The sequence below is a fragment of the Chiloscyllium punctatum genome, chromosome 52 (assembly GCF_047496795.1).
Source record: "Chiloscyllium punctatum isolate Juve2018m chromosome 52, sChiPun1.3, whole genome shotgun sequence".
Classification (NCBI taxonomy): domain Eukaryota; kingdom Metazoa; phylum Chordata; class Chondrichthyes; order Orectolobiformes; family Hemiscylliidae; genus Chiloscyllium; species Chiloscyllium punctatum.
The window spans coordinates 28278000-28350088 of NC_092790.1; positions in this window are offsets into that span (position 1 = coordinate 28278000).

The following is a 72089-nucleotide window of genomic DNA, read 5'->3' on the forward strand; positions in this document are numbered from 1 at the left end:
AGTGCAGTTCAGCACGAAATGGGTGCGTTATGCTGTGTTGCACTAAATGGGAGAATTGGGGCAGGACAATATCTTTTGGGAGACTTAGTGTACGGAACCCCGAAATTGGGCGAGGGCATCAGTCAGCATGGGGATTGGAGTGAGGCAACACTGAGTGGGCTTCAGTAATTGAGGGGAATGGTGCTAACCAACACTGAATTGGAGAATTGGTGCGGGCCATCTGAAAATGAGAGACCTGGAGCACAGTGGAGCTAAATTAGAGAATTGGTGCATGGCAACAGTAAATGGGAGAATTAGATTAGCGCACCCTTAAATGGTAGAATCGGGCTCGGGCATCAGTTGCTGTGGTGAAACGGTGGGCAATCACGGTGTGAAACGTTGTTCTAGCTCTCTGGTTTCCTTCATTCCTGTCCTGATCAGGGAGGCTGGGGATTGGTCCTCTCCATCAGATGGAGGGACCAGCGCATTGTTGACCCAATTTAATCAAGAATGGAATTGGTCATCTTCACTTCTCATGGTTCATTATTGTTCTGTTTTGTTGTATGTTACTTGAGCACTTTCTGGGACTTGACAATGCATTAAAGCTCCAGTATGTTTAGAAGCACGGTTTGGAATTGTCTTGCTGCAGTACATGACATAGACGAATCACACTCCCTCAAAGTCAGCATGTCAGTGTGTCTGGCAATGGTTCCACCTTTTCTGTTTTGCTTCTGTTCCACGCTAAGAGCTGTCAGTTTTTGGATTCGCTGGAGTGCTGAGGGGGTAACACAATTTGTGTGGTATTTTTCTTCAGGCCAAACTCCACCCTCCAGGAAAAATAGCCAAACGCTCTGATTGAGTAACAAACAGCACGCGTTTTTAGCAAATGGTCTGTTCAAGCTGGTGTCAGCTTCTGGAGCATCTCAGAGTTGCCAAGCACGGAAACAGACCCTGCTATCTAACTTCCCACTGCTAAACAGATAACCGAAATTAATCTAACCAATATTTGCCAAAATTTGTCCCTTATCTCTCCGAACCCTTTCCGATGCCTTTGAAATGTTGTGAGCGCATCAGTCTCTGCCCCTAAATATGGCAATTCATTCTGGACACACGGAAATGTCTGTGTTCAAAACAAGTGTCCCGCACATCCCCTTTAAATATTACTGTTCTCACAATAAACCAATGTTATCTCGCTTTGAACTCATGTGCCTTGTGAAAAATTACTCCCTGACTCTTTTCTCTGTCCGTCTGCCTCATGTCTTTATAATTTTCTGTAAGGCCATTCCTCAGCCCTGAAGCTCCAGGGAAAACTGTCGAAGCCAATTCAGCTTCGTGCTATTGTCCAAACAGTGCAAACCTTGGAAACCCTTTCAAATACTTTCGAAATTGCACCACGTTCGTTTCTGAATGTGCGATCTGTTCGTGCCTGAAGTGAAGCGACGCTGAAACACAAGTAATGAGAATTTTGATAGTCACGTCCTGTAAGACAGCGTGGCCGTGTGATCTACGGCTTTGGATTGGCGTTTCAATCTCTATCGAGTCGCAGGTTCGAATCCCACCGCTACCAGGTTCACTGCCGTTTTGCTGCAGGCACATGAACGTTGAAGGCCCTGCACCTTTTAGTTGTTGTGTTTGCAGCTGCCCAGGCCTCTGATCCAGACTGACTCTGAAAACAGTGTGAGCCCTTGCAGTCCAAGCCTCCTCAAACCCTCTGCTTTCGGATATATGCATGGCCAGTTTCTGTGTGTCAAATAGTCAGCTCATTTGTCTGAAAGTTTGGTGGTTCGAGCCCTCCCTTCGCACTGAGCCTCAATTGTTTCAGTTCAAGCATTAAGACCAACCATGTCCCGAGACTGCAACCACGAGAACTCACCCGAGTCTGCAGCTGGATGTGGCCCCAATCTCTCCAAGGCCCCGCTGCCAACAGAATGCGGCTACTGCAGCTTCAATCAGCGGCTTCCTGCTCAGCCCTGGGACCCAGTACATGGAAAATCCTTCCCCAGGAACGGCTCTTCCCGTGTGAAAGGGACAACCATTCCACTTTTAATTGGAAACGGCTTAGAGGATTGTTCCTGGTCTTGGAACGTTTCATAAACAAAACTCCTGTCTCGCAAATAAGAAGTGGGAAAAGTTGTTGGCAGGAAGAATAGAGAAAGTGTTGACTGTGAGGACTCTGTCTCGATATCCGAAAGCAGAGTGGTTGAGGAGAGTCCGACAGCAAGGACTCACACTGTTTTCAGACTCAGTCGGAATGAGTTGACCTGAGCAGCGGCAAACACAACAACGAAAACGCAGACGGCCTGCAGAGGATCTGCTATGTTCAGCTGCTTGCAGCGGAGCAACCGCTGGTAGCGGTGGGATTCGAACCCACGACTCCATAGAGAGTGGAACTGAAATCCAGCGCCTTAGACCACTCGGCCACGATACCACAAAGGCGCAGAGCGCCAAAATCTCATTACTAGCGTTTCAGCATCGCTTCACTTCAGTCACGAACAGATCGCGCATTCAGTTACGAGCGTGGAACAATTTCGAAAATATTTGAAAGGGTTTCCAAGGTTTGCACTGTTTGGACAATAGCACGAAGCTGAATTGGCTTCGACAGTTTTCCCTGGAGCTTCAGGGCTGAGGAATGGCCTTACAGAATTTTATAAAGACATGAGGCAGACGGACAGAGAAAAGAGTCAGGGAGTAATTTTTCTCAAGGCGCATGAGTTCAAAGTGAGATAACATTGGTTTAATGTGAGAACAGTAACATTTAAAGGGGATGTGAGGGACACTTGTTTTGAACACAGACATTTCCGTGTGTACAGAATGAATTGTCATATTTAGTGTCAGAGACTGGTGCGCTCACAACATTTCAAAGGCATCTGAAAGGGTTCGGAGAGATCAGGGAAAAATTTTGGCAAATATGGTTAGATTAATTTCGGTTATTTGTTTAGCAGTGGCAAGTTAGATAACAGGGTCTGTTTCCGTGCTTGGCAACTCTGAGACGCTCCAGAAGCTGACTCCAGTTTGAATAGACCATTTGCTAAACAAAACGCGTGCTGATTGTTACTCAGCGCGTTTGGCTATTTTTCCTGGAGGGTGGAGTTTGGCCTGAAGAAAAATACCACACAAATTGTGTTACCCCCTCAGCACTCCAGCGAATCCAAAAACTGACAGCTCTTAGCGTTGAACAGAAGCAAAACAGAAAAGGCGGAACCATTGCCAGACACACTGACATGCTGATTTTGAGGGAGTGCGATTCGTCTATGTCATGTACTGTTCACACAAATGGCAGCGAGACAATTCCAAACCGTGCTTCCAAACATACTGGAGCTTTAATGCATTGTCAAGTCCCAGAAAGTGCTCAAGTAACATACAACAAAACAGAACAACAATGAACCATGAGAAGTGAAGATGACCAATTCCATTCTTGATTAATTTGCGTCAACAATGCGCTGGTACCTCCATCTGATGGAGAGGACCAATCCCGAGCCTCCCTGACCAGGACAGGAATGAAGGAAACCAGAGAGCTAGAACAACGTTTCACACCGTGATTGCCCACCGTTTCACCACAGCAACAAAAACCGGCAAGCAGATTCACTGTAGGATCTGGTTTCACATCAGCAATGAAATATCAATCCCCACTCACTTTCAGGGAAAACGGTGCCCACCGTAAATTGTCTGGAATATGAATCCCCAGCGCAGTCTGTTTGGTCCCCGGGTTATACTGCTGTACAGACTGTCATATGGACAAAGTCCTGTCAAAGGGAGTGTTTGTGGCTGTCAATCCGACAATGGCAGCTGTTGCCCTCGCTCTCACTGCCGTTCCTGGCCGTGTACGGGTTAGCATCCTCACCTTGCTCCCGGGGTTCAGGGTACAATAATCTGCTGGAGAAAACCGGAGCGTTTTGGAGCAGAAAAATGTGGAGCCCGTGTGCCTCCTGGAGTTGGTGTTGGAATGTTTGTCGGAGCTGGGAAGATGGTTTGCAGCATTTTCCTCACATTTCTGGGTGACATCCTCAGGGCTGCAGAGTCTGTTGTGAAGCGCTGCTGTCCTGGGGCAGTTGGAATTGATATGGTTTCATTCCTGCTGCTTCCTGTTTTTGGGGTAAAGACTGGGTCCAGATGAATCTGTTTATTGATGGAATCCGCGGATGATTGCCCTGCTTCGAGAAATTCTCTGTCTGCCTTCTGTTTGCCCTGTCTATTACTATTGTGCTGTTCTCACCAATCCTTGCCGTCTGGACGGATTGCTACTCGGGACAGCTGGTCCGTGACAATTCGGGACTGTCACACAATTTATTTGCCAAGAATGGATATCCCCACGATTTCATTCGCAGATATCTGGCACACGAAATTTGCAACGAGGATATGCCACCAGGCAATTTGAAGAATAAATTGCTGGGAACTGACAGTCAGACTCCTCTGAACACACTGGGTTACAACAGCACATAAACGGACAGCCTCACTCAGACAAAACTCCCCAGAACACAACACCCAATACCTATCATGTACAAACCTGGTTGTGTAGATTCCACGCAGCGACTGCATGAAACACTATATCGGAGAAACAGGCCGACAACTAGCGAGCTGCATTCATAAAGTTCAACTAACCCATAAACTCCACGGACGGCTGTTCCTTGGAGCTATCCACAGGGCACTGAGTGTCTCGGATTCCGGGGCTTGGAACTTGGATCACATGACCGTCTGTGACACTGGTTACTTCCGGGTGTGACGTCACTCCTGATGGAACACATGGAACTCCCGATTGCTCATTGAGAAATACATCCAACATCGCAGCGCAGAGAAATATTTCTGTTGTGTTTCTGGTGCTGATCCTGACATGCCCTCTAGTGCTGAGCTTATTCTGTGTTGCCTGATGGATCGGTGTGTGTTTCCGTGATCGGATTGTGGGCAGTCATCTGCGGTTTAGCTGCAATACTGTGCGCTGGAAACCCAGGTCCGACAGTCTCTATTTTGTTTTTCTCAAATTATGCACAATTGCAGCACAGTAAAGTATCAATTAATATTGGGAGATGACATACAGAGGCGTGTGAAATGCAGAGGTTTTAGTGACACTTGTACAATGGTTAGAGATTACCTTCATTCAGGAGATAAGGATGCAGAATGTGTTTTGGAAGAGATTAGGAAGAGTGAGGAAAGAACTCACCAGCAGATGCAGTTTACAAGCCCACTCGCAGTAACCACAATGTGAAATAAAATGTACAAGAAATAAATAGTGTGTGAGTGATAAAAGATGGCAATAAACATGGGTGGGTTTAATTTCCCCGCTATCACTCCCGGTTCCATTGTAAAGGAAGTTTGGAGAATAATAATCAATAAATCACATATGTCCCATAGAACATCGCGAGTCATATCTTGGTCTTCGATTACTTTACAGGTGACTTAGTCTCTGTCTTTTCTTGGAAACCATCTCTTTCATTGTGAGCATCAGGAAAGGCCATATATTTTTCCAGAAAACAAATGTCACTGACCTTTATTTGTTTCATATCCAAGAACACTCAAATCAACAGCTCCTTTGATCAACTCTACCGCCCACTTTAGCAAAGAAATCTGGCAAATTGACAGTTTGATTTTCCTTACAATAAATAATTGTGACTCCGTTTGCCTGCAGCCATCTCTTCCTAACTTTGGGCTTTCCTTCGTTTACAGTGGGGTTTAGCGTCTTCCAACTGACAGCAAAGATATTAGAGCAGTTGGAAGCATTTTCGCCGATCAAGTCGGCGGGTTTTCAATGAGATCACGGGCTGATTTGTTTAATCCTCAACTCCCCCTTCTCAGCCTTATCTCCCTGGCCCTTGATGGTGAATTGACCAAATGTCCGTCTATCTCAGCTGTGAAAATACCTAGCCTTGAGGGCCCTCTGTTGGAAAGAATTCCACTGATTTGCTCCCCTCTCATAGAGAGAATATCCTCCCCATCAGAGTCTTCAATGTTTGACCCCTTCCGCTGTGATGAGGCCCTCTAGTCCCACATTATCCTGGGTGTAAATCAGAGCAGAATGAACCCCTGAAGGTAGGTCTACACTCTCTACTGCCAGTTGTGAGTATTTGAAAATATTTCATACTTTGATACCTGATTAACCAATTAGAGCTGATTTTTCACATTAGATTTGCCAATGGAGAGTCTTCTTCAAGAGCACTACAATGGCTGTAATTCAGCTGGCGGTGTAAGTGCTAGTCAAACACAAGGACACTCGGTGCACTGCTGTGTTTATGAAGCTCTCTGCACATGAAAATGGATCCTTCCCATCCCCTTTACCTCTCATCAATGTGGGTGTATTTCAACTTGATCTCCCAGCATCCTCCTCCGTTCTGAACCAAGAGAGGGTGACAGCGAATACTGGGGTCATGCTGCGGACAGGACAAGCCAAATACTGGTGTTTCAGGTTACAACTCTCCATTCTAGAAGAGATATTAAGCCACTTGTACGCAAGGGTATTCAGGGCCGAGTAATTAAGGCAATGGGTTATTAATCCATTAATGTGACCCCACGCAGGGTCAAATCCTGCCGACTCCATCTTGAACAACTTCCTGTCGGGCACATTCTCGCTCAGACTTCAGAAATCCCATGTCAGCAAAGCCAGGCCAGTTATTGGATTAGACATGGGCTGGTCGAGTTCCTAATCAGAAATATACCACACTCCAACCGTTACTTCTGTTTCTCTTTTCACAGATACTGCTAGACCCATCGAGCTCCTGCAGTATTCTGTGAATGTACTGCCCAGAAGTGCTTCTTTTCATTCGATTCCTTTAATCCCAGTCCCTCTGTTCACCGCCTCTGGTCAGTGGCAACACTTGCTCCTGCTCGTCAAAGTGCCCAGGCCCACGGTTCCCACTCACATCATTATAAACAGCCGCAGGAAATTGCCGGTTAACCATCTTTACTCCAAAGAGAAACTCACCAGCCTTGGGAATCTCTCCACAAAACGGGACTTCTCATCCCTGGACACGGTGTAAGACAGAGGATTGTGAAGAGATTTTGGGAAAATATCGTCAGTTGGCAGGTGCACAAATGTTAAAGGCGCATCCCTTATAACACAGTTTCCAGCTTTGTGAATCTTCGGAAACTCTTTGGGAAATGGAATCAGAGGAGAATGAAGAAGGGTGAACTGTCGGGCTGAGCAGAAACAGTCAAGACACCTTCCCCTTCTTGAAGAGGACGCCACATAAATTGATCGGAGACATTGAAAGAATTCTCGTTCCTGTACATGAGGAATACAAATCTCATCTGGACTCTAGATCAATGAAATAACTCGGGACCACACAAGACACTGGGAGGCTCGAAGGGAGATGGTCCCGGTTGGAGGAGAGCTGGTTCCCAGTGTCATGGGTGTGTCTGTAGTGGTTGGGATCAGACTGTTCCCATGTCGCCATAATGAATGTCCCAGTCTATATTCTGGCAAAGTAAACCTGATAGAGGACAGTTGGCGTTCTGGGAAGGGTAGATGAAGTGGGAAGTCAGTCACAGCCTGCTTTAGAGGATCGTGCAAGGTGTTAGGTTAGAAGTTTCACCGCATTCGACTGTTAAATAAAAGGTTCCTGGTTCAAGAGCCCCCAGGGCAACAGCGATGGTTGTTCTTGCTGCATCTGTTTTGGATGCTGCACAGTTTCGTGTGTCGAGTGGGGTCAGGAAAATGTTCTCCAAACGGAACCCTTTCGTGTGAGGATCCACAAAGAAGTTTCATCATTGCTTTAATGGTTCATGTAAAGAACTATGGATTCTTGGAATCTGAAACAAAAACAGAAGCTGCTGTCGAATCTAACGGGTTTGGCAGGACCTGTGGGAGATTACCGAGTTCTGATGAAGTTCTGAAATGTTGTCTCTGATTTTCTCTGCATCGATGCTGTAAGATCTGCTGAGTTTCTCTTGCAATTCCTGTTCTTGGTTTTAAATGAATGTCCGTTCCATCTATCAGGATGTTACAATCAGACCCACCATGCACCAAAATGTAACGCTTTTACAAACTGTGAAGTGATTGGATTCAAACAAACCCGATAATGATTCACTCTTTCTCAGCTCCACAATGAGAGACACCTGGAAAATGAAGAGGACAGTGTTGTTCTGTAATCGTCGATGCGTGTTTAAGGCAATGGACTTGAAATTCATTGGGCTTTACCCCCACAGCCTGGAATCCTACCGGTTACGATTCAGTGATGTCAACAAATAAAAAGGGAGATTACCCCCTGTCTTCATCTTTCACATAAAAAACACAGGAGAAGGGAAAAAAAGACATTTCAGACAGGTTGGGAATGGCGGCAATCTCCAACCTTCTGCCTTTCAGAGTGAAACACGCAGAAGTCCCCAGAGAAAGTTGAGACGCTATGAATTGAACAATTCCATCCCAACTTTGTTGGAACTACGAGCCAACGGGGTGAAAACAGTCAGGGGCCAGTCTTCGACTGGTGCAGACTTGATGGGCCGAAGGGCATTTTCTGTGCTGCAGACCTCTTTGACCAGCTGCGGTGAGCTGGTCGGAGAAACTGGCGGATGTGAAGCATATGGAACGGGACTAATCCTGAGCCCTCTGTTTCTTTCCATCTGTGGGTAAATATGAGGTTGTGTTCCTCGGCGGTGTTACAACATCATGTGACCATGTCCAACTTCAGTCCCATTGTTGTGTCATTTAAGGTCACAGGGAGAATCCCATTTAGATTCACCCTGGTAACATCAGAAAAGCAGGTTCATGGGAACTGGGACTAGAATAGATGGAAGTCCAATGACCCGCACTGCAGATGGGCCGAAAGGTCTTTTTCACGCAGTAAAAATCGGAAGAAAGGGAGAAACTAATGCAGCTAAAATGATCACAGATGAAAAGACAAAAGCGGTTTCATGATGAAAACACACAGTGCCTTTTCTTTTTGCTTTCCCTGTTCGCCTCCTGGTGAGGATTCAGTTTTCTCACTGTTGCAGCAAGTGGAGTTTTCCTCGTCCCATTAATCGTGGGGTCAGCCTTCCCGAAGTAGGGAATGAAATATGGAGCTGACAATTGATCAAGTGTTGTCCCATACTTAATGCAGAGTAACTTTAAACAAAGCACTGCGAATGCTGGAATTCGGAATCAGAAACGGAAATTGATAGAGAAACTCAGCAGACTTGGCAGCATCTGTGGAGAGAAACAGGTTTAATGTTTCAGATCGACAGAACCAGGATAGGAATGCATTTTATTGTTTTAATGCTCAAGTAATTGTCAGTTTTACTTAGCAAATCAGCATATTTATCAGAATATTATATTAGCCGAGAAATGTCAACTTTCTGAATTTCAACCGACCTTTCTGGGTGTAATGCTGATTCTGTTGCTTTGAGCTGGTGAAACGCTGGCCTTCAATTGTTCTTTTTTTATTCCCCTTTCTGTCAGTGAGCACCCATTTTAAATGGAGAGTTTCTATTTTCAGTCTCTCCCTCAATATGCGTCTCTACTCGTCTATCATTTCCTCTGTGTATCCACCTCACTCTCTTTCACATGCTCTCACTCGCTGTCTATCAATATCCCTTATTTACCATTTCTGCTCTTTGAAAAGCCTGACATTCGGAGATAGTTTGAGAGTAGACCTACTAACGGGCTTTCCCCGCCCCTGGGTAGAGTGTGTAGAACTGTCCTCACATTCACCGGGTAAAGTCTATGTCACTGAGGCCTGTGGTAAGGTGACATTTCTTCACTCAAAATATGATGAGCTTTTACAATTCTTAATAGAATTCATAATCCACCAAACAAAAACAATTTCACCCCAATTATACGATTTAAGTGAAGCCGTTGCTTCAATTGAACGAATGAATGGTGACAGCAGAAAAGGAGGGGTATCATCTTGCAGTGTGTGTGTGCCATTCCCACAACATTGCTGGGATATCTGCAGTGTCTCCTGCCTCACCTCGGCATTCCTAACAAAGTGGGAATGAAGGAGGGAGAATAAAAGTGGAATTAGAAAGATCGAGCATTGACTGATGGGACCACAGGAGGCGGTAGGACGTGGGAACATGAAATACCAATGGGCTGAGCTCAAACACCAGAAGGATGCTGAGCCGTCTCTTTCGGTATGGTGGGTCAACAAAATGGCATTTACGGGATGGTTAAACAACGAACCTTCAATATACAGGACATGCAAGGCCAGGATTTGACACCGTCCTGGTCTGGTTATTACCAGGCGCTTTAACTCATTAATCCACGGAGACAGCGCAGACACTGCTCTCCAAATCCCGATCTGCAGTTCATTAACTATTCAATCAGAGGAACTCGGACATTTGTTTCGGGTTGAAAGTTGCTCGGTGAGAATTTAAATCAGTCTCCCCTTATACAGAAAAGAATAGTTCACAGCTGGACATTCCCCAGTGAAAATGCACAGAAAGAGGCAATCTCTTCTTGCGTTGGGTTCAAACTGATCCCTCCACCTTCATTAAACTGACAGGATAAAGAGGATGTGTTCATCCTCCTGGAGCCCATGAACTGCGTTAATATGTACAGAGGGAATATCACCCCAAGAGAACAGGGTCATTGTGGTGAATGGATCAGGAGTGTTGTGTGAGTCAGTACAAACAGTGGGCAGTATAGGCTGATCTTTTAGGTCTAACATTGAGCCTGGCTCCACCAGCTCCTCTCTCACTTACTGATTCAATCCTTCCAGTCGGCTTTACCTTTCATTTTATTTCAATCACCCCGCTACACTGAATCACTTCTCTCGATAACTTGTAGGTGTCCACCTTGAAACTGGAGGAGTCGCATGGTGGCTCAGTGTTAAATACTGCTGCCTCACAGCACTAGGGTCTCAAGTTCAATTCCAGCCTCCAACAACTGTCTGTATGGTGTTTGCACATTCTCCCTGTGTCTGCGTGGGCTTCCTTCCGCAGTCCAAAGATGTGCAGGTTAGGATGATTTGGTCATCCTGATTTGCCAAAAATGTTAGGTGCATTCGCCAGAAAGGAGATGGGTCTAGTTGGTTGGTTACTTTCTGGAGGGACAGCGTTGGGCCGCAGGGCCTGTTTCCAAGCGATAGGGAATCTAATCACCCTGTTCGAAACTCATTTGTGGCGTCGGACGCCACTCAATGGGATAGGAATCACTGTCCATCCCTATTTATTCCAGAGATTGAGATGTTGAGTTATTTTACAGAAACCTGGAAGAACTCAAGTTGCAGCCATGATACTGTTCGGGAGGGAGTTCCAGGATCTAGACCCAAAAGCACTGTCGGAGCACCGAGATATTTCCAACTCAGAAAGGCGAGGTCCCAGATGGGTGATTTCTGGTTACAGTTCTCTCGTTTGTCTGTTGCTATTGTCCTTCCAGATAGAAGCAAACAATCACTGGGTTGGACTGGGTCTGTGTTCTGTGAGGAAGCAGGAGTTAGTTTTTAATGAGATAATTCACAAGAAGAGAAATAAATCTTCATTTCCTGACTGGGAATTGTATCCCGGTCTGGGCATTACAAACTCAGACTCCGAACCAGTGACCCGACTGAAGCTGACAGTAACACTTGTGACCTGATCTGTCCAGACTCTGTGTATGATCTTCACGTCATCATCACCTTCAGCAGCAATGTTTCTCTCTCTAAGTTTCCAAACAATTCATATTGCCGCCCTGGTTTCAATGTGAAGAAAGCGGAGCTGTGCTTACCTGATTTACTGCAGGAAGGTACAGAACAGTTTGATACTAACAGCGGCTCGTTTTGAGGCGTTGATCTGCGGTGATGGGGCGGCCCCAATAAAGCCTTCGTTCAAATCGTCTGATTCCAAATTCCATGTTGGAAATGACCAGAGGTTTCTCGCTGAATTTGTTCAGGATCTTGACTGGAAGTGACACTAAATCCAAGTATGAAAGTACATTTCAGAGGAGTACATCATAAGATAGCGCAGTGACTGTGAATAAAATGCTGGAGACGTCCAGCAGAAGAACAGGCGACACAGAAGCAGGTACCTGAGGACAAGTGTATTTGCTTTGCCATTGAAAGGCCCTGTTACACAAAGTGGATTATCTTTGCTGGTTGATCACCTTATGAATGTTGTTTCCCAGATGTCCATGTTTACATCACATATGGAAAGGTGTCCAGCGTGTGTGTGTGCATCCTGCTAGTGAAGCAATAGATAAAACATCTGACTTTCAATCAGACGATTGTAGGTTTACATCCTACATGTCTCGAGTATAACGTGTTAGTTCAGCCAATTGCATGTTGTCAGTTGCTATTTCCTTCGTTCTTTCGAGCTGCAGGGATAGGATCAGTCTGTATTCAAATGGAATGTTGCTTTTGGGTCCATTACAGCTCAATGTCAGACAGGTGTATGGCTGGTCCTGTTTTGTCAGGTTCTGAGGATCTGAATGGTTTGGATCAGTGTGTTGTCGAATTTAAAACTTGTATTTCGGTCTATTGTCCATTTTAAATTCCAGCTCTGCTCCACATCTCTCATTGCCTGTCAAACTGGCGAGTGTTCCACCTAAAGCTGCCTTTGTCAGAGAAGCTGTTGTGTGGAGCAGAGAGCGGAAGTGAAGCACAAGGAGCTGGTATGATCCTGAGACATCTGTTCCTCCCGGGATATGTTTCTGTGTGTCTCCCTCTGTGGGTGAAAATGAGGTTCAGGTCCTCAAGGTGGTTACAACACAGTGTGACCATGTCAATCCTCAGTCCCATTGTCGTGTCGTTTAAATTCACAGTGAGAATCGCATTGATATTTGCTCTGGAAACATCAGGACACATAACATTTTGAGCCCAAACTAGAAACTGGGACTGGAATACATGGATGTCCGATGAGCTGCAATGTACGCTGGGCCGAGCGGACTCTTTCCACTCTGTGAAAGCTCGAAGGCAAGGAGGACCTAATCTGCAGCAAGACTGATCAGAAATGAAAAGGCAAAAGTGTTTTCATTCTGAATAAATGCAATACCACCTTCTGCCTTCCCTTGTAGTCTAGTCGCCAGCATTTGGCGATCTCACCGCCGTGACACGGGTTCTATTCCCGGTCAAGGAATGCGTGTTTTGTTCTGCACACACATCGTGGTAAGAATATTTCTGACAACTTTTCCAAAGCTGGCAGAACATCGGTTTTGTGCCAACCGTTTTAAAGTTGAACAGAAAACCAAGAGATGCAGATGTTGGAAATCTGAACCAAAAACAAGAATTGACGTGCAAACTGAATAGTCCTGACAATATCTGTGGGGAGAAACAGAGACAATGATTCACAACGACAGAACCAGATTAGTTCTTCATTTCTAGACCACAATGTCGGGATAATGGTCAGTTTTATCGCTTGAATGAGGATAGTTATCAAAGTCCTTATTTTTTGCCAGTTAACAGCCATGTCGACGCGAGATCTGATTCTTTCAGGGTCTCCCTCAAGATGAGTCTCTAATTTTCTGTCTTTATCTCTGTGTATCTCCCTCACCCTTTATCATATTGTTTGACCCTTTATTTGCCAATATCCCTCATTTCCCATTCCTACTCTATGAAAAGCCTGACGTTCAGGGATAGTTTGGGAATGGAGCTGCTGAGAGGTTTTCTGGAACCTGGCAGGAGACTGTAAAACTTGGCTCACATTCTACGGATAATATCTCTGCCACTTGGATGTGATACAAGGGACATTTCTTCCTCAAAATATTGTAACCCTTTCGAAATTAAAGTTGCATTCCTTATACAGTTGAAAAAAACAACTACAACATGGAAGCATTACTGATGCTGTAAAATGAATGAATGGCGACAGCAGAGAATGAGGGTGATCCACTCCTGGTTTCTGTGCCCTTACCACAACATTCCACAGCCTTTCTGCAGTGTCTCCTGCCTCACCTCGTTATTCCCACCAAACGTGGAATGAAGGAGGGTGAATAAAAGTGGAGGAGAGGAAGGAGTGCTTTTGGAACAGCGACAAGAAACTCCAGGTTGGTGTATTGGTTAGGAAGAACAACATGCACTGCTGGAACTAAACCCGGAAAAAGGAGTGGGTTTACCAAACCATAACAGGCTCGAACTCAAACAGGATGCTGAGTCCCTTCATCACTAACACGACACTTAATAAAAGGTGAACCTACGGGCCTTCAATACAACAAGTGGGCGCAGCTGTGATTGGACCCTATGGTCAGCTGCTTCCCAAGGAGGGGTTTGATATAACTAAGGGACGGCCATATGTGCAGTTCCTTAACCACATGACCACAGTCACTCGGAAATACATTTCTGTATCAATATTACTCAGTGTGATTTACAATCAAACCCCACTTTTGCGATTTCACGATTGAACATTCTTCAATGCAAAAGCACATAAAAGGGCAATCTTCTCTTACATTGGCTTCAAACAGATATTTTTCATCTGTTTAACCTGACAGGACAAATGGGAGGTTGTTCATTTTCTTGGGACGTATTGACGGCTTTAATACACACACAGGTAATCTCACATGAAGAGGAACAGTGTCATTACCATGAATTGCCCAGGAATGGTGTGTGATCCAATGTAAACAGTTTGCAGTAAAGGCTGACCCATTAGCAGCGACACTGAGCCTTGCACCACCAGATCCAGACTCACTTCCTGCCTCATGCCTCCCAGTCCTCATTGTCATTCACGTCAATTTCACTTCCCTGCTCCACTTCTCAACTTACTACCGATCTCCTGCAGGTGTCCGATTGGAACCTACCACTGTTAGAAACGTATTCCTGGGATAATGATATCACTCAATGGAATAGGACTCGCTGTCCATCCCTAAATCCCCCAGAGATGGAGGAGATGAGTTGCTTTTGTGAACCATTGAACTCCTTCACACGGAGGTACAGCCATTATGTTGCAAGCGCGGGATTTCCTGGATTTACACCCAGAGACACTGAAGGAACACCACCATATTCCCAACTCAGGAAGGTGAGATGATTGGAGGGAGATTTGAAGGGGTCACTATCGTATCTGTCTGCTGTCATTGACCTTCTACATGGTTCAAGCAATCACTGGGCTGATTCTGGAGGGATCCCGGTCTGTCTTCTGTGTGGAACAGGGAATGGGTTTTCATTCAGACAATTCACATGAAGAGAATTAAACCTTCGTTCCCTGAATGGGAACTGTATCCATGTCTGGACGATACGAACTTTGACTCCTCAGCACGGGACCCCGGTAATGCTGACAGTATCCAAAGCGACCTGAATTGTACACACCCTTGTGCCTGTCCCTCCCTTCATAACCACCTTCGGCAACAAAGTTTCTCTCTTCAATTTTGCAAACGCTTCATATTATCGCCTTGGGTTTCAAAGTAAAGAAAGTGGAGCTGTGGTAATCTGATGTTGGTCAGTAGGTGTAATGCAGGATTGTACAGAACAGGTTGACGCGGGCAGAGACCCGTTTTGAGGCGTGAGGTTGCAGTGAAGGGGTTCCACCAATAAAAGGCGCTGTTCATCTCGTCTGATTCTCCATCTCGGGATTCAAATCAACAGAGGTTTCTCGCTGGACTGGTTCAGGATCTTGACTGGAAGAGGCCATGACGCAAGGTATGAAAAGATATTTCACTGGAGTGAATCAAAAAATCGCGGAGTGACTGAATAAAATGATGGCAACTTCCAGCAGAGGCGCCGGCGACCCTGAAGCAGGTACCTGAGGGTAAATATGTTTCCTTGGGCATTGAAAGACATTGCTTCACGGAGTGGGACATCCGATGGGAAACAGTGACGATAATTTTTTTACTGAATTTAATGTGCAGCGAAAATGATCCAAAATAAAATACATAAGTGGTTTCATTGAGAATAAATGCGACATCTTCTGTCCCCTTCCCTTTTAATCTCACTGTTATAAGTTGGTGCACTCTCTGAAGGGGAAAGGGTGATTCCTGGTCAGGGAATGGGCGATGTGTTCTGCAAAGATATCTTGCTAACAGTATTTCTGACCGATTTTCTGAAGCCGTCAGGTCATTGGTTTTGTCTCAAACGTTGTTAAGAATAAAATGAAACAAAGAACTGTAGATGTATGAAATCTGAACCAAAACCAAGATTTGATAGAAAAACTCAGTAGGACAGTGGAGAGAAACAGAGTTAATGCTTCATATCGGAAGAGCGAGGTTACTTCGACATTTCTGTATTATATTTTTGGTAAAATGATCAGTTTTCCCTGTCAGAATATTTACCAAAATCTTTCATTAACTTACAACCGTCAATGTTGAAAATTCAAAATGACTTTGTTGGCTGTTAGAATCCTTCCGTTACCCGGAGCTGGTGAAAGGCTGTGTTTCATAGTTACCTTTTTATTCCTATTTGTTTCTGTCAGTCAGCAGCCATGTCGATTGGAGAATTGGTCCTTTCAGTATCTCCCTCAATATGCGTCTCCATATTTCTTTCTTTCTCTGTGAATGTACCAGACCCTCTTTCACATTCTCGGACTCTCGGTCTGCCCCATATTCCTCATTTCCCATTTCTGCTCTTTGAAAAGTCTGACATTCGGAGACAAATTGAGAGTGGACCAGCTAAGAGGCTTTCTGCCCCCTCGGTAGCATGTGTGGGATTGGGCTCACATTCTCCGAATAATGTGTCTGGCTCTTATGCCTGAGGTGAGGAGTCATTCCTTCCTCCAAATATTATGATCCTTTCCAGTTCGAAATAGACTTCATAATCCACAAGAAAAGAAACCGCAATCACAGTGCAAACCACATCGACAGGAGAGCAATGAAGTATTTCCTGTTGGTGTGGAATGAATGAATGTTGACAGCAGAGAATTAGGGTGAACAGCTCTTGGTGTCTGCGCCATTACTGCAACATTCACCGGCGAGTCTGCCATGTCTCCTGGCTCACCTTTATTCCCAACAAACAGGAAATGAAAGGGATGTAATAAAGGAGGAGTAGAAACAGAAGTTCTTGTCAAACACAGGAAGGAAACTCCAGATTGAATTAATAGTTCAGAAGAAACAATATCCACTGGAGGGACTAAACCAGGGAGCAGATCAGGATCACCAAAACAGGCTGACACTCAAACAGGACGCATGGTTGACTGATGAGCAAAACTGACTTGGGAGATGTTGAAACAACCACGTATTTGGTAAAATACACAGGCACCACTACGATGTGAAATCTTGGTGGGCTGTTTATGATGGAGGCAAGTTAACAAACTGAGGCACGGCACCACACCACAAGTGGTTTTCTCATCCCAGTTCCTTCACCAATTGATAACACGAACTGGGAATTGTGTTTTCTGTATTAATGTTGCCCAGTGAGAATTGCACTCAACCCCCACTTTTGCAAAGACAGTTTATGGCTGAACGTTCTGCACTGAAATTGTACAGAAAAAGTCAATCTCCTCTTCCATTGACTTCAAACTGATATGTTCAACTGTTTAAACTGACAGGACAAAGAGAATATATTCATCCTCTCGGGGCCCATTAACTCTGTTAAGATACACAGGGAACCTCACAAAAAGAGGAACAGGGTCATTGTGCTAAACTGACCTGAACAGGGTGTGAGTTAGTGTCAACAATATGTAGTAAAGATTTGGAGGCGCCGGCATTGGACTGGGGTGGACAAAATTAAATAATCTCACAACATCAGGTTATAGTCCAACAGGTTTATTTGATAGTACCAGCTCTTGGAGCACTGTTCCTTCATTAGTTGGTCGTGGAGCATAACATCATACGACACAGAATTTATTGCAAAAAGATTACAGGGTGATGCCACTGAAATTACATATTTAAAACTAAAGTGTATTGTCTGTTCAGTCTGTATACTGTCAGAAATACCATGTTAGATTTTGTTCTTTCATATGTAAACCGTATGTAAAAATAGCTACATTCTCAGGTAAATCTTTAACAATAGGTGCCCCCTCAGCCCAGATTCAGCCTTGAAGGTGTGAGGTTGAAATCTGCCTGTGTCCCAATGTTCTGTCGTGGCAGAAGCTGGGGATACCCCCTGCCTCATGGCTTTCAAGATGTATTTGACATGGGCAGTGAGGTTCACACATCGGGTCCCATTGCCAAATATGATGGGACATCTTGGTGTGTTGGCTCTGTGTACGTTCGGAAGGCAGTAGAAGTCGCCTGAATGCGAAGTACATTTCAGAGCTTAGATCAGAGTGGTGCTGGAAAAGCACTTCAGGTCAGGCAGCATCCGAGGGGCAGAAAAATCGACGTTTCGGGTAAAGGTCTTCATCAGGATTACGGAGGTGCCGAGCACAGAAACACACCCTCAATTCCATCACGTCCCTGTTGACCAGACAACCGACATTAATCTAGCTGTCAACATTAGTCCCTTACCCCTCCAACCCATCCCTGTCTATATACCATCCAGATACGTTTTAAATAGTGTCATAGAGATGGGCAGCATGGAACAGAGAAATTTATTGTTTCCACCAAATAAACGAGCTGGAGCAGCGTCAGTGCTTCCTCCTGTATTATAGAAAATAAAGGAGCTGGAGCAGCGTCACTGCTTGCTCCTGTATAAAAGAAAATAAAGGAGCTTGAGCAGCATCACTGCTTCCTCCTGTATTATAGAAAATAAAGGAGCTTGAGCAGCGTCACTGCTTCCACCGGTATTATAGAAAATAAAGCACCTGGAGCAGCGTCACTGTTTCCTCCTGTATTATAGAAAATAAAGGAGCAGGAGCAGCGTCACTGCTTCCTCCTGTATTATAGAAAATAAAGGAGCTGGAGCAGCGTCACTGCTTCCTCCTGTATTTTAGAAAATAAAGGAGCTGGAGCAGTGTCACTGCTTCCTCCTGTATTATAGAAAACAAAGGAGCTGGAGCAGTGTCACTGCTTCCTCCTGTATTATACAACATAAAGGAGCTGGAGCAGCGTCACTGCTTCCTCCTGTATTATAGAAAACAAAGGAGCTGGAGCAGCGTCACTGCTTCCTCCTGTATTATCGAAAACAAAGGAGCTGGAGCAGTATCACTGCTTCCTCCTGTATTATAGAAAATAAAGGAGCTGGAGCAGCGTCACTGCTTCCTCCTGTATTATAGAAAATAAAGGAGCTGGAGCAGCGTCACTGCTTCCTCCTGTATGATAGAAGTAAAGGAGCTGGAGTATCGTCACTGCTTCCTCCTGTATTATAGAAAATAAAGGAGCTGGAGTATCGTCACTGCTTCCTCCTGTATTATAGAAAATAAAGGAGCTGGAGCAGCGTCACTGCTTCCTTCTGTATTATGGAAAATAAAGGAGCTGGAGCAGCGTCACTGCTTCCTCCTGTATTATAGAAAATAAAGGAACTGGAGCAGCGTAACTGCTTCCTCCTGTATTATAGAAAATAAAGGAGCTGGAGCAGCGTCACTGCCTCCTCTTGTATTGTAGAAAATAAAGGAGCTGGAGCAGCGTCACTGCTTCCTACTGTATTATTGAAAATAAAGGAGCTGGAACAGCGTCTCTGCTTCCTCCTGTATTATAGAAAATAAAGGAGCTGGAGCAGCGTCACTGCTTCCTTCTGTATTATAGAAAATAAAGGAGCTGGAGCAGTGTCACTGCTTCCTACTGTATTATAGAAAATAAAGGAGCTGGAGCAGCGTCACTGCTTCCTCCTGTATTATAGAAAATAAAGGAGCTGGAGCAGCGTCACTGCTTCCTTCTGTATTATAGAAAATAAAGGAGCTGGAGCAGTGTCACTGCTTCCTACTGTATTATAGAAAATAAAGGAGCTGGAGCAGCGTCACTGCTTCCTCCTGTATTATAGAAAATAAAGGGGTTGGGGCAGCGTCACTGCTTCCTCATGTATTATAGAAAATAAAGGAGCTGGAGCAGAGTCACTGCTTCCTACTGTATTATAGAAAATAAAGGAGCTGGAGCAGCGTCACTGCTTCCTCCTGTATTATAGAAAATAAAGGAGCTGGTGCAGCGTCTCTGCATCCTCCTGTGTTATAGAAAATAAAGGAGCTGGAGCAGCGTCACTGCTTCCTCCTGCATAATAGAAAATAAAGGAGCTGTAGCAGCGTCACTGCTTCTTCCTGTATTATAGAAAATAAAGGAGCTGGAGCAGCGTCACTGCTTCCTTCTGTATTATAGAAAATAAAGGAGCTGGAGCAGCGTCACTCCTTCCTCCTGTATTATAGAAAATAAAGGAGCTGGAGCAGCGTCACTGCTTCCTCCTGTGTTATACAAAGTAAAGGAGCTGGAGCAGCGTCACTGCTTCCTCCTGTATTATAGAAAATAAAGGAGCTGGAGTATCGTCACTGCTTCCTCCTGTATTATAGAAAATAAAGGAGCTGGAGTATCGTCACTGCTTCCTCCTGTATTATAGAAAATAAAGGAGCTGGAGCAGCGTCACTGCTTCCTTCTGTATTATAGAAAATAAAGGAGCTGGAGCAGTGTCACTGCTTCCTACTGTATTATAGAAAATAAAGGAGCTGGAGCAGGGTCACTGCTTCCTCCTGTATTATAGAAAATAAAGGAGTTGGAGCAGCGTCACTGCTTCCTCATGTACTATAGAAAATAAAGGAGCTGGAGCAGAGTCACTGCTTCCTACTGTATAATAGAAAATAAAGGAGCTGGAGCAGCGTCACTGCTTCCTCCTGTATTATAGAAAATAAAGGAGCTGGAGCAGAGTCACTGCTTCCTCCTGTATTATAGAAAATAAAGGAGCTGGAGCAGCGTCACTGCTTCCTCCTGTATTATAGAAAATAAAGGAGCTGGAGCAGAGTCACTGCTTCCTCCTGCATTATAGAAAATAAAGGAGCTGTAGCAGCGTCACTGCTTCCTCCTGTATTATAGAAAATAAAGGAGTTGGAGCAGCGTCACTGCTTCCTCATGTATTATAGAAAATAAAGGAGCTGGAGCAGCGTCACTGCTTCCTCCTGTATTATAGAAAATAAAGGAGCTGGAGCAGCGTCTCTGCATCCTCCTGTGTTATCGAAAATAAAGGAGCTGGAGCAGCGTCACTGCTTCCTCCTGTATTATAGAAAATAAAGGAGCTGGAGCAGAGTCACTGCTTCCTCCTGCATTATAGAAAATAAAGGAGCTGTAGCAGCGTCACTGCTTCCTCCTGTATTATAGAAATTAAAGGAGCTGGAGCAGCGTCACTGCTTCCTACTGTATTATAGAAAGTAAAGGAGCTGGAGCAGCGTCACTGCTTCCTTCTTTATTATAGAAAATAAAGGAGCTGGAGCAGCGTCACTCCTTCCTCCTGTATTATTGAAAATAAAGGAGCTGGAGCAGCGTCGCTGCTTCCTCCTGTATTATAGAAAATAAAGGAGCTGGAGCAGCGTCTCTGTATCCTCCTGTATTATAGAAAATAAAGGAGCGGGAGCAGCGTCGCTGCTTCCTCCTGTATTATAGAAAATAAAGGAGTTGGAGCAGCGTCACTGCTTCCTCCTGTATTATAGAAAATAAAGGAGCTGGAGCAGCGTCACTGCTTCCTCCTGAATTATAGAAAATAAAGGAGCTGGAGCAGCGTCACTGCTTCCTCCTGCATTATAGAAAATAAAGGAGCTGGAGCAGCGTCACTGCTTCCTTCTGTATTATAGAAAATAAAGGAGCTGGAGCAGCGTCACTGCTTCCTACTGTATTATAGAAAATAAAGGAGCTGGAGCAGCGTCACTGCTTCCTCCTGTATTATAGAAAATAAAGGGGTTGGGGCAGCGTCACTGCTTCCTCATGTATTATAGAAAATAAAGGAGCTGGAGCAGAGTCACTGCTTCCTACTGTATTATAGAAAATAAAGGAGCTGGAGCAGCGTCACTGCTTCCTCCTGTATTATAGAAAATAAAGGAGCTGGTGCAGCGTCTCTGCATCCTCCTGTATTATAGAAAATAAAGGAGCTGGAGCAGCGTCACTGCTTCCTCCTGCATAATAGAAAATAAAGGAGCTGTAGCAGCGTCACTGCTTCTTCCTGTATTATAGAAAATAAAGGAGCTGGAGCAGCGTCACTGCTTCCTTCTGTATTATAGAAAATAAAGGAGCTGGAGCAGCGTCACTCCTTCCTCCTGTATTATAGAAAATAAAGGAGCTGGAGCAGCGTCACTGCTTCCTCCTGTGTTATACAAAGTAAAGGAGCTGGAGCAGCGTCACTGCTTCCTCCTGTATTATAGAAAATAAAGGAGCTGGAGTATCGTCACTGCTTCCTCCTGTATTATAGAAAATAAAGGAGCTGGAGTATCGTCACTGCTTCCTCCTGTATTATAGAAAATAAAGGAGCTGGAGCAGCGTCACTGCTTCCTTCTGTATTATAGAAAATAAAGGAGCTGGAGCAGTGTCACTGCTTCCTACTGTATTATAGAAAATAAAGGAGCTGGAGCAGGGTCACTGCTTCCTCCTGTATTATAGAAAATAAAGGAGTTGGAGCAGCGTCACTGCTTCCTCATGTACTATAGAAAATAAAGGAGCTGGAGCAGAGTCACTGCTTCCTACTGTATAATAGAAAATAAAGGAGCTGGAGCAGCGTCACTGCTTCCTCCTGTATTATAGAAAATAAAGGAGCTGGAGCAGAGTCACTGCTTCCTCCTGTATTATAGAAAATAAAGGAGCTGGAGCAGCGTCACTGCTTCCTCCTGTATTATAGAAAATAAAGGAGCTGGAGCAGAGTCACTGCTTCCTCCTGCATTATAGAAAATAAAGGAGCTGTAGCAGCGTCACTGCTTCCTCCTGTATTATAGAAAATAAAGGAGTTGGAGCAGCGTCACTGCTTCCTCATGTATTATAGAAAATAAAGGAGCTGGAGCAGCGTCACTGCTTCCTCCTGTATTATAGAAAATAAAGGAGCTGGAGCAGCGTCTCTGCATCCTCCTGTGTTATCGAAAATAAAGGAGCTGGAGCAGCGTCACTGCTTCCTCCTGTATTATAGAAAATAAAGGAGCTGGAGCAGAGTCACTGCTTCCTCCTGCATTATAGAAAATAAAGGAGCTGTAGCAGCGTCACTGCTTCCTCCTGTATTATAGAAATTAAAGGAGCTGGAGCAGCGTCACTGCTTCCTACTGTATTATAGAAAGTAAAGGAGCTGGAGCAGCGTCACTGCTTCCTTCTTTATTATAGAAAATAAAGGAGCTGGAGCAGCGTTACTCCTTCCTCCTGTATTATTGAAAATAAAGGAGCTGGAGCAGCGTCGCTGCTTCCTCCTGTATTATAGAAAATAAAGGAGCTGGAGCAGCGTCTCTGTATCCTCCTGTATTATAGAAAATAAAGGAGCGGGAGCAGCGTCGCTGCTTCCTCCTGTATTATAGAAAATAAAGGAGTTGGAGCAGCGTCACTGCTTCCTCCTGTATTATAGAAAATAAAGGAGCTGGAGCAGCGTCACTGCTTCCTCCTAAATTATAGAAAATAAAGGAGCTGGAGCAGCGTCACTGCTTCCTCCTGCATTATAGAAAATAAAGGAGCTGGAGCAGCGTCACTGCTTCTTCCTGTATTATAGAAAATAAAGGAGCTGGAGCAGCGTCACTGCTTCCTCCTGTGTTATAGAAAATAAAGGAGCTGGAGCAGCGTCACTGCTTCCTCCTGTATTATAGAAAATAAAGGAGCTGGAGCAGCGTCTCTGCTTCCTCCTGTATTATAGAAAATAAAGGAGCTGGAGCAGAGTCACTGCTTCCTCCTGTCTTATCGAAAATAAAGGAGCTGGAGCAGTGTCACTGCTTCCTCCTGTATTATAGAAAATAAAGGAGCCGGAGCAGAGTCACTGCTTCCTCCTGTATTATAGAAAATAAAGGAGCTGAGGCAGCGTCACTGCTTCCTCATGTATTATAGAAAATAAAGGAGCTGGAGCAGCGTCACTGCTTCCTCCTGTATTATAGAAAATAAAGGAGCCGGAGCAGCTTCACTGCTTCCTCCTGTATTATAGAAAATAAAGGAGCTGGAACAGCGTCACTGCTTCCTGCTGTATTATCGAAAATAAAGGAGCTGGAGCAGCGTCACTGCTTCCTCCTGTATTATAGAAAATAAAGGAGCTGGAGCAGCGTCACTGCTTCCTCCTGTATTATAGAAAATAAAGGAGCCGGAGCAGCGTCACTGCTTCCCCCTGTATTATAGAAAATAAAGGACCTGGAGCAGCGTCACTGCTTCCTCCTGTATTATAGAAAATAAAGGAGCTGGAGCAGCGTCACTGTTTCCTCCTCTATTGTAGAAAATAAAGGAGCTGGAGCAGCGTCTCTGCTTCCTCCTGTATTATAGAAAATAAAAGAGCTGGAACAGCGTCTCTGCTTCCTCCTGTATTATAGAAAATAAAGGAGCTGGAGCAGCGTCACTGCTTCCTCCTGTATTATAGAAAATAAAGAAGCTGGAGCAGCGTCTCTGCTTCCTCCTGTATTATAGAAAATAAAGGAGCTGGAGCAGCGTCTCTATTTCCTCCTGTATTATAGATAATATGTTAGCATTCTGACCAATTTTCTGATGGAATGGCACTCTGCACTGATTCTCCCATTTAGTGTTTCCATCAAATCTCCCTTTTACTCTTAAACCTGTATTAATTCCTTCATTCACTGGTGCCCGACCCCGATTCTACCATTTAAGGGTGCGCTACTCTCATTCTCCCATTTCCTGGTGCCATACACCCATCCTCTAATTTAGCTCCACTTAGCACCAGTCTTCCATTCAGTATTTCCCTGCAACAAATCTCCCATTTAGTAGTCTGCTGCCAGAATTCTCTCATCTTGGAGATCCCTGCATCAAATCTTCAATTTACCGAACCTTCACATATCTTCCCTTTATTGGTGAATTGCACCAACACCCCCAATTCGTAGTACACTGTATTGAATCTGGACCACTAATCGTTTGCAACATTTGTCCTATTTCCTGATTCACTGCCCGTGTTCTCCCAGTTGCTCCAATTCTCGAAGTTATCAGCACCCTCCACCAGGTCTTTAATTTACTGATACCCCACACCAATTCTCCAATTCAGTGTTGCTTAGCACCATTTCCCCCAATTACTGATGTCCTTAACAAGTTCTCCACTCAGTGTTGCCTTAAACCAGTCCTCATACTGACTGATGCTCTCGCCCAATTTAGGGGTGCCCTATTCTAAATCTTCCAAAAGGTATTGACCTGCCCCAATTCTCCCATGTAGTTGCAACACAGCTTAACTCACCCATTTAGCACTGAACTGCACTAATTCACCCATTATCTGATGTCCTGTTGAAAGTTCTCACATTTCGATAAGCCCTTGCGAAATTTATACATTTTGTATTTTATTGCAATGATTCTCCAATTTAGTGTAGAGCTTACAGAATTCTTAAATTTGGGCGTGAACAGGTTGGTCTGAGGGATCTGTTTCCGTGCTGTACATCTCTAAGGCTGTAATTAGTGCTCCATTTCCCTGCACCAATTCTCCCATTTACCAATCCTGCACTAATTCGGGAATTTCACCAACTCACCCATTGAGGTTATCCTGACCCTGTCCACCCACTTAGAATTTAACGGCACCTGCATGAATTCTCCAATTATTGTTGTTCTGCATCAATTCCTTCCATTTAGTTGTTCCCTGATACATATTTTCAACGGACAGATGCCCTGCTGATTATATTTGTTCATTTAGTGGTGCACTGACCTGACTCTCCAATTTACTGATGCTTCCAACATTTCTTTTTATTGATTCCCTGGCCCCTCTTCCCCAATTGAGACATGCTCTGCTCCAATTTTCTAATATACAGACACTCCCACCAATTTTCCAATGTAAGGGCACTGAGCACCGAATCTCCAATTTATTGAAACCCACCAAATCTCGGATTGACTCATACCCCTGTACTCCCTCTTCTCCTTACTGATGCCCGAGCCTGATTCCACCATTTAAGGGTGCGCTACTCTAATTCTCCCATTTCCTGTTGCCATACACCCATTCTCTAATTGAGCTGCACTGTGCACTAGGTCTTCCATTCAGTATTTCCCTGCAACAATTCTCCCATTTAGTAGACCGCTGACAGAATTCTCTAATCTTGGCAATCCCTGCATCATATCTCCAAATTCCCCAAACTGCAAATATCCCCCCTTTCGTGGTGAACTGCACCAACTCCCCCATTTTGTGGTGCACTGTATTGAATCTGGACCACTAATCCTTTGCAACATTTGTCCTATTTACTGATTCACTGCCTGTGTTCTCACATTTGCTCCAATTCTCGAAGTTATCAGCCCCATGCACCAGGTCTTTTATTTACTGATACCCCACACCAATTCTCCAATTCAGTGTTGCTTAGCACCATTTCGCCCAATTACTGATGTCCTGAACAGGTTCTTCATTCAGTTTTGCCTTACACCAATCCTCATACTGACTGATGCTTTCGCCCAATTTAGGGGTGCGCTACTCTAAATCTCCCTGCCCCAATTCTCCCATTAAGTGCAACATAACCCACCCATTTAGTGCTGAACTGCAATGATTCACCCATTATCTGATGCCCTGTTGCAAATTCTCACATTTCAATAAGCTCTTTCACAATTTTTCCATTTCGTAGTTTCTTCCAATGATTCTCCAATTTCGTGGAGAGCTGCCAGTATTCTTAAATTTAGGCGTGAACAGGTCGGACTGAGGGATCTGTTTCCGTGCTGTATATCTCTAAGGCTGTAATTAGTGTTCCGCTTCCCTGCATCAATTCTCCCATTTACCAATTCTGGACTAATTTGGGAATTTCACCAACTCACCCATTGAGGTTATCCTGCCCCAGTCCTCCCACTTAGAATTTAATGGCACCTGCATGAATTCTCCAATTATTGTTGCCCTGTATCAATTCCTTCCATTTAGTTGTTCCCTGATACACATCTTGCACGTACGGATGTCTTGTTTTTTTTTCATTTAGTGATGCACTGAACCGAATCTCCAATTTACCGATGCTGCAACATTTCTTCCTTTCATTGAATCCCTGGCCCCTATTCCCCAATTTAGACAGGCTCTGCTCCAATTCTCCAATATATTGACACTCCCACCAATTTTCTAATGTCACAGCACTGTGCACCAGATCTCATTTCTTGTTTCCCACCAAATCTCCCATTTATTCATATCCCTGTACTAATCCTTCCATTTACTGATGCCCGAGCCCGATTCTACCATTTAAGGATGCGCTACTCTAATTCTCCCATTTACTGTCGCCATGCACCATTTCTCGAATTTTGCTCCACTCTGCACCAGGTCTCCCAGTTACTGATGTCCCGCATCAATTCTCCCCCCATTCAGTGTTTCCTCGAACCATTTCCCCCAATTACTGATGTCCTGAACAAGTTCTCCAATTCAGTATTGCCTTTCACCAATCTTCATACTTACTGATGCCCTCGCCTAATTTAGGGGGTGCACTACTCTCATTCCCGCATCAAGTATTGTGCTGTCCGAACGCTCCCATTTAGTGCTACACTCCACCAATTCTCCCATTTGCTGCTAAACTGAACCTCTCCCATTCGGTTCTAACTGCACTAATTTGACAATATCAGATGCCCCGTTCCAAATTCTCTTATTTTGATAAGCCCTTGCCCAATTCTTCCATTTAGTAGTTCCTTGGAATGATTCTCCAATTTCGTGGAGCACTGCCAGAATTCTAAAATTCAGTCATAGTTAAGTTGGACTGAAGTGTCTGTTTCCATGGTGTCCATCTCTATAATTGTATGACTGTTTATGACTCCGCTGCTCTGCACCATTTCTCCAATTTACCAATCCTGCAAAAATCGTGAAACTGCACCAATTCTCCCTTTGAGTATTATCCTGCCCAATATAAAAGCCCCTGCATAAACTCCCCAATTACTGTTGCCCTGCCTCAATTCCCTCCATTTAATTGTTCCCTGAAACACTTCTTCCACGTACGGGTGCCCTGCTGAATTGTTTTCATTTAGTGATGCACTGAACTGACTCTCCAATTTACCGAACCTTGCAACATTTCTTTTTATTGATTCCCTGGCCCCGATTCCCCAATCAGGAATAGGTTCTTGTACTTTTGAAACTGGTGTCATAATTTCAAACTTGTATGTTGTGTCAGTAGAATTACCCTTTGGTTGGAGAACTGGCTCGAAGGTAGAAGACAGAGGGTGGTGGGGGAGGGTTGCTTTTCAGACTGAAGGCCTGTGACCAGCGGTGTGTCACAAGGATCGGTGCTGGGACCACTGTTGTTTTGTCATTTATATAAATGATTTGGATGTGGCCATAGGACGAATGGTCAGTAAGTTTGCAGATGACAGTAAAATTGGAGGTGTCAAGGACAGTGAAGATGGTTACCTCAGAGGACAATGGGATCTTGATCAGATGGGCCAATGGGCCAAGGAGTGGCAGATGGAGATTAATTTAGATAAATGTGAGGTGCTGCATTTTGGAAAGGCAAAAGAGAGCAGGACATTTACACTGAATGGACAAGGTACTGGGGTGTTGGTAAACAAATAGACCTGGAGTGCAGCTTCATAGATCGTTGAAGGTGGACTAACATTCTGACAAATAGGATGAGATTGACATCGGATATCAGTTCAGCATGGATGTGTTGGACTGAATGATTTGTTTCTGAGCTTATATTGCTCTGAGTGGGTTGAGCTCCGGATTGTAGATTTATGAAGCAGAAAATAAAGTATGGTACAGCTATAGACCAAGAAATCCTGCTGAATCCATCAGCTTTATCCTGTTTTCCTGATACTTCTCCTTCAATCAATGCATTTTTCCGATCCTCATTCAGAATTCCTGGAGCTCTGTAACTGGTCTGGAACAATGTGTGGAAAGTCCTATTACAGTCCACACGAGGTACCTTTCCCACTGCCCTGCTCCCACGGCCTGCAATGCTGCAGACTGAGCAGACAACCCGAAGTACAATGATGAGCTCCTACTGGCCCACGGCCCTCCTTCTCACTGAATGAAGACAATCACCAGAAACAGAATCCAGCTCTTGTTTGAGCCTTGAATACCTGACTCTGTCTCACTGAGTGAAGATTGGACTCAGAAACAGAAATGAAATCAACTTCCTTTCTGCATTGTGTCACTCTTTAAGATCTCTGTGTGTCTGAGTTCAGGTCATTTGATTGGAGACTGTGGATAGTGGGTCCCCAGTGAAATGGAAAGAATGGTGGAGGAGCACACTGAGGGACATCTCTCAAAGTGAGAGTCAGAAAGATGCTATTCCACATTGGAAGAGTTTAAGGGGAATTGATGGTTCAGAAAAATGTTATCCAGATGTTTGTAAAACTTAGGAACTCGGTTTTGTGGCTGGAGTTTATTTTATCCTTGTATAGATTTGACACATTAATCCCCCCTCCCTACCACTACAGAAGCTGTTGGAACTGTTCAGTGTTTCCAGCGGCTTCTGTAATTATTTCAGGTTCCTGACGGGAGCAGTCTCTCACTTTTCGAACAAAACAAACCCATCTTTGTGCTGCAACCAATATTTCAATAAGAAATGGGAAGCAGCAGAGGGGAAAGCTTCCGAGATGCCGAGCAATGCTGCCTGGTACCACACTGCAATTCACAGGAACCATCGCCAGGAAAAGCTCTTTTCTCTGTGAACAAACGGAATATCAAGGAGTCAGATTGGGGAATATATCCTCTCACAGAAACAGGAACAGGGAGATGCCATTCCCTCTGAAATAAACACAGGCCATGCTGAGAAATCTGATAAGGTCAGGCAGCATCTATAGGGAGAAGGGAAAGGTTAACCCGTGTGTTATGAGGGTGGGGGATTCAGAAGACCGGAAGGAAGTTAGAAAAGTAATGATTTCTGAGGAATTGGAATGGGGGTAACGCTGAAGAAAGAATGCGATGGTTTGTAATAGGGTGGAGGCTGCAGAGATTTAATGATAAACGGTTTCATGGAACTAAATCCAAAGGGATTGGGAATAAGTTCATTAAACATCTAAGAGCTCAGGAAATGTGAGCAGGAGGAGACTATACAGCCTGTTTGAACTGTTCAGTCTGTTCTGGCAGTCAATCCAATCAGAGCTGGTTTGAGATTTCAAATCCGGTTTCCTATCCACTCCCCAAATCCCGTGACTCCCTGAGACCTCGGCAATCTGTCTATTCAAATATGAAATGTACTCAGTGAGGGAGTATCCACAATCCTCAGGGAGAGAGAATATTAAAGACTGAGAGGCCTTAGAGTGAAGGGCTGTCTCCTCATCTCAGTCCCAAATAACCTGCCACTTACCCTGAGAGGGTGGCAATCAAACCCGAATGACCTGCGGATGCTGTTACATTAACGCTGATTTCTCTGCACAGATGCTGCCTGACCTGCTGAGCTTTTCCTGCAACTCCTGAGACTGTGTTATTGTGTTTCAGATTCCCAGACCCTCAGGATTAATTTCTCAGCATCTCCCCTCCCAAGCCTCATCACAATCTGATACATTCAAATAAAATCGCCTTTCAATTTTCTCGAATACCGACCCAATTTATTCAGATACTCAGCCCTGGAGCACACAGGTCCCAAAGACTGAGCTTTATTTTGTGGTTCTGTTAGCTGAGCTGGGAATTTGTGTTGCAGACATTTCGTCCCCTGTCTAGGTGACATCCTCAGTGTATGGGAGCCTCCTGTGAAGCGCTTCTGTGATCTTTCCTCCGGCATTTATAGTGATTTGAATCTGCCGCTTCCGGTTGTCAGTTCCAGCTGTTTGCTGCCGTGGTCAGTATATTGGGTCCAGGTCGATGTGCTTATTGATTGAATCTGTGGCCCTTTTGAATAGTGTCTTGATGCAACTTATTTTGTGTGTGTTGGGGTGGTTGCTTACGTAGTTTAGGACTTGGTCTGTGTGTGTACCTTTCCTGTAAACCTTTGTGGTGAATTCTCCGTTTGGTGTTCTCTGTACCATTACGTCTAGGAATGGGAGTTGGTTGTCCTTCTCTTCCTCTCTAGTGAATCGGATTCCTGTGAGTGTGGCGTTGATGATCTGGTGTGTGTTCTCTATTTCTGTGTTTTTAATGATTACAAAGCTCTCATCCACATATCTGACCCAGAGTTTGGGTTGAATTTGCGGTTAGACTGTTTGTTCTAATCTTTGCATTACAGCTTCTGCTGTGAGTCCAGAGATGGGTGAGCCCATGGGTGTGCTGTTGATTTGTTCATATATTTGGTTGTTGAATGTGAAGTGTGTTGTGAGACACAGGTCCGGTAGTTTGAGTATGCCGTCTTTGTTGATAGGTTCAACGTCCTGTTGTCTGTTCTGTATTTCCAGCAGGTTGGCTATTGTTTCACTGGCTAGGGTTTTGTCGATAGAGGTGAACAGTGCCGTTACATCGAATGAGACCATAGTTTCTTCCTTGTCGATGTGTATATTTCAAAAGGGCCACAACACACTGCAGCACACCAGAACTGCAAAAAGAGGAAGAGGAACACCTATACAAGGTATTTGCCAAAAACGGATACTCCCGCAATTTTATCAGCAGATGCCTAAGGGAAAGACAATGGAATGAGGACATGCCACAATCCAAAGGACTCGCCACACTACCATATATCAAGAACATTTCCGAACTGACAGCCAGACTACTGCGACCACTAGGACTCATAACAGCACACAAACCAACAGCCACTCTCAGATAGCAACTCACCAGGATGAAGGACCCGATACCCAACATGAGCAAAACCAATGTAGTGTCCAAAATCCCATGCAAGGACTGCACAAAACACTACATAGGACAAACAGGAAGACAGCTAACAATCTGCATCCAAGAACACCAACTAGCCACGAAACGACACGACCAGCTATCCTTTGTTGCCACACACACAGATGACAAGCAACATGAATTCGACTGGGACAACACTACTATTATAGGACAAGCCAAACAGAGAACAGCCAGGGAATTCGGAGAGGCATGGTACTCATCCACAGATTCAATCAATAAGCACATCGACCTGGACCCAATATACCGGCCATCACAGTGGACAGCTGGAACTGACAACCGGAAGCGGCAGAGACAAACCACGAGAAATGCCGGAGGAAAGATCACAGAAGCGCTTCACAGGAGGCTCCCAAGCACTGAGGATCTCACCTAGACAGGGGACGAAACGTCTGCAACACAAATTCCCAGCTCGGCGAACAGAACCACAACAACGAGCATTTATTTATTTATAAACATTATTTATTTATAAACATAAATAATATTACATATAATAAATAACAAATATTTATGATAATAAATATAATAATTATCTGTAATTCAGTGTGGAAACCCAACAAGTGACTAAAAAAATTTAAAACTGTACTCTGCTATTTTATCCTTCTTATTACATCATTCTCTTCCCTTCTGTAGTTGATCTCCTTGCCTCTATTTTCATTTTAACCTCATTTAACCAAATTACCAATCTATGCTTGTCTAACTTTAAAGCCTGTTCCTAACTATACATTTTGGAATCTTAATTGTCATAATCTGAAAGCTACTTTTAAGATTTGAATTTTCAGCTAATCAAAAATTGCAAGAGGAGAATAACTAAATCGGTGATTTGTCTCATTCACTTGTCCTGGTCACTGTATCACATGGTTGTGACATTATGGAGCTTGCCAGCTCCATGGCAACGTGGCAGTGATGCTACAAAAGAAAGTAGTTGTTATACCATCCTATTCCTCGATATGTTTACCTGTCTCTATTTTCCCAAAGGTTGGAATGCTGGGTGACAGCAATACCTGTTTAAGTCAGGCAGTAGTTCTTTTTCATCCGTTAGGGACACCTAATGATATGGATAGAATTCAGTTTGAATTTCTGAAGAGAGCACTGATTGGAGTGGTACCAAGCAGACTTTATGTATTACTGAGTGGGGATCCAGCTGAAGAAGATGATGGAAAATAAGTTTTCAGTTATTTTTGTGGATATTGGAGGATCAACAGAGCTGAGTTCTCATTGTCTTGTTTTGAGAGCAGATCTCCTCTGTTGAATATATAAATGAATATTATTTTTACAATATATATACCTAAGTATTATACAACATTTTATTTTCTTATTTAATTTATATATATGAAATTCATTTATTCAGTATTTCATATTTAAAATGTAAAATACATACAGTTCCCAACTTTGAAATCCACTGTACTACCCAGTTTTAGTCCCTTAGTTTAAATCCAAAATTAAGTTCCTTAAGTACTCGTGACTAGTCATTGCTCCATTATAATGTTATAGGTCGTGAAATAACTGGAGCTGCCTTGAAAGCATTTGTTTCTTCAATTAAAAAAACTTCTAATGTATGTATAATGTTCACATCGAAGGACACAGATATTAACCATGGGATTTTCTTTTGATGATTTATTACAATCTAATGTTGAACTGAAACTGCAACTGTATTGAGGGAGTGGACTTCCTGAATAAAACTATGGCTGGCACATCATAATCACCAATGAAACACATCAGTCTTAACATTAAGTGGAAACAAATGAGTCTGAAACAAAAAAAAGGTTATAATGTTGTTTTCTTCCGTATTAAGCTGATTTGAAATCTAATAAGGTTGGCTTTCATGTAAGGATAACAGAGATTAGTTAGAAACTGACAGTAAGGCAGGCATGACCTGTAAAAAGAACAGGAATTAATATTTTATTTCATAATCATTAAAAATCCTTAACCTTAAAAGAAATCATGTTAAATTTCCATAATAGAAATTAGATTCAAAACAGTCCCGGTTCTCAAGCTCCAGGGAACAAAGTACAAACATTCAATCACCAAGTGTGCATTCAAACCGAATCACAAAGGGTTAAACTTTCTACCAGCTCTGCAGCTCTTTTTCCTCTCTCTCACACACACACCATATCACTGTTTTTAGCTTGGGAGATTAGTCTGATAAATCCTGGCTGTGGCATCATTGCTTAACCAAGTGTGGAAGAATTGTTACTGCTGGCCAGCCTTATCTTTTAACACATCAAGAAAGAACAGCCACCTTCCATATTCCATAAACAAAGAATAATCACCTAAACATCAGAAAAATCAACAAACCAAGACAGGCCGAGCTGGACAGATGTAACAGGTACAACAAACAACAAAACTAATCAGTGTCCAACCATCGAACCTTTGAGTGGGGAAAGGGGATTATTTTGTGAAAAACTGGTGATTCATCCTCTGTCTCTTCCACAAGGCCCTAATAGAACGATGGAGTTGATTGGGGGGGGGGGGGGGGGGGTCTCCAACCCAGCCTTGATGATTTGTTTCGACTGCTGTAACTACAGAGAGAGACAGGCAGTTTCATAGCATAGAATTATACTGAGCATTAATAGCATTTAAATTCCAAGCCCGATCGCCGGAATAGGACTCAGAAAATTATCTAAAACGTTCCAAAGAAATCCTCAGCATACTCCTTATTTTGGGGGTGAAGTTCAAGGATACGTGTAAAGCCAATAGGCTTTGTGAATATAACAGATGCAGCAGCGGGAATATTATATTGTCATTGTTGTTCCTGGTCGACAGCATTATCAAAAGCAGTAAAGTTATTGAGAATTAAGTAAAACAGCTATACATTCCAAAGACTGAGCAGTCTGTAAGGAAGAGTTTAAAACGGGAGCCACAAAAAAAGGAACACTACTCATCTAAATACGAATTATCATTGTCTTCCTTGTTAAAACTACAGCCAACCATTGAACTGCACAGTGCTGTTTTTTTTAATCAGTCACTTGTGACTTCTCCTTTTGATTCAGTCATTGTTTTGCTTGAGCACCTTCACTTTTAAGAACCCCAACAGACTTCACTGCACCATTTGCAGTTAATTCAATCCCCAATTTGGTGGCAGTATCCTGCCACGGGCGCAAACTGATTCTGTATGCCTCTCATCACAAAACTGTTGCCATTGTCCAATTAACTCTTCCATTCCCGCTCCCATGTTATGTTGCCAAATCAATTGCTGAGCTGATTTAACCAATTGGACAGATTTAAGGACACCTCATGGCCATTCTCTATCACCCAATGTTTTGTTTAGATATCCAGACCGTTTTCTAAAGGCCCCAGACTTTTCGGGAAATTTTACACACAATTTCTCTAACTTTGATGATGAATCATTTGTTCTGTCTTTGTAATTACCCATTTTAAAATTACTTCAGTGTTATAGCAACTAATTTTTAAAAAATTACTCACTAATCAGACTTCTACAAAGACTAATTATTTCACAAAACCTTTTAAAAAAAACTAACTTTTATTATAAAATATCGCAATATAACGTCATTTAAAAAATCAACATAAGTATTGATTTATTTATTAAATTATTAAGTTTTAGGTTATTGTCAATATAATAAATATATCATTGAAAACTGGGGTCCTCTTCCCTCCCTAAACACTTTAAATATCGAACTTCTTTAATAAATTTCTATATTGGAACTGTTCAGGACAACAGCTTCCGAAAATGCTGCTAAAAATACATATATCCGATTTTTTTCACAACCTGGAAATGGACAAAGCTCGGCGCATCCAAATTTTTTTCAAAAACCCGAAAATTAACGATGTTCAAGTGATCGAAGATTTTAAAATCCGAAAATTAATGACATTCAAACAAGTTTAAACAATCGAAGTTTTATTTTAAAATCGAAAAGAAATGAAGTTCAAACGATCCGAACCCGAAAATAAACGAAAAAGTTTACGCAATCGAAGTTTATTTTTAAAACCCAAAAATTAACAAGGCTTGGGAATTCAGATTTCAACCCTCCCCTCAGAGTTGAGCAATGTTCGAAGCCCACTGCTCAGTACCAAAGCAGCTTCAACTTCAATTAATCTCTCCCCACTTTCTTTGAACATTTAAGAAGTCCCCCAGACCCAACCCTTGCTCAGGCCGATCCTTTCGGGCTGGACTGGAAAACAAACAGGGAGGGGTCATGTCAGACACCACTTGAATGAGAGGAAAACCAAACGCTCTTAAAATACTCAAGAGTGAAGGACATTTAACTCTTACACTGTTCACAATCTGTCTGAGCTGAAAACGTGTCACAACACCAAAATGAAGAAGCTACACCCCTCAAGAGGGGCTTCTTGGTTCAAGATTGGTCAAAAGAATTACCAACTGTGGTCTGTTCAAAAAGCAAGGGCAATTAGTTTATTGAATTGAAGTACCTTGATGTGATTCTGTCCAGCAACACAGAGATTGAAGCTTCTGTGTTCCGTGGTGAAGTTGCACAATTCCATTTGAAAATTACACATTATTTATATGTTCTTTAAGAAATAGTACAGCCTTAATTCCAAGAAAGACCAATCACATATAGTAAGGTGACATGATTTCTAGCAAGTTAATCCAGTCTTATTTCCTGGAAAAGGGCTCTTAATTACAAGAAAGACCAATCAACTGTAATGTGGTGATATGATTGAGAACAGGCTAATCCAATGGTATTCCTTGAAAAAGAAATCTTATTTACATAAGTTGTCATGCTGTGAGAAACAGAGCTCACAATATAATAAATTTCAGTCCGAGTCAAATTCTGAAGCAGCGAATTTTATTGAAACGTTTTTGCACGAAGGGGTGACTAGCAAGTAGCCACCCCAATCCAGAAATGACTCCACAATTTATACAGTTTAATTCTGGGTACTTCCCCGTTTACCTCATTGGCCTTCAAACCTATCACAATTCCTTATTGTGTTCTGACCCTGCCTAGCTGCACTCTGCCCTTGTTTACTTCTCTGCCTACTCCAAGCCGGGCCACCCTCACCCCTATCCCTTATTTGTAAGTGACTTGGCTCACTTCAGTGCTGACATGAGGGAAACGCGCTGAGCTTGGCATATCTTGATGTTCTTTTGACCTTATCTGTCTGTCTGTAACATTTTCCATTGTTTACAGACACATTGCATTCCTGTATGCACATTTTAGCAAATGAAAAGTAACTATGTTTTTCTTCAACATAGTTTTCATTCCTGTGTTAGTTTTTATTTTTGCCTTATATAAGCATTCATTAATTCAGCTTTTGGCTGATACTGGTGTTAATAATCAATTCTTAACTTGACTGAATCAATTATATACTGATGTAAATAAACAATTATGGTCGTAGAAGTAACACTGCTTTCTGCTTTACCGACATCCCACACATGCCATGTGTCAGTTCAATGTTAGTTCAAATGGTAAATTAATGTGTCAGTATTCAATTTATGAAAACTCTGTTGTCTCCTTATCTTTGAATTTCAGCTAAATTCTGCGAATCAGACCTTTTTAGACGATAAGATTAAATCAAGAAACCATTTTGGAGCAAATACAAATCTACACAAACTTGTTGCTAAAATTCAAATTTTACATCCTCATAACCAGGAGATTTAGAGTCTCCGCAGTTTAGGGCACTGATTCTGTGCTGTCTGTTTAAATATACATAACCAGGAGATTTAGAGTCTCCTCAGTTTAGGGCACTGAGTCTGTGCTGTCTGTTTAAATATATATAACCAGGAGATTTACACTCTCCTCAGTTTAGGCCACAGAGTCTGTGCTGTCTGGTTAAATATATATAACCAGGAGATTTACACTCTCCTCACGTAAGTGCACTGACTCTGTGCTGGCTGGTTAAATATATATAACCAGGAGATTTACACTGTCCTCAGTTTAGGGCACAGACTCTGTGCTGGCTGGTTAAATATATACAACCAGGAGATTTACACTGTCCTCAGTTTAGGGCACTGACTCTGTGCTGTCTGGTTAAATATATATAACCAGGAGATTTACACTCTCCTCAGTTGAGGGCACAGAGTGTGTGCTGGCTGTATAAATATATATATAACCAGGAGATTTACACTGACCTCAATTTAGGGCACGGACACAGTCCTGGCTGGTAATGTATATATAACCAGGAGATATAAAATGTCCTCAGTTCAGAGCACTGACTTTGTGCTGGCTCGTTAAATATAGAAAGCCAGGAGATTTACACTCTATTCAGTTTCGGGCACTGACTCTGTGCTGTCTGGTTAAATATATATAACCAGGAGATTTACTCTCTCCACAGTTTAGGGCACTGACTCTGTGCTGGCTGGTTAAATATATATAACCAGGAGATTTACACTCTCCACAGTTTAGGGTACTGACTCTGTTCTGGCTGGTTAAATATATATAACCTGGAGATCTACTCTCTCCACAGTTTAGGGCACTGACTCTGTGGTGGCTGGTTAAATATATACAACCAGGACATTTACACTGTCCTCAATTTAGGGCACTGACTCTGTGCTGGATAGTTAAAAATATATAAACAGGAGATTTACTCTCTCCTCAGTTTAGGGCACTGACTCTGTGCTGGCTGGTTAAATATATATAACCAGATGTTTTACACTCTATTCAGTTTATTGCTCTGACTCTGTGCTGGCTGGTTCAATACACATAAACAGTTGTTTTACACTCTCCTCAGTTTAGGGCACTGACTCTGTGCTGGCTGGTCCATTATATATAACCAGTTGATTTACACTGTCCTCACTTTAGTTCTCTGACTTTGTGCTGGCTGGTTAAATATATATAACCAGGAGTTTTACACTGTATTCAGTTTCATGCACTGACTCTATGCTGTTGGGTTAAAAATATATAAATAGGAGATTTACGCTCTCCTCACCTAAGTGCACTGACTCTGTGCTGACTCGTTAAATCTATGTAACCAGGAGATTTACACTCTCCTCAGTTTAGGGCACTGTCTCTGTGCTGGCTGGTTAAATATATAAAATCAGGAGTTTCGCACTCTATTCAGTTTAGGGGAGTGACACTGTGCTGACTGGTTTAATGTATATAACCAGGAGATTTACACTTTCCTCAGTTTAGGGCACTGACTCTGTGTTGGCTGGTTAAATCTATTTAACAAGGAGATTTACACTCTCCTCAGTTTAGGGAACTGACTATGTGGTGGCTGGTCCAATATATATAACCAGTTGATTTACACTGTCCTCACTTTAGTTCTCTGACTTTGTGCTGGCTGGTTAAATATATATAACCAGGAGTTTTACACTGTATTCAGTTTAATGCAATGACTCTATGCTGTTGGGTTAAATATATATAACTAGGAGATTTACGCTCTCCTCACCTAAGTGCACTGACTTTGTGCTGACTCGTTAAATCTATGTAACCAGGAGATTTACACTCTCCTCAGTTTAGGGCACTGTCTCTGTGCTGGCTGGTTAAATATATACAACCAGGACATTTACACTGTCCTCAGATTTGGGTTCTGACTCTGTGCTGGCTGGGTAAATATATATAACCAGATGTTTTACACTCTATTCAGTTTATTGCTCTGACCCTGTGCTGGCTGGTTCAATACACATAAACAGTTGTTTTACACTCTCCTCAGTTCAGGTCACCGAGTCTGAGCCGGCTGGTTAAATATATAAACCTGGAGATTTACACTGTCCTCAGTTTAGGGCACTGACTGTGTGCTGGCTGGTTAAATATATATATAACCAGGTGATTTACACTCTCCTCAGTTTTAGGCACTGAGTCTGCACTGACTGGTTAAATATATATAACCAGGATATTTACACTCTTCCCATTTATAGCCACTGACTCTGTGCTGGCTCGTTAAATATATATAACCAGGAGATTTACACTCTCCTCAATTTAGGGCACTGACACTGTGCTGTCTTGTTAAATATATGTAACCAGGAGATTTACACTCTCCTCAGTTAAGGGCACTGAGTCTGTGCTGGCTGGTTCAATATATATAATCAGGAGTTTACTCTCTCCACAGTTTAGGGATCTGAGTCTGTGCAGGCTGGTTAAATATATATAACCAGGAGATTTACACTCTCCTCAGTTTATGGAACTGAGTATGTGCTTTCTGGTTAAATATAGAAAACTAGTTGTTTTACACTCTCCTCAGTTTAGGGCACTGACACTGTGCTGACTGGTTAAATATACATAACCAGGAAATTTAGCCTCTCCTCAGTTTAGTGCATTGACTCTGTGCTGACTGGTTAAAAACATATAACCAGTTGTTTTACACTCTCCTCAGTTTAGGGCACTGACTCTGTGCTGACTGGTTAAATATACATAACCAGGAAATTTAGCCTCTCCTACGTTTAGGGTATTGACTCTCTGCTGGCTGGTTAAATATATATCATCAGTGGTTTTACACTCTATTCAGTTTAGGTGTCTCACTCTGTGCTGGCTGGTTAAATATATATAACCAGGATATTTACACTCTCCTCAGTGTACGACACTGACTCTTTTCTAGCTGGTAAAATACATATAACAAGGAGATTAAATTTTTCGCAGTTTAGGGCACTGACTGTGTGCTGGCTGATTAAATATATATAACCAGGATTTTTACACTCTCCTCATTTTTCGGCACTAACTCTCTGCTGTCTGGTTAAATAAACATAACCAGGAGATTTACCCTGTCCTCAATTTAGACCACTGAACCTGTGCTATCTGATTAAATATATATAACCAGGAGATTTACACTCTCCTCAATTTAGGGCACTGACTCTGTGCTGTCTGGTTAAATATATGTAACCAGGAGATTTACACTCTCCTCAGTTAAGGGCACTGAGTCTGTGCTGGCTGGTTAAATATATATAACCAGTTGTTTTACACTGTCCTCAGTTTAGGGCACTGACTCTGTGCTGGCTGGTTAAATATATATAACCAGGAGATTTACACTCTCCTCAGTTTAGGGCACTGAGTCTGTGCTGGATGGTTAAATATATATAACCAGGAGATTTACACCGTCCTCAGTATAGGGCACTGACTCTGTGGTGGCTGGTTAAATATATATAACCAGTTGTTTTACACTGTCCTCAGTTTAGGGCACTGACTCTGTGCTGGCTGGTTAAATATATATAACCAGGAGATTAACACTCTCCTCAGTTTAGGGCACTGAGTCTGTGTTGGATGGTTAAATATATATAACCAGGAGATTAACACCGTCCTCAGTATAGGGCACTGACTCTGTGGTGGCTGGTTAAATATATATAACCAGGAGTTTTACACTCTCCTCAGTTTTGGGCACTGACTCTGTGCTGGCTGGTTAAATATATATAACCAGGAGATTTACACTCTCCTCAGTTTAGTGCACTGAGTCTGTGCTGGCTGATTAAATAGATATAACCAGGAGAGTTACACTGTCCTCAGTTTAGGGCATTGAGTCAGTGCTGGCTGGTTAAATATACATAACCAGAAGATTTACACTGTCCTCAGTTTTGGGCACTGACTCAGTGCTGGGTGGTTAAATATATATAACCAGGAGTTTTACACTCTCTTCAGTTTAGGGCACTGACTCTGTGCTGGCTGGTTAAATATATATAACCATGAGATTTACATTCTCCTCAGTTTAGGGCATTGAGTCAGTGCTGGCTGGTTAAATATACATAACCAGAAGATTTACACTGTCCTCAGTTTAGGGCACTGACTCTGTGTTGGCTGGTTAAATATATAAAACCAGGAGTTTTACACTCTATTCACTTTAGGGCATGACTCTGTGCTGGCTTGTTAAATATCGATAACCAGTTGTTTTACACTCTCCTGAGTTTAGGGCACTGACTGTGTGCTGGCTGGTTCAATATACATAACCAGAAGATTGACACTCTCCTCACTTTAGGGCACTGAGTCTGTGCTGGCTGGTTAAATATATATAAACAGAAGATTTACACTGCCCTCAGTTTAGTGCACTGAATATGTGCTCGCTGGTTAAATATATATATAAAACCAGGAGATTTACACTGTCCTCAATTTAGGGCACTGACTCTTTGCTGGCTGTTTCAATATATTTAACCAGGAGATTTACCCTCATCTCAGTTTAGGGCACTGACGCTGTGCTGGCTGTTTAAATATATATAACCAGGAAATTTACACTCTCCTTGCTTTTGTGCAATGACTCTGTGCTGGCTGGTTAAATATATATAACCCGGACATTTCCAATATCCTCAGTTTAGGGCACTGAATCTGTGCTTGCTGGTTCAATACACAGAACCAGAAGATTTACACTCTCCTCAGTTAAGGGCAATGACTCTGTGCTGGCTGTTTAAATATATATATAACCAGGAGATTTCCCGATTCCTCAGTTTTGGGCACTGAATCTGTGCTGGCTGTTACAATATATATAACCAGGAGATTTGCACTCTCTTCAGTTTAGGCCACTGACTCTGTGCTGGCTAGTTAAATATATATAACCACGAGTTTTACACTCTCCTCAGCTTAGGGCACTGACTCTGTGCTGGCTGGTTAAATACATATAACCAGGAGATTTACACTCTCCTCAGTTTCGGGCAATGACTCTGCGCTGGCTGGTTAAATACCTATAACCGGGAGATTTACACTCTACTCAGTTTTGGGCAATGACTCTGTGCTGGCTGTTTAAATATATATAACCAGGAGATTTACACTCTCCTCGCTTTAGTGCAATGATTCTGTGCTGGCTGGTTAAATATATATAACCCGGACATTTCCAATCTCCTCAGTTGAGGGCACTGAATCTGTGCTGGCTGGTTCAATACACATAACCAGAAGATTTTCACTCTCCTCAGTTTCGGTTACTGAATCTTTGAAGGCTGGTTGAATTTTTCTAGCCAGGTGACTTACACTATACTTAGTTAGGGCACTGACTGTAAGCTGGCTGGTTAAATCTATATAACCAGGAGATTTACACTCATTCAGTTTAGGGCAATGACTCTGTGCTGGCAGTTTAAATATAGATACAACCCTCTTCAGTTTAGGGCACTGAATCGGTGCTGGCTGTTTTAACATATATAACCTGGGGATTTATACTCTCCTCCGTTTAGGGCACTGACTCTGTAATGGCTGGTTAAATATATATAACCAGGAGATTTGCACTCTCCTCAGTTCAGGGCACTGACTCTGTGCTGGCTGTTTAAATGTATATAACCAGGATATTTACACTCGCCTCAGTTTAGGGCACTGAGTTTGTGCTGACTGGTTAAATATATATAACCAGGAGATTTACACTCTCCTCAATTTAAGGAAAGACTCTGTGCTGGCTGGTTAAAAATATATAACCAGGAGATTTACACTGTCCTTGGTTTAGGGCACTGACTCTGTGCTAGCTGGTTAAATATATATAACCAGGAGTTTTACACTCTATTGAGTTTAGGGCACTGAGTCTGTGCTGGCTGGTTAAATATATATAACCAGTTGTTTTTCACTCTCCTCAGTTTCAGGCACTAAATCTGCACTGGCTGCTTAAATATATATAACCAGGAGATTTACACTCTCCTCGGTTTAGGTCACTGACTCTGTGCTGGCTGGTTCAATATATATAATCAGGAGATTTACGCTGTCCTCAGTTTAGGGCACTGACTCTGTGCTGGCTGGTTAAATATATATACCCAGGAGATTTACACTGTCCTCATTTTAGGGCACTGACTCTGTGCTGGCTGATTAAATATATATATCCAGGAGTTTTACACTCTCTTGAGTTTAGGGCACTGACTCTGTGCTGGCCGGTTAAATATATATAACGAGGAGGTTTACACTCTCCTCAGTTTAGGGCACTGACTCTGTGCTGCCTGGTTAAATACATGCATGCAGGAGATTTACAGTGTCCTAAGTTTAGGTCACTGACTCTGTGCTCGCTGGTTAAATATATATAAACAGGAGTTTTACACTCTAATTGAGTTTAGGGCACTGAGTCTGTGCTGGCTGGTTCAATATATATAACCAGAAGATTTACACTGTCCTCAGTTTCGGGCAATGACTCTGTGCTAGCTGGTGAAATATATATAACCAGGAGATTTACACTCTCCTCAGTTTAAGGCAATGACTCTGTGCTGGCTGGTTAAATAAATACATAACCAGGCGATTTATACTCTCTTCAGGTTAGGGCACTGAGTCTGTGCTGGCTGGTTATATGTATATAACCAAGAGATTTACACTCTACTAAGTTTTGGGCACTGACTCTGTGCTGGCTGGTTAAATGTATATAACCAGGATATTTACACTCGCCTCAGTTTAGGGCACTGAGTTTGTGCTGGCTGGTTAAATATATATAACCAGGAGATTTACACTCTCCTCAATTTAAGGAAAGACTCTGTGCTGGCTGGTTAAAAATATATAACCAGGAGATTTACTCTGTCCTTGGTTTAGGGCACTGACTCTGTGCTAGCTGGTTAAATATATATAACCAGGAGTTTTACACTCTATTGAGTTTTGGGCACTGAGTCTGTGCTGGCTGGTTAAATATATATAACCAGTTGTTTTTCACTCTCCTCAGTTTCAGGCACTAAATCTGCACTGGCTGCTTAAATATATATAACCAGGAGATTTACACTCTCCTCGGTTTAGGTCACTGACTCTGTGCTGGCTGGTTCAATATATATAATCAGGAGATTTACGCTGTCCTCAGTTTATGGCACTGACTCTGTGCTGGCTGATTAAATATATATATCCAGGAGTTTTACACTCTCTTGAGTTTAGGGCACTGACTCTGTGCTGGCCGGTTAAATATATATAACGAGGAGATTTACACTCTCCTCAGTTTAGGGCACTGACTCTGTGCTGCCTGGTTAAATACATGCATGCAGGAGATTTACAGTGTCCTAAGGTTAGGTCACTGACTCTGTGCTCGCTGGTTAAATATATATAACCAGGAGTTTTACACTCTAATTGAGTTTAGGGCACTGAGTCTGTGCTGGCTGGTTCAATATATATAACCAGAAGATTTACACTGTCCTCAGTTTCGGGCAATGACTCTGTGCTAGCTGGTGAAATATATATAACCAGGAGATTTTCACTCTCCTCAGTTTAGGGCAATGACTCTGTGCTGGCTGGTTAAATAAATACATAATCAGGCGATTTATACTCTCTTCAGGTTAGGGCACTGAGTCTGTGCTGGCTGGTTATATGTATATAACCAAGAGATTTACACTCTACTAAGTTTTGGGCACTGACTCTGTGCTGGCTGGTTAAATGTATATAACCAGGGGATTTACACTCTCCTCAGTTTAGGCCTCTGACTGTGTGCTGGCTTTTTGAATACATATAACCAGGAGATTTACACTCTCCTCAGGTTAGGGCATTGACTCTGTGCTGGCTGGTTAAATATATATAACCAGAAGATTTTCTCTCTTCTCAGTTTAGGGCACTGACTCTCTGTTGGCCGGTTGAATATATATAACCATGAGATTTACCCATTCCATTTAGGGCAATGACACTGTGCTGGCTGGTTAACTATATATTACCAGGAGATTTGCACTCTCCTCAGTTCAAGGCACTGTCTCTGTTCTGGCTGTTTAAATATATATAACCAGGATATTTACACTCGCCTCAGTTTAGGGCACTGAGTTTGTGCTGGCTGTTTAAATATATATAACCAGGAGATTTACACTCCCCTAAGTGTAAGGCACTGACTCTGTGCTGGCTGGTTAAATATATATAACCAGGAGATTTACACTGTACTCAGTTTAGGGCATTAACTCTGTGCTGGCTGGTTCAAGATAGATCGAACAAGGAGATTTACACTCTCGTCAGTTTAGGGTACAGAGTCTGTGCTGGTTGGTTAAAGAGATATTACCAGTTGTTTTACACTCTCCTCAGTTTAGGGCACTGACTCCGTGCTGGCTGTTTAAATATATATAACCAGGAGATTTACACTCTCCTCAGTTTAGGGCACTGAGTCTGTTCTGGCTGGTTCAATATATATAACCAGAAGACTTACACTGTCCTCAGTTTAGGGCACTGACTCTATGCTGGCTGGTTAAATATATATAACACGGAGATTTACGCTCACCCCAGTTTCGGGCACTGAGTCTGATTTGGCTGATTCAATATATATAAAACCAGTTGTTTTACACTGTCCTCCGTTGAGCGCACTGACTCTGTGCTGGCTGGTACAATATATATAACCAGGAGATTTACATTCTCAACAGTTTAGGGCACTGACTCTGTGCTGGCTGGTTGAATATATCTAGCCGGGAGACTTACACTATACTCATTTTAGGGCACTGACTATAAGCTGTCTGGTTAAATGTATTTTACCCGGAGATTTACACTCTCCTAAGTTTAGGGCACTGACTCTCTGCTGGCTGTTAAAATATATATAACCAGGAGATTTACACTCTCTTCAGGTTAGGGCACTGAGTCTGTGCTGACTGGTTATATGTATATAACCAGGAGATTTACACTCTACTAAGTTTCAGGCACTGACTCTGTGCTGTCCGTTTAAATATATAAAACCAGGAGATTTATACTCCCCTCAGCTTAGTGCAATGACTCTGTGCTGGCTGGTGAAATGTATATAACCAGGATTCTTACCCTCTCCTCAGTTGAGGGCGCTGAGTCTGTGCTGGATGGTTGAATATACATAATCAGAAGATTTACACTCTCCTCATTTTAGCTCACTGAATCTGTGCTGGCTGGTTAAACATATATAACCAGGAGATTTACATTCTCAACAGTTTAGAGCTCTGACTCTGTGCTGGCTGGTTGAATATATCTGGCCGCGAGACTTACGCTATTCTCATTTTAGGGCACTGACTCTAAGCTGGCTGTTTAAATGTATTTTACCCGGATATTTACACTCTCCTCAGTTTAAGGCAATGACTCTGTGCTGGCTGGTTAAATATGTATAACCAGGAGATTTACACTCTCCTCAGTTTAGGGCACTGACTCTGTGCTGGCTGGTTAAATATATATATAACCAGGAGATTTACCCTCTCCCCGGTTTAGGGCACTGAGACTGTGCTGGCTGGTTCAATACATATAACCAGAAGATTTACACTCTCCTCAGTTTAGGGCACTGAATCTGTGCCCGCTGGTTACATCTATATAAAACCAGGAGGTTTACACTCTCCTCAGTTTAGGTCACTCACTGTGTACTGGCCGGTTAATTATATCTAACCTGATATTTTATACTCTCCTGAGTTCAGGGCACTGGCTCCGTGCTGGCTGATTAAATATATACAATGAGGTGATTTACAATCTCCTCAGTTTAGGGCACTGACTCTGGACTGGCTGTTTAAATATATGTAACCAGGAGATTTAAACTCTCCTCAGTTCAGTGCACTGACTCTGTGCTGGCTGTTTAAATATATATAACCAGTTGATTTACACTCTCCTCAGTTTATGGCACTGACTCTGTGCTGGCTGGTTGAATACATCTAGCCAGGAGATTTACACTCTCCTCAGTTTAGGGCACTGACTCTGGACTGGCTGTTTAAATATATGTAACCAGTTGATTTACACTCTCCTCAGTTTCAGGCACTGACTGTGCACCTGCTGTTTAAATATAAATAACCTGGAGATTTGCACTCTCCTCAGTTTAGGGCAATGACTCTGTGTTGGCTGGTTAAATATATTATAACCAGGAGATTTTCTCTCTCCTCAGTTTACGGCACTGACTCTGTGTTGGCCAGTTGAATATATATAACCAGGTGGTTTACACTCTCCTCAGTTACAGGCACTGACACCGTGCTGGTTGGTTGAATATATATAACCAGAATTTTTTCAGTCTCCTCAATTAAGGGCACTGAATCTGCACTGGCTGTTTAAATATATATAACCAGGAGATTTCCCCTCTCCTCCGTTTAGGGCACTGACTCCGTGCTGGCTGGTTAAATATATATCTCCAGGGGAATTTCACTCTCCTCAGTTTCGGGCACTGAATCTGTGCTGGCTGTTTACACATATATAACCAGGAGATTTACTCTCTCCTCAGTTCAGGGCTCTGAGTTTGTGCTGGCTGTTTGAATACATATAAACAGGAGATTTACAACCTCCTCAGTTTAGGGCACTGAATCTGTGTTGGCTGGTTAAATATATATAACCAGAAGATTTGCACTGTTCTCAGTTTTGGGCACTGACTCTGTGCTGGCTGGTCAAATATATATAACCAGGAGATTTACACTGTTCTCAGTATAGGGCAATGAATCTGTGCTGGCTGGTTAAATATATATAACCTGGAGATTTAGACTCTCCTCAGTTTAGGTCACTGACTCTGCACTGGCTGGTTAAATATATATTACCAGTAGATTTACACTCTCCTCCGTTTCGGGCAATGACTCTGTGCTGGCTGGTTAAATGTATATAACCAGGAGATTTACCCTCTCCTCAGTTTTGGGCACTGAATCTGTGCTGGCCGGTTAAATATATATAACCAGGGGATTTAACATCTCCTCAGTTTCGGGCACTGAGTCTGTGCTGGCTGGTTAAATATTTTTAACCAGGAGATTTACACTCTCCTCAGTTTAGGTCACTGAATCTGTGTTGGCTGGTTAAATATATATAACAAGGAGATGTACATTCTCATCAGTTTAGGGCAATGACTCTCTGCTGGCTGGTTAAATATATATAACCAGTGGATTTACACGGAACTCAGTTTAGTGCAATGACTCTGTGCTGGCTAGTTCAATAGATATAACCAGGAGATTGAAACTCTCCTCAGTTTCGGGCATGAATCTGTGCTGGCCGGTTAAATATATATCACCAGGAGATGTACACTCTCCTCAGTTTTGAGCAATGACTCTGTGCTGGCTGGTTAAATAAATACATAACCAGGATGTTTTCACTCTCTTCAGTTTAGGGCATGAGTCTGTGCTGGCTGGTTAAATGTATGTACGGGGGAGATGTACACTCTCCGAAGTTTCGGGCACTGACTCCGCGCTAGCTGTTTAAATATATATAACCAGGATATTTACACTCCACGCAGGTTAGTGCTCTGACTCATTGTTGTCTGTTTAAAAATATGTAACCAGGATATTTGGACTCGCCTCAGTTTAGGGCAATGACTCTGTGCTGGCTGGTTAAATATATATAACCAGTTGTTTTACACTATCCTCAGTTTCGGGCACTGACTCTGCACTGGCTGGTTAAATATATATAACCAGGGGATTTACACTCTACTCACATTAGGGCACTGACTCTGTGTTGTCTGGTTAAATATATGTAACGAGAAGATTTGCACTCTCCTCAGTTTGGGGCCTTGACTCGGGGCTGGCTGGTTTAATAGAAATAAACAAGAGTCTTACACTTTCCTGAGTTTAGGGCACTGACTCCGTGCTGGCTAGTTAAATATATATAACCAGGAGATTTAAACTCTACTATGTTTAGGGCACTGAATCTGTACTGGCCGGTTAAATATCCATAACCAGAAGACTAACCCTCTACTCAGTTTAGTGCAATGACTCTGTGCTGGCTGGTTAAATATATATAACCAGGAGATTTAAACTCTCCTCAGTTTAGGGCACTGAGTCTGTGCTGGCTGTTTAAATATATATCACCAGGAGATTTACAATCTCCTCAGTTTAAGGCAATGACTCTGTGCTGGCTGGTTAAATATATATAACAAGGAGATTCACACTCTCCTCAGTTTCGGGCTCTGAGTCTGTGCTGGCTTTTTGAATACATATAATCAGGAAATTTACACACTCCTCAGTTTAAGGCACTGACTCTGTGCTGGCTGATTAAATATATATAACCAGGAGATTTTCTCTCTCCTCAGTTTAGGGCACTGACTCTCTGTTGGCAGGTTGAATATATATTACCAGTAGGTTTACCCTCTCCATTTAGTGCAATGACTCTGTGCTGGCTGGTTAAATATATATATATATAACCAGGGGATTTACATTCTACTTACTTTAGGGAACTGACACTGTGTTGTCTGTTTAAATATATATCACCAGAAGATTTACACTCTCCTCAGTTTGGGGCCTTGACTCGGGGCTGGCTGGTTTAATATAAATAAACAAGAGCCTTATACTCTCCTCAGTTTAGGGCACTGATTCTGTGCTGGCTAGTTAAATATATATAACCAGGAGATTTACTCTCTCCTCAGTGTCCAGCACTGATTCTTTGTTGGCTGGTTAAATATATGGATAAGCAGGAGACTTACCCTCTCCTCAGTTCAGGGCACTGACTCTGCGCTGGCTGGTTAAATATGTATAATCAGGAGAGTTACACTCTCCTCAGTTTAGGGCACTGACACTGTGCTGGCTGTTTAAATATATTTAACCAGGTGATTTACACTCTCGTCAGTTTAGGGCACTGAGTCTGTGCTGGCTGGTTGAACATATATAACAAGGAGATTCACACTCTCCTCTGTTTAGTGCAATGACTCTGTGCTGGCTGATTAAATATATCTCACCAGGAGATTTACATTCTCATCAGTTTAGGGCACTGACTCTGTGCTGGCTGGTTATATGTATATAACCAAGAGATTTACACTCTCCTCAGTTTGGGTCAATGACTCTGTGCTGGCTGGTTAAATAAATACATAACCAGGAGATTTACACTCTGTTCAGGTTAGGGCACTGAGTCTGTGCTGGATGGTTAAATATATATAACCAGCGGATTTACACTCTCCTCATTATAGTGCAATGACTCTATGCTGTCTAGTTAAATATATATAACCAGGAGATTTAAACTCTACTAAGTTAAGGTCACTGAATCTGTACTGGCCGGTTAAATATATATAACCAGGAGGCTTAAACTCTCCTCAGTTGAGGGCACTGACTCTGTGCTGGCTGGTTAAATATATATAACCAGGAGATTTACACTCTCCTCAGTTTAGGGCACTGAAAGTGTTCTGGCTGTTTAAATATATATTACCAGGTGATTTACACTCTCCTCACTTTTGTACACTGACTCTGTGCTGGCTGGTTAAATATATATAACCAGGAGATTTTCTCTCTCCTCAGTTTAGGGCACTGACTCTCGTTGTCAGGTTGAATATATATACAACCAGGACATTTACCCTCTCCATTTAGGGCAATGACATTGTGCTGGCTGGTTAAATATATATAACCAGGAGATTTACACTCTCCTCAGTTTAGGGCACTGACTCTGTGCTGGCTGGTTAAAAATATATAACCAGGGGATTTCCACTCTACTCACTTTAGGGAACTGACACTGTGTTGTCTGGTTAAATATATATCACCAGAAGATTTACACTCTCCTCAGTTTGGGGCCTTGACTCGGGGCTGGCTGTTTTAATATATATAACCAAGAGTCTTACACTCTCCTCAGTTTAGCACACTGACTCTGTGCTGGCTGGTTAAATATATAGAACCAGGAGATTTACTCTTTCCTCAGTATAGAGCACTGATTCTTTGTTGGCTGGTTAAATATATGTATAAGCAGGAGACTTACCCTCTCCTCAGTTTAGGGCAATGACTCTGCACTGCCTGGTTAAATATATATAACCAGGAGTTTTACAATCTCCTCAGTTTAAGGCAATGACTGTGTGCTGGCTATTTAAATATACATAACCAGGAGATTTACACTCTCCTCAGTTTAGGGCACTGACTCTGTGTTGTCTGGTTAAATAAATATAACCAGAAGATTTACACTCTCCTCAGTTTAGGGCACTGAATCTGTGCTGGCTGGTTGAATATATATAACAAGGTGATTTACCCTCTCCTCAGTTTCGGGCAGTGACTCTGTGCTGGCTGTTTAAATATATATAACCAGGAGATTTACACTGTCCTCAGTTTAGGGCACTGACTTTGTGCTGGTTGTTTAAATATATATAACCAGGAGATTTACCCTCTCCTCAGTTTAGGGCAATGACTCTGTGCTGGCTGTATAAATATATGTAACCAGGAGATTTACACTCATTCGGTTTAGGGCAATGACTCTGTGCTGGCAGCTTAACTATAGATATAACCAGAAGATTTACACTCTCCTCAGTTTAGGGCTCTGAGTCTGTGCTGGCTGGTTAAATATATATAACCAGGAGATTTTCTCTCTCCTCAGTTTAGGGCACTGACACTGTGCTGGCTGGTAAAAAACATATAACCAGGAGATTTACACTCTCCACAATTTTGGGCACTGAGTCTGCTGGCTGGTTAAATATATATAACTAGGAGATTTACACACTCCTCCGGTTAGGGAAATTACATTGTGCTGGCTGGTTAAATATATGTATCCAGGTGATTTACCCTCTCCTTGGTTTCGGGCACTGACTCTGTGCTGGTTTAATATGTATATAACACGGAGATTTACACTCTCCTCAGTTTAGGGCTCTGAGTCTGTGCTGGCTGGATAAATATATATAACAAGGATATTTACACTCGCCTCAGTTTAGGGTACTGACTCTGTGATGGCTGTTTTAATATATATAACCAGGAGATTAATCCTCTCCTCAGTTTTAGGGCACTGAATCTGTATTGGCAGCTTAAATATACATAAACTCTCCTCAATTTATGACACTGAGTCTGTGCTGGCTAGTTAAATATATATAACCAGGAGATTTATCCTCTGCTCAGTTTAGGGCAATGACTCTGCGCTGGCTGGTTAAATATATATAACCAGGGGATTTATCATCTCCTCGGTTTCGGGCACTAAATCTGTGCTGGCTGTTAAAATATATATAACCAGGAGATTTACACTCTCCTCAGTTTATGGCAATGACTCTGTGCTGGCTGGTTGAATATATATAAACAGGAGATTTACAATCTCCTCAGTTTAGGGCACTTACTTCGTGCTGGCTGGTTATATGTATATCACCTGGAGATCTACAATATCCTTAGTTTAGGACACTGACTCTGTGCTGGCTTGTTAAAAATATATATCCATGAGATTTACCCTCTCCTCAGTTTAGGGCAATGACTCTGTGCTGGCTTGTTAAAAGTATATATCCAGGAGATTTACCCTCTCCTCAGTTTATGGAAATGACTCTGTGCTGGCTGGTTAAATATATATAAACAGGAGATTTACACTGTCTTCACTTTAGGGCACTGAGTCTGTGCTGGCTGGTTCAATATATATCCAGGAGATTTACCGTCTCCTCAGTTTAGGGCAATGACTCTGTGCTGGCTGTTTAAATTTATTTAACCAGGAGATTAATCCTCTCCTCAGTTTAGGGCACTGATTTAGAATTGGCCGGTTAAATATATATAACCATGAAATTTACACTCTCCTCAGTTTTGGGCAATGACTCTGTGCTGGCTGGGAAAATATATATAACCAGGGGATTTTCACACTCCTCAGTTTCGGGCACTGAATCTGTGCTGGCTGGTTAAATATATATAAACAGGAGATGTACACTGTCTTCAGTTTAGGGCACTGAGTCTGTGCTGGCTGTTTCAATATATATAACCAGGAGATTTACACTCTCCTCAGTTTAGGGCAATGACTCTGTGCTGGCTGGTAAAATATATATAAACAGGAGATGTGCACTGTCTTCAATTGAGGGCACTGAGTCTGGGCAGGCTGGTTCAATATATATATCCTGGAGATTTACACTCTCCTAAGTTTAGGACACAAGATCTGTGCTGGCTGTTTAAATTTATATAACCAGGATATTTACACTCTCCTCAGTTTAGGGCAATGACTCTGTGCTGTCTGGTTAAATATATATATAACCAGTAGACTTACACTCTCCTCTGTTTAGGGCACTGACTCTGTGCTGGCTGGTTAAATATATATAACCAGGAGATTTACACTCACCTAAGTTTAGGGCACTGACTATGCACTGGCTGGTTAAATGTATATAACCAGGAGATTTACACTGTCCTTAGTTTAGGGCACTGAGTCTGTGCTGGCTGGTTAAAGATACATAAACTGGAGATTTACACTCTCCTCAGTTTCGAGCACTGACTCTGTGCTGGCTGGGTAATCATATATAATCAGGGGATTTACCATCTCCTCAGTTTAGGGCACTGAGTCTGTGCTGGCAGTTTAAATATATATAACCAGGAGATTTACACTCTCCTCAGTTTAGGGCACTGACTCTGTGCTGGCTGGCTTAGTATGTATAACCAGGGGATTTTCCATCTCGTCAATTTTGGGTACTGAATCTGTGCTGGCTGGTTAAGTATGTGTAACCAGGAGATTTACACTCTCCTCAGTTTAGGGCATTGAATCTGTCCTGGCTGGTTGAATACAACCATCCAGGAGACTTACACTCTCCTCAGTTTAGGGCACTGACTCTGCACTGGCTGGTTAAATGTATATAACCTGCAGATTTACACTGTCTTTAGTTTAGGGCACTGACTCTGTGCTGGATATTTAATAAAATATAAACAGGAGATTTACACTGTCTTCAAATTTGGACACTGAGTCTGTGCTAGTTGTTTGAATATACATAAACAGGACATTTATCCTCTCCTCAGTTTAGGGCACTGACTCTGTTCTGGCTGGTTAAGTATATATAACCAGGAGATTTACACTCTCCTCAGTTTAGGGCACTAAATCTGTGCTGGCTGGTTAAATATATACAACCAGGAGATTTACAATCTCCTCAGCTTAGGGCACTGTATCTGTGCTGGCTGGTTAAAGAGATATAAACAGAAGATTTACACTATCCTTAATTTAGGGCACTGACTCTGTGCTGGCATGTTAAATATATTTACCCTCATCTCAGTTTCGGGCACATGATATGTGCTGACAGTTTACATTTATACAACCAGGACATTTACACTCTCCTCAGTTTAGGGCACTGACTCTGTGCTGGCTGGTAAAATATATAAAAACAGGAGATTTACACTGTCTTCACTTGAGGGCACTGAGTCTTTGCTGGCTCGTTGAATATACATACATGGGAGATTTACACTCTCCTCAGTTTAGGGCAATGATTCTGGGCTGACTGAGTAAATATATCCAGGAGATTTACACTGTCCTTAGTTTCGGGCACTGAATTTGTGCTGGCTGGTTAAACATATATAACCAGGGGTTTTACCCTCTCCTCAGTTTCGGGCATGACTCTGTGCTGACTGGTTAAATATGTCTAACCAGGAGATTTACACTCTCCTCAGTTTAGGGCACTGAATTTGTACTGGCCCGTTAAATATATATAACCAGCAGACTTGCACTCTCCTCAGTTTAGGGCACTGACTCTGTGCTGGCTGGTTAAATATATATAACAAGGAGATTAATCCTCTTCTCAAATTTTGGGCACTGAATTTGTATTGGCCGGTTACATATATATAAGCAAGAGATTTACACTCTCCTCAGTTTAGCGCACTGAGTCTGTACTGGCTGGTTAAATATATATAACCAGGAGATTTACACTATCCTTAGTTTAGGGCACTGACTCTGTGCAGTCTGGTTAAATATATATACCAGGAGATTTACATTTTCCTCAGTTTTGGAACTGACACCGTGATGGCTGGTTAAATGTATATAACCAGGAGATTTACCCTCTCCTCAGTTTAGGGCACTGACTCTATTCTGGCTGGTAAAATATACATAAACTAGAGACTTACACTCTCGTCAGTTTAGGGCACTAAGTCTGTGCTGACTGGTTAAATATATATAACCAGGAGATTTCCCCTCTCCTCAGTTTAGGGCACTGAATTTGTACTAGCCAGTTAAATATATATAAGCAAGAGATTTACACTCTCCTCAGTTTAGGGCACTGAGTCTGTGCTGGCTGGATAAATATATATAACCAGGAGATTTACCCTCCACTCAGTTTAGTGCACTGACTCTGTGCTGGCTGGTTAAATATATATAACCAGGAGATTTAAACTCTCCTCAGTTTCGGTCACTGATGCCGTGCTGGCTGGTTAAATATATATAACAAGAAGATTTCCCATCTCCTAAGTTTAGGGCACTTCCTCTGTACTGACTGTTTCAATATATATAACCAGGAGATTTACGGTCTCCTCAGTTTAGGGCACCGACTCTGTGCTGGCTGGTTAAATATATATAACCAGGAAGTTTACACTCTCCTCAGTTTCGGGCACTGACTCTGTGCTGGCTGGATGAATATATATAACCAGAAGATTTACAGTCTGCTCAATTTCGGGCACTGACTCTGCACTGGCTGGTTAAATACAGATAATCAATAGATTTACACACTGCTCCGTTTAGTGCACTGACTCCATGCTGGCTGGTTAAATAGATATAACCAGGGGAATTTCCCGCTCCAGTTTCGAGCACTGAATCTGTGCTGGCTGGTTGAATATATATAACCAGGAGGTTTACACTCTCCTCAGTTCAGGGCACTGACTCCGTGCTGGCTGGTTGAATATATATAACCAGAAGATTTAACCTCTCCTCAGTTTAGGGCACAGAGTGTGTCTTGGCTGTTTAAATATACATAACCAGGAGATATACACTGTCCTCAGTTTAAGGCAATGACTCTGTGCTGGCTGGTTGAATATATATATAACCAATAAATTTACCATCTCCTCAGTTTAGGGCCCTGACTGTGTGCTTGATGATTTAATATATATAACCAGGAGATTTACACTGTCCTCAGTTTCGGGCACTGACACTGTACTCGCTGGTTAATAAATATAACCCCGAGATTTCCCCTCTCCTCAGTTTAGGGCACTGACTCTGCGCTGGTTGGTTAAATAAATATAACCAGGAGATTTACCTGCTCCTCAGTTTATGGCAGTGAATCTATCCTGACCGCTTAAATATGCATAAACAGGAGATTTCCACTCACTTCAGTAGACAGCACTGAGTCTGTGCTGGCTGTTTGAATATATATAAATCGGAGCTTTTCACTATCTTCAGTTTAGGGCACTGAGTCTGTGCTGGCAGGTTAAATATATATAACCAGGAGATTTACACTCTCCTCAGTTTAGGGCACTGAGTGTGTCTTGGCTGTTTAAATATACATAACCAGGAGATATACACTGCCCTCAGTTTAAGGCAATGACTCTGTGCTGACTGGTTAAATATATATAACCAGCAGATTTACCCTCTCCTCAGTTTCGGGCACTGACTCTGCGCTGGCTGGTTAAATATAAATAACCAGAAGATTTACATTCTACTCAGTTTAGGGCACTGACGCTGTGCTGGCTGTTTAAATATATATATAACTAGGAGATTTACCCTCTCCTACGTTTCGGGCTCAGAGTCTGCTCTGGCTGGTTAAATATATATAACCAGGAGATTTACACTCTCCTCAGTTTAGGGCACTGACTCTGCGCTGGCCGGTTGATTATATATGGCCAGGATATATACACTCTCCTCCGTTGAGGGCACTGACTCTGCGATGGCTGGTTCAATAGACATAAACAAGAGATTTACACTCTCCTCAGTTGAGGACACTGACTCTGCGCTGGCTTGTTGAATATATATAGCCAGGAGATTACAATCTCCTCTGATTTGAGCTCTGACACTGCGCTGGCTGGTTAAAAATATATGACCAGGCGATTTTAAATCTCCTCACTTTAGGGCACTGACTATGCGCTGGCTGGTTAAATATATGTAAACAGGAGATTTACACTCACCTCAGTTTAGGGCACTGAGTCTGCGCTGGCTGGTTAAATATATGGAACCAGGAGATTTACACTCACCTCAGTTTAGGGCAATGACTCTGTGCTGGCTTGTGAAATATATATAAAACCAGGAGATTTTCACTCTCCTCAGTTTAGGGCACTGAATCTTGTCAGGCTGCTTAAATATATATAACCAGGACTTTTACATTCTCTTACGTTCAGGGCACTGACTCGACACTGGCTGGTTAAATGTATATAACCAGGAGATTTACACTCTCCTCAGTTTCGGGCACTGAATCTGCGCAGGCTGGTTAAATATATATAACCGGGAGATTTACACTCTACTCAGTTTTGGGCACTGAATCTGTGCAGGCTTGTTAAATATATATAACAAGGAGATTTACACTCTTCTCAATTGAGGGCAATGACTCTGTGCTGGCTGGTTAAATATGTATAACCAGGGGATTTACCCTCTCTTCAGTTTAAGGCATTGACTCTGTGCTTGCTGGTTAAATATATATAACCAGGAGATTTACACTCTCCTCAGTTTTGGGCACTGACTCTGCCCTGGCCTGTTAAATATATATAACCAGGAGATTTACCCTCTCCTCAGTTTAGGGCACTGACTGCGCTAGATGGTTGAATATGTATAACCAGGGGATCTACACTCTCCTCAGTTTCGGGCACTGACTCCTTGCTGGCTGGTTAAATATATATAACCAGGTGATTTTCACTCTCCTCAGTTTAGGGCAATGACTCTGCGCTGGCTGTTTAAACATATCTAACCTGGAGATTTATAATCTTCTCAGTCTAGCGCACTGACTCTGCGCTGGCAGTTTAAATAAATATAACAGGAGATATACACTCTCCTCAGTTTCGAAACTGACTCCGTGCTGGCTGGTTATTATATATATAACCAGGCGATTTACATTCTCCTCAGTTTCGGCCACTGACTCGGTGTTGGCTGGTTAAATATATATAAAAAAGGAGATTTACACTCTCTACAGTTTAGGGTACTGTCTCTGCGCTGGCTGGTTAAATACATATAATCAGGCGATTTACCCACACATCAGTTTGGGGCACACAATCTGTGCTGGCTGGTTCAATATATATAACCAGGAGAAATATCCTCTCCTCAGTTTAGGGGACTGACTCTGTTCTGGCTGGTTAAATGTATATATCCAGGGGATTTACCCTCTCCGCTGTTTTGTGAACTGAATCTGTGCAGGCTGGTAAAATGTATTTCACCCGGAGATTTACACTCTCCTCAGTTTAGGGCACTGACTCTGCACTGCCTGGGTAAATATATATAACCAGGAGATTTAAACTCTCCTCAGTTTAGGGCAAGGAATCTGTGCTGGCTGGTTACTTATATATAACCAGGAGATTTAAACTCTCCTCAGTTCAGGGCACTGACTCGGCACTGGCTGGTTAAATGTATATAACCAGGAGATTTAAACTCTCCTCAGTTTCGGGCACTGAATCTGCGCAGGCTGCTTAATTATACATAACCTGGAAATTTACATTCTCCTCAATTGAGGGCAATGACTCTGTGCAGGCTTGTTAAATATGTATAACCAGGGGATTTACCCTCTCTTCAGTTTAGGGCATTGACTCTGCGCTGGCTGGTTAAATATATTCAACCAGGAGATTTACCCACTCCTCAGTTTAGGGCACTGACTCTGTGCTGGCTGGTTAAATATATCTAACCAGGAGATTTACACTCTCCTTAGTTTCGGGCACTGACTCTGCGCTGGCCTGTTAAATATATATAACCCGGAGATTTTCACTCTCCTCAGTTTAGGGCACTGACTCTGAGCTGGCTGTTTAAATATATATTTCCCGGAGATTTAGAATCTCTTCACTTTTGGGCACTGACTCTGTGCAGCTGGTTAAATATATTTTTCCCGGAGATTTGGAATCTCCTCAGTCTAGGGCAGTGACTCTGTGCTGCATATTTAAATTTACGTTACCAGGAGATTTAAAGTCTACTCAGTTATGGGCATGGATTCTTTGCTGGCTGATTTAGTAAATATATATAATCAGGCAATTTAGATTCTCCTCATTTTAGGGCTCAGACAACGTGCAAGATGGATAAATTAGATTCTCCTCAGTTTAAGGCACTGATTGTATGGTGGCTGGTTAAACTTTTTATAACGAGAATATCTAGGTCTCCTCAGATTAGGGCACTGACTCTGTGCTGGCTGGTTGAATATATATAACCAAGAGATTTACACTCTCCTTAGTTTCGGGCACTGACTCTGCGCTGGCTGGTTAAATATATATATAACAAGGAGATTTACACTCTCCTCAGTTTAGGGCACTGACTCTGCGCTGGCTCGTTAAATATATATATAGCCAGGAGATTCACACTCTCCTCAGTTTAGGGCACTGAGTCTGTGATGGCTGGTTAAATATATATAACCAGGAGATTTTCACTCTCCTCAGTTTAGGGCACTGACTCTGCGCTGGCTGTTTACATATATATTTCCCAGAGATTTAGAATCTCTTCACTTTTGGGCACTGACTCTGTGTTTGCTGGTTAAATATATATTTCCCGCAGATTTAGAATCTTCTCAGTTTAGGGCACTGACTCTGTGCAGCTGGTTAAATATATTTTTCCCAGAGATTTGGAATCTCCTCAGTCTAGGGCAGTGACTCTGTGCTGTGTATTTAAATTTACGTAACCAGGAGATTTAAAGTGTACTCAGTTATGGGCATGGATTCTTTGCTGGCTGATTTAGTAAATATATATAATCAGGCGATTTAGATTCTCCTCAGTTTAGGGCTCAGGCAATGTGCAAGATGGATAAATAGATATTAATAACCAGGAGATTTAGAGTCTCCTCAGTTTGGGGCAATGACTCTGTGCTGTTTGTTTCAATAAATATATACAACCAGGTGATTTAGAGTCTCCAGTTTAGGGCACTGACTGTGTGTTGGCTGGTTTAATATATATAACCAGGAGATTTTCACTCTCCTCAGTTTTGGGCACTGACTTTCTGCTGGTGAGTTAAATAAATATATGTAACCAGGAGATTTAGAGTCTCCTCACTTTCGGGCACTGATTCTGTGATGTCTGGTTAAATATGTATAACCAGAATATTTATAGACTCCTCAGATTCGGGCACTGACATTGTGCTGGCTGGTTAAATAAATACATATAATCAGGAGATTTAATGTCTTCTCAGTTTAGGGCACTAACGCTGTGCTGGCTGGTTAAATAAATATATATAACCAGGAGAGTTAGAGTCTCCTCATTTTAAGGCACTGATTCTATGCTGGTTGATTAAAAAAAATGTACAACCACGAGATTTAGATTCTGCACATTATAGGGCACCGACTCTGTGCTGGCTGGTTAAATAAATATCTAAAACCAAGAGATTTAGAGTCTCCTCACTTTAAGGCACTGATTCTATGCTGGTTGATTAAATAAATATGTACAACCACGAGATTTAGATTCTGCACATTATAGGGCACCGACTCTCTGCTGGTTGGTTAAATAAATATATAAAAACAAGATATTTAGATTCTCCTCATTTCAGGGCACTGACTCTGCGCTGTCCATTTAAATATATATAACCAGGAGACTTAGAGTCTCCTCAGCTTAGGCCACTGACTGTGGACTGGTGGGTTAAATACATTTATACAACTAGGAGATTTACAGTTTCCTCAGTTCAGGGCTCAGACTATGTGCTATATAGATATATAACCAGGAGATTTAGAATCTTCTCAGTTTATGGCACTGACTCTGTGCTGATGTTTAACTATATACAACCAGGAGATTCAGAGTCTCCTCAGTTTAGGGCACTGACTCTATATATTTATTTAACCAGGCAGCATAATCTGGAGATTTAGTGTCTCCTCAGGTTAGGGCACTGACTGTGTTGGCTGGTTAAATCTACACAACCAGGAGATTTAGAGTCTCCTAATTTTGGGGCACTGAATCTGTGCTGGCTGACTAAATAAATATACATCACCAGGAGATTTAGAACCTGGTCATTGTAGGGCACTGACACTGAGCTGGATAGTTAAGGAAAAACATATAACCAGGATATTTAGAGTCTCCTTAGTTTCGGGCACTGACTGAAGCTGGCGGGTTAAAGAAATATATAACCAGGAGATTTAGAGTCACCTCAGTTTAGGGCTCAGACTATGTGATGGATGAATAAATACATATATATATAACCAGGAGAAAGTCAGTGCCCAAAACTGAGGAGACTCTAAATCTCCTGGTTACATATAATTAACCAGACAGCACTCAGTCAGTTCCTTGAAATGAGGAGACTCAAACTCCTGGTTATTTATGTGTATTTATCCATCCCGCACGCAGTCTGAGCCCTAAACTGAGGAAATTCCAAATCTCTTAGTTATAAATATATTTAATTAACCCACCAGCACAGAGACAGTGCCCTAAACTGAGGAGACTCTAAATTTCTGGTTATATATATTTAAACAGACAGCACAGAGACAGTGCCCTTTACAGAGACCACTCTAAATCTCCTGTTGTTTAGAAATTAGTCAGCCAGCATAAAGTCAATGCTGCCTCTGTGTTGGTTGGTTAAATAAATATATGTAACCAGGACATTTAGAGTCTCCTCAGTTTGGGGCACTGATTCTGGACTGGCTGGGTAAATCAATATATAACCAGGAGATATAGAGTCGGCTCATTTTAGGGTTCAGACAATGTGCTGGCTGTGCCCATAACTGTGCAGACTCTAAATCTCCTTGTTATATATATTAAACCAGCCAGCACAGAGTCAGTGCCCTAAACTGAGGAGACTCTAAATCTCCTGATTATATATATATTTATGTAACCAGCCAGCACAATGTCAGTGCCCTAACGTGTGGAGAATTTAAATCTCCTGGATATGGATGTTTATTTAACCATCCTGCACAAAGCCTCTGCCTTGACTGAGGAGAATCTAAATCTCGTGGTTATATATATTTAAACAGACAGCACAGAGTCAGTGCCCTCACCTGAGGAGACTCTAAATCTCCAGGTTATACATATTTGTTTAACCAGCTTACACAGAGTCAGTGCCCAAACTGAGGAGAATTTAAATCTCCTGGTAATTTATATGTATTTAGAAATTCAGCACATAGTCTGAGCCCTAAACTGAGGCAACTCTAAATCTCCTGGTGATATCTATTTATTTAATCCGCCAGCCCGCTATCAATGCCCCAAAATGAGGAGAATCTAAATCTCCTGGTTATATACATTTAACCAGATAGCGCAGAGTCAGTGCATTAACTGAGGCGATTCGAATCTCCTCGTTATATATGTTTATTTAATCGTAGAGTTGAGAGTCAGTGCCCAAAACTGGGGAAACCCTAAATATCCTGGTTATATACATTTAAACAGTAGGCACAGAGCCATTACCCTAAACTGAACAGACACTAAATCTCCTGGTTATATCTATTTGTTTAACCAGCCAGCGCAGAGTCAGTATCCCAAACTGAGGAGACTCTAACCCTCCTGGCTGTATACATTTAACCAGCCAGCACAGAGTCAGTGCCCTAAATTGAACAGAATTTAAATCTCCTGGTTACATGCATATATTTAACCAGCCAGCACAGAGTCAGTGACCTAAAGTGAGGATTCTCTACACCTCCTGGTTATGTATATTGACCCAGCCAGCCCAGAGTCAGTGCTCCAAACTGAGGAGACTCTAAATATCCTGGATGTATGTATTTAAACAGGCAGCAAAGAGGCAGTGCCCTAAACTGAGGAGACTCGAAATCTCCTAGCTATATATATGTATTAATCCATCCAGCACATACTCTGAGCCCGAGAATTAACAGACTCTAACTCCCCTAGTTATGTATATTTATTTAATCAGCCAGCATAGAATCAGTGTCCAAAAGTGAGCAGACATTAAATCTCCTGGTTTTATATATTTATTTAACCAGCTAAAACAGAGTCAGTGCCCTAAACTGAGGAGACTCTAAATCTCCTGGTTATATACATTTATTTAATCAGATAGCCCAGAATCAGTGCCCTAACTGAGGAGAGTGTAAATCTTCTGATTATATATATTTAAACAGACAGCACAGACGCAGTTCCCCAAACTGAGGAGATTCTAAATATCCTGGTTATTTCTATTTAAACAGACAACACAGTGTCAGTGCTCTGATCAGAGGAGACTCTAAATCTCCTGGTTATATATATTTAACCAGCCAGTACAGAGTCAGTTCCTTGACTGAGGAGACTGTAAATTAGATTAGATTATTTACAGTGTGGAAACAACAAGTCCACACCGCCCCGCCGAAGCGCAACGCACGCATACCCCTACATCTACCTCTTACCTAAGACTACGGGCAATTTAACATGGCCAATTCACCTGACCTGCACATCTTTGGACTGTGGGAGGAAACCGGAGCACCCGGAGGAAACCCACGCAGACACGGGGAAAATGTGCAAACTCCACACAGTCAGTCGCCTGAGGCTGGAATTGAACCCAGGTCCCTGGCGCTGTGAGGCAGCAGTGCTAACCACTGTGCCACCGTGCCGCCAAAATCTCCTGGTTACATATATTTAACCAGCCAGTACAGAGTCAGTGCCTTGACTGAGGAGACTGTAAATCTCCTGGTTAAATATTTTTAACCAGCCAGTACAGAGTCAGTTCCTTGACTGAGGAGACTGTAAATCTCCTGGTTATATATTTTTAACCAGCCAGTACAGAGTCAGTTCCTTGACTGAGGAGACTGTAAATCTCCTGGTTATATATTTTTAACCAGCCAGTACAGAGTCAGTTCCTTGACTGAGGAGACTCTAAATCTCCTGGTTATATTCATTTAACCAGCCAGTACAGAGTCAGTGCCCTAAACCAAGGAGACTCAAAATCTCCCCGTTATGAGGACCTAAAATTTGAATTAGGCAACAAGTTTGTGCAGATTTTTATCTACTCCAAAATGGTTTCTTGATTTAAAATGGCCTGATTTGCAGAATTAAGCTGAAATTCAAAGATAAGGGCACAATAGAGTTGTCATAAATTGAATACTGATGCATTAATTTCCCATTTGAACTAACACTGAATTGACACATAAAATGACAATTTATGTAAATAAGATTTCTTTATTAAGGAATACCACAGGATTAGCCTGTTCTCAATTATATCACCACATTGCAGTTGATCGGTCTTTCTTGTAATTAAGAACCCTTTCCCAGGAAATAAGATTGGATTAACTTGCTGGGAATCATGTCACCTTACTATATGTGATTGGTCTTTCTTGTAATTAAGGCTGTACTATTTCTTAAAGAACACATAAATAATGTGTAATTTTCAAATGGAATTGCCCAACTTCACCACGGAACACAGAAGCTTCAATCTCTGTGTTGCTGGACAGAATCGCATCAAGGGACTTCAATTCAATAAACTCATGGCCCCTGCTTTTTGAACAGACCACATGTGTCGATTCTTTTGAACAATCTCGAACCAAGAAGCCCTTCTTGAGGGGTGTAGGTTCTTCATTTTGGTGCTGTGACACGTTTTCAGCTCAGACAGATTGTGAACAGTGTAAGAGTTAAATGTCCTTCACTATTGAGTATTTTAAGAGCGTTTGGTTTTCCACTCATTCAAGTGGTGTCTGACATGAACCCTCCCTGTTTGTTTTCCAGTCCAGCCCGAAAGGATCGGCCTGAGCAAGGGTTGGGTCTGGGGGACTTCTTAAATGTTAAAACAAAGTGGGGAGAGATTAATTGAAGTTGAGGGTTGATTTGGTACTGGGCAGTGTGCTTCGAAAATTGCTCAACTCTGAGAGGAGGGTTGAAATCTGAATTCCCAAGCCTTGTTAATTTTTGGGTTTTAAAAAATAACTTTGATTGCGTAAACTTTTATCTTTTATTTTCGGGTTCGGATCGTTTGAACTTCGTTTCTTTGCAGTTTTAATATAAAACTTCGATCGTTTGAACTTCATTAATTTCCGGGTTTTTGAAAAAAAATTCGATCTCCCCCAAGCTTTTTACATTTCCAGTTTGTACAGGAATTGGATGTTTGTATTTTCAGCAGTATTTTCGGAAGCTGTTGCCCTCAACAATATAGGCAGGTATTAAAGAAGTCCGATATTTAAAGTGTTTCGGGAGGCAAGAGGCCCCCAGTTTTTAATGATAGGTTATTATTAATATAATAAAATATAATACATAATGTAAGGTATCGGGTTAAAATTGTGCACAATAAGAGAACAGGTGTTGCTTCTGCAAAAGCTTACATTATAAAATTGGGCTGCGCATCCAAATTCTCGACAATGAGAAGCGAAAACAGGTCGAATTAGCTCTGACTCATCGGGCAGAGCGACTGTGTAGCAGGATATACCAGGCATAGGAAAGCATAAGAAGCAAAAACAGGTGGAATTATCTCTGACTAATACGGCAGAGTGACCGTGTAGCGGGATGGACCAGTAACAGGAGAATAGTGTGCCAGTCTCAGGAGGGATGTGGCCAACGGATGGAATTTAGTTTGGCAGGATGATCGCACGAAGACAGCAAACTATGCCAGGATAGTCACATATAAGGAATGGGATAAATAAGAGTAAGGGGCAGCAGGCTGAGAGTAATGGGAGAAGTAAACAGAGGCGGAGAGAAGCTAGACAAAGGCGGAGTGAAGCTAGAGCTTGTGATAGGCTACGTGCTACAGCAAAAGTAACCAATGGGGTTAAAGGGGAGGACCGACAGATGCAGCTGAGCAGCACAAATCCGAATGTAACCCTCTGATCGGGGTGCTCACTCATTAGGCACCCGTCCTTGCAAGGACATATCAATAAAATTCACTGCTTCAGAGTCTGACTCCGACTGAAATTTATGAATATGTGAGTTTTGTTTCTCACAATTAAGTATTGAGTTTTTATTTATTAAATTATTAAGTTGATTTTTAAAATGTAGTTATATCGCAATATTTTATAATAAAAGTTAATTTTAAAAAAGGTTTTGTGAAATACTTAGTCTTTGTAGAAGTCTGATTAGTGAGTAATTTTTTTAAAAAACTAGTTGCTATAAAACTGAAATAATTTTGGTTAGCACTGCGACCTCACAGTGCTATATAGACCCAGGTTCAATTCCCGCCTCAGGCGACTGACTGTGTGGAGTTTGTACATTCTCCCCGTGTCTTTGTGGGTTTCCTCCAGATGCTCCGGTTTCCTCCCACAGTCCAAAAATGTGCAGGTTAGGTGAATTGGCCATGCTAAATTGCCTTTAGTGTTAGGTGCAGGGTAAAAGTAGGGGAATGGGTCTGGGTGGGTTGCGCGTCGGCGGGTCAGTGTAGACTTGTTGGGCCGAAAGGTCTGTTTCCACACTGTAAGGAATGTAATGTAATGTAATGTAACCGTGTACATAGACAGAACAAATGATCCATCTTCAGTTAGTGAAATTATTCGAAAAATTTCCCGAAAAGTCTGGGGCCTTTAGAAAACGGTCTGGATGTCTAAACAAAACATTGGGTGATGAAGAATGGCCATGAGGTGTCCTTAAACTTGTCCAATTGGTTAAATCAGCTCAGCAATTGATTTGGCAACATAACATGGGAGCGGGAATAAAGAGTTAATTGGACAATGGCAACAGTTTTGTGATGAGAGGCATAAAGAATCAGTTTGCGCCCGTGGCAGGATACTGCCACCAAATTGGGGATTGAATTAACTGCAAATGGTCCAGTGAAGTCTGTTGGGGTTCTTAAAAGTGAAGGTGCTCAACCAAAACAATGACTGAATCAAAAGGTGAAGTCACAAGTGACTGGTTAAAAAAACAGCACTGTGCAGTTCGATGGTTGGCTGTAGTTTTAACAAGGTAGACAATGATAATTCGGATTTAGATGAGTAGTGTTCCTTTTTTGTGGCTCCCGTTTTAAATTCTTCCTTACAGACTGCTCAGTCTTTGGAATGTATCGCTGTTTTACTTAATTCTCAATAACTTTACTGCTTTTGATAATGCTGTAGACCAGGAACAACAACGACAATATAATATTCCCACTGCTGCATCTGTTATATTCACAAAGCCTATTGGCTTTACACGTATCCTTGAACTTCACCCCCAAAATAAGGAGTATGCTGAGGATTTTTTTGGAACGTTTTAGATAATTTTCTGAGTCCTATTCCGGCGATCGGGCTTGGAATTTAAATGCTATTAATGCTCAGTATAATTCTATGCTATTAAACTGCCTGTCTCTGTCTGTAGTTACAGCAGTCTAAACAAACCATCAAGGCTGGGTTGGACCCCCAATCAACTCCATCGTTCTATTAGGGCCTTGTGGAAGAGGCAGAGGATGAATCACCAGTTTTTCACAAAATAATCCCCTTTCCCCACTCAAAGGTTCGATGGTTGGACACTCACTAGTTTTGTTGTTTGTTGTACCTGTTGCATCTGTCCAGCTCGGCCTGTCTTGGTTTATTGATTTTTCTGATGTTAAGGTGATTATTCTTTGTTTATGGAATATGGAAGGTGGCTGTTCTTTCTTGATGTGTTAAAAGATAAGGCTGGCCAGCAGTAACAATTCTTCCACACTTGGTTAAGCAATGATGCCACAGCCAGGATTTATCAGACTAAACTCCCAAGTTAAAAACTGTGATATGGTGTGTGTGTGAGAGAGAGGAAAAAGAGCTGGACAGCTGGTCGAAAGTTTAACCCGTTGTGATTCGGTTTGAATGCACACTTGGTGATTGAATGTTTGTACTTTGTTCCCTGGAGCTTGAGAACCGGGACTGTTTTGAATCTAATTTCTATTATGGAAATTTAACATGATTTCTTTTAAGGTTAAGGATTTTTCAGTGATTATGAAATAAAATATTAGCTCCTGTTCTTTTTACAGGTCATGCCTGCCTTACTGTCAGTTTCTAACTAATCTCTGTTATCCTGACATGAAAGCCAGCCTTATTAGATTTCAAATCAGCTTAATATGGAGGAAAACAACATTATAACCTTTTTTTTGTTTCAGACTCATTTGTTTCCACTTAATGTTAAGACTGATGTGTTTCATTGGTGATTATGATGTGCCAGCCATAGTTTTATTCATGAAGGCCACTCCCTCAATACAGTTGCAGTTTCAGTTCAACATTAGATTGTAATAAATCATCAAAAGAAAATCCCATGGTTAATATCTGTGTCCTTGGATGTGAACATTATACATACATTCGAAGTTTTTTTAACTTGAAGAAAGAAATGCTTTCAAGGCAGCTCCAGTTATTTCAAGACCTATAACATTATAATGGAGCAATGACTAGTCACGGGTACTTAAGGAACTTAATTTTGGATTTAACCCAAGGGACTAAAACTGGGTAGTTGTCGTGGATTTCAAAGTTGGGAACTGTATGTATTTTGCATTTTAAATATGAAATACTGAATAAATGAATTTCATATATATAAATTAAATAAGAAAATAAAATATTGTATAATACTTAGGTATATATATTGTAAAAATAATATTCATTGATATATTAAACAGAGGAGATCTGCTCTCAAAACAAGACAATGAGAACTAAGCTCTGTTGATCCTCCAATATCCACAAAAATAACTGAAAACTTATTTTCCATCATCTTCTTCAGCTGGATCCCCACTTAGTAATACATAAAGTCTGCTTGGTACCACTCCAATCAGTGCTCTCTTCAGAAATTCAAACTGAATTCTATCCATATCATTAGGTGTCCCTAACGGATGAAAAAGAACTACTGCCTGACTTAAACAGGTATTGCTGTCACCCAGCATTCCAACCTTTGGGAAATAGGGACAGGCAAACATATCGAGGAATAGGATGGTATACCAACTACTTTCTTTTGTAGCATCACTGCCACGTTGCCATGGAGCTGGCAAGCTCCATAATGTCACAACCATGTGATACAGTGACCAGGACAAGTGAATGAGACAAATCACCGATTTAGTTATTCTCCTCCTGCAATTTTTGATTAGCTGAAAATTCAAATCTTAAAAGTAGCTTTCAGATTATGACAATTAAGATTCCAAAATGTATAGTTAGGAACAGGCTTTAAAGTTAGACAAGCATAAATTGGTAAATTGGTTAAATGAGGTTAAAATGAAAATAGAGGCAAGGAGATCAACTACAGAAGGGAAGAGAATGATGTAATAAGAAGGATAAACCAGCAGAGTACAGTTTTAAAAATTTTTAGTCACTTGTTGGGTTTCTACACTGAATTACAGATAATTATTATATTTATTATCATAAATATTTGTTATTTATTATATGTAATATTATTTATGTTTATAAATAAATAATGTTTATAAATAAATAAATGCTCGTTGTTGTGGTTCTGTTCGCCGAGCTGGGAATTTGTGTTGCAGACGTTCCGTCCCCTGTCTAGGTGACATCCTCAGTGCTTGGGAGCCTCCTGTGAAGCGCTTCTGTGATCTTTCCTCCGGCATTTATAGTGGCCTGTCTCTGCCGCTTCCGGTTGTCAGTTCCAGCTGTCCGTTGTAGTGGCCGGTATATTGGGTCCAGGTCGATGTGTTTATTGATTGAATCTGTGGATGATTGTCATGCCTATAGGAATTCCCTGGCTGTTCTCTGTTTGGCTTGTCCTATAATAGTAGTGTTGTCCTAGTCGAATTCATGTTGCTTGTCATCTGTGTGTGTGGCTACTAAGGATAGCTGGGCGTGTCGTTTCATGTCTAGTTGGTGTTCTTGGAAGCAGATCGTTAGCTGTCTTCCTGTTTGTCCTATGTAGTGTTTTGTGCAGTCTTTGCATGGGGTTTTGTACACTACATTGGTTTTGCTCATGTTGGGTATCTGGTCCTTCGTCCTGGTGAGTTGTTGTCTGAGCGTGGCTGTTGGTTTGTGTGCTGTTATGAGTCCGAGTGGTCGCAGTAGTCTGGCTGTCAGTTCGGAAATGTTCTTGATATATGGTAGTGTGGCTAGTCCTTTGGGTTGTGGAATGTCCTCATTCCATTGTCTTTCCCTTAGGCATCTGTTGATGAAATTGCGGGAGTATCCGTTTTTGGCAAATACCTTGTATAGGTATTCCTCTTCCTCTTTTTTTGCAGTTCTGGTGTGCTGCAGTGTATTGTGGCCCTTTTGAAATATACACATTGACAAGGAAGAAACTATGGTCTCATTCGATGTAACGGCACTGTTAACCTCTATCGACAAAACCCTAGCCAGAGAAACAATAGCCAACCTGCTGGAAATACAGAACAGACAACAGGACGGGGAACCTATCAACAAAGACGGCATACGCAAACTACTGGACCTGTGTCTCACAACACACTTCACATTCAACAACCAAATATATGAACAAATCAACAGCACACCCATGGGCTCACCGATCTCTGGACTCATAGCAGAAGCGGTAATGCAAAGATTAGAACAAACAGTTTTACTGCAAATTCAACCCAAACTCTGGGTCAGATATGTAGATGATACCTTTTTAATCATTAAAAACACAGAAATAGAGAACACACACCAGATCATCAACGCCACACTCACAGGAATCCGATTCACTAGAGAGGAAGAAAAGGACAACCAACTCCCATTCCTAGACGTGATGGTACAGAGAACACTGAACGGAGAATTCACCACAAAGGTTTACAGGAAAGGTACACACACAGACCAAGTCCTAAACTATGTAAGCAACCACTCCAACACACACAAAATAAGTTGCATCAAGACACTATTCAAAAGGGCCACAGATTCAATCAATAAGCACATCGACCTGGACCCAATATACGACCACTGCAGCAAACAGCTGGAACTGACAACCGGAAGCGGCAGATTCAAACCACTACAAATGCCGGAGGAAAGATCACCGAAGCGCTTCACAGGAGGCTCCCAAGCACTGAGGATGTCACCTAGACAGGGGACGGAACATCTGCAACACAAATTCCCAGCTCGGCGAACAGAACCACAAAATAAAGCTCAGTATTTGGGACCCGTGTGCTCCAGGGCTGAGCTTCTGAATAAATTGGGTCTATATTCGAGAAAATTGAAAGGCGATTTCATTGGAATGTCTCAGATTGTGATGAGGCTTGAGAGGGGAGATGCTGAGAAATTAATCCTGTGGGTCTGGGAATCTGATACACAATAACACAGTCTCAGGAGTTGCTGGAAAAGCTCAGCAGATCAGGCAGCATCTGTGCAGAGAAATCAGTGTTAATGTTACAGCATCCGCAGTTCATTCGGGTTTGATTACCACCCTCTCAGGGTAAGGGGCAGGTTATTTGGGACTGAGATGAGGAGACAGCCCTTCACTCTAAGGCCTCTGAGTCTTTAATATTCTCTCTCCCTGAGGATTGTGGATGCTCCCTCACCGAGTACATTTCTGATTGGAATAGACAGATTGCCGGGGTCTCAGGGAGTCACGGGATATGGGGGGGTGGATAGGATACCGGATTTGAAATCTCAAACCAGCTCTGATTGGATTGACTGCCAGAACACACTGAACAGTTTAAACAGGCTGTATAGCCTCCTCCTGCTCACATTTCCTGAGCTCTCAGATGTTTAATGAACTTATTCACAATCCCTTTTGGATTTGTTTCCATGGAACCGTTTATCATTAAATCTCTGCAGCCTCCACCCTATTACAAACCATCTCATTCTTTCTTCAGCGTTAACCCCCATTCCAATTCCTCAGAAATCATTACTTTTCGAACTTCCTTCCGCTCGGCTGAATCCCCCCACTCTCATAACACACGGGGTAACCTTTCCCTTCTCCCTATAGATGCTGCCTGACCTTATCAGATTTCTCAGCATGGCCTGTGTTTATTTCAGAGGGAATGACATCTCCCTGTTCCTGTTTCTGTGAGAGGATATATTCCCCAATCCGACTCCTTGATATTCCGTTTGTTCACAGAGAAAAGAGCTTTTCCTGGCGATGGTTCCTGTGAATTGCAGTGTGGAACCGGGCAGCATTGCTCGGCATCTCGGAAGCTTTCCCCTCTGCTGCTTCCCATTTCTTATTGAAATATTGGTTGCAGCACAAGGATGGGTTTGTTTTGTTCGAAAAGTGAGAGACTGCTCCCGTCAGGAACCTGAAATAATTACAGAAGCCGCTGGAAACACTGAACAGTTCCAACAGCTTCTGTAGTGGTGGGGAGGGAGGGTTAATGTGTCAAATCTACACAAGGATAAAATAAACTCCAGCCTCAAAACACTCAGAGTCCTAAGTTTTACAAACATCACTATAACATTTTTCTGAGCCATCAATTCCCCTTAAACCCTTCCAATGTGGAATACCATCTTTCTGACTCTCACATTGAGAGATGTCCCTCACTGAGCTCCTCCACCATTCTTTCCATTTCACTGGGGACCCACTATCCACAGTCTCCAATCAAATGACCTGAACTCAGACACACAGAGATCTTAAAGAGTGACACAATGCAGATAGGAAGTTGATTTCATTTCTGTTTCTGAGTCCAATCTTCACTCAGTGAGAC